The 72,089-nt window shown below is 40.0% G+C and overlaps 2 protein-coding genes across 3 annotated transcripts; one reads left to right on the top strand and one right to left on the bottom strand.

Moving 5' to 3' along the window:
• Window positions 1–21,303: 21,303 nt before the first annotated feature.
• Window positions 21,304–35,039, bottom strand: DNASE2B (deoxyribonuclease 2 beta). Of its 2 annotated transcripts, XM_032653360.1 has the most exons (6): window positions 34,927–35,039; window positions 31,785–31,962; window positions 27,867–27,948; window positions 25,382–25,477; window positions 23,823–24,020; window positions 21,444–21,784 (listed from the first exon to the last, which is right to left on the bottom strand). In XM_032653360.1, the coding sequence occupies exons 1-6, from the start codon at window positions 35,037–35,039 to the stop codon at window positions 21,444–21,446; spliced, it is 1,008 nt and encodes a 335-aa protein (XP_032509251.1). The 2 variants fall into 2 exon arrangements, with proteins under 2 accessions (XP_032509256.1, XP_032509251.1); XM_032653365.1 differs by lacking the exons at window positions 31,785–31,962; window positions 34,927–35,039 and having other exon boundaries at window positions 21,304–21,784; window positions 25,382–25,543; window positions 27,867–28,034.
• Window positions 35,040–35,835: 796 nt separating this feature from the next.
• On the top strand, window positions 35,836–71,466 carry LOC116759011 (uricase). Its single transcript, XM_032642219.1, has 8 exons — window positions 35,836–35,862; window positions 46,831–47,049; window positions 49,194–49,310; window positions 49,409–49,487; window positions 64,144–64,330; window positions 65,876–65,999; window positions 67,948–68,031; window positions 70,517–71,466. The coding sequence occupies exons 1-8, from the start codon at window positions 35,836–35,838 to the stop codon at window positions 70,589–70,591; spliced, it is 912 nt and encodes a 303-aa protein (XP_032498110.1). The 3' UTR covers window positions 70,592–71,466.
• Window positions 71,467–72,089: the final 623 nt, after the last annotated feature.

Here is a 72,089-nt window from a genome sequence, read left to right as displayed (position 1 = left end):
TTCCTTCAATTCTCTTTGAAATACCTCCCAACCATAGAATGATAATTAAACATAGCGGAAGCTTAACACACTCTAGGTGTGTCAAAAAGAGTATCTTCCATGGATAGCTCTACTGCAAAACCACTGGAAACATTCTGAGACTACAGGAAATGAAGAAACAGTGGTGAATGAAATAGACAGGATCTTGGGATTAGGTAAGGATGCTCCAGACCTAGGAAGCTGGTGGCTTCTCTACCTACAAAGGTTATGAAGAAGATCCAAGATTAGGTATCGGGTACACAGAGTACTTCCATTAAAACCAAAAAAAATGATCAAATATTTATTGACTACCTGCCTGCCTAGTATCCAGATACAAAATCCTCCTTTGTACCATGTATACTTCAAGTGATACAGCCTAGTAACCTTGATCAGAACAAACGGTTTTATTTAGCTAACATTGCCCTAAGCGGGTAGGGATGCAATAAACACTGATGCTTATCTTGTATAAGAACTTTTCATATATTATTTTTCTTAATTTTCTCCATTTCACAGATGAGGAAATCAAGGCTTTGAAGGCTTAAATGAATTGTTTGAGGCTGCATGGAAAGCAGCAGAACTGAAATTTAAACCTCCAAAGCCCTGCTCTCATGAAGGGACTCATGCCTGTTTGCTCTGCAAATAATGACAGCAGCGCCCTTTAGTCTACTTATTAATCTTGTATTGAAAGCATTTGCAAAGAATTCTCATGGATGTTTGTAAGGCTTATGCCTGCACCTTCCTCTTCTCTGAGAATATTTCTTATATTCATTTCATTGTGATTCCTCAAGTGTGAGATAAAGTAAAAACTGACTGGCTTTTATTTATTTGCCTATTTGTTATTGAGAAAACACTATCACCATGGAGAAAGGGAACAATTCAAATAAATGGCATTCTCAGTTCCTTTACTTTATTTACACCAATCTGTTAGACTGATTTCTTCACAGGATTGAGTAGTTATTAGAATGTGGTATAGACAGAACAATTGTTTTTCCTTCAACCTCTGAATTAATAAGATTAATTAATACAGTAAATCTTTATTTTTGTTCTGATAGTTTTAAATGGAAGGTGGGGACATTTTTTATGCGCTAAGCGTTTTACAGAGATTATCTTATTTCTATTATTAACATTCTTGTTTTTCAGTTTAGAAAGTGACTTAGAAAGGTTAAATAATTTGTTGAAGGTCATACAGCTGGTGATTGCTCAAGATCAACAGAGCCAGGTTTCAAATGCAGGCTGTGTGATTCCAGAGCTGTTACACTGTACTGTGCCTCTTCCCAAATTCCGCTGGGCTCTCATAGGACGGCATACTGAATTCATTCACGTAACACGAATACATTTGACATTTCCTTCAAAGAGCATCGCAAAAAAAATGTGGGGGGGAAGAAAACAACAAAAATTCAAGCAATATTAGAAATAAATGAGTCAAATGGAAACAGAAGAAAAGAGGGGCCTCTTAACAAGGGAGAGGGAGTAAAATGGGGTTAGGGACAACGGGGATCTTGATCTCTAACCAGCACTGACTAAGGCAAGGAGTTGTGTCGATGCTTTAAAGGATATTAGGCAGAAAGTTACATGGCATGAGCCGATGCCTATAGAGGAATGAGTTATTTTAATTGGCTGGTGTGTGGCTTCTTCTTTTGTAAAGAGAAGTGTCAGAAAGGGTGGGAAGAATGAGACTAAAGGGATGGTCTTTTAAAGTGATTAATTGGAAAGGACTATATTCATTTGAATGTGTAAGTACTGGCAAGATGGATGAGAAATCATTTTAATCCCTTTATGGTGCTGCCTCACAGAGGCCTGTTAACATAAAGTTATAACAACTGGTCTGAATAGAGCATGGTTCTAATAAGGTCACAGTCATATAATAATGTGTCATATAATAACAGTCATATAATAAGTCATAGAGACTGTCTACAGTAGAGGACATCTTTTTCACCTGATGATGCTCACCCAGCCACGTGCAGGATGCTGGTGACAACGGATTCTGAGCTAGAGAGTATGTGCAAATTCATTGCCATTGTTACACAAAGATTTCTAGATATCTTGCAAATGTTCAGTAATAGAATCATTTTATGGTACAAAAGCAAATATTTATTGAGCATCTACTATATTTTGTGTTCCCATTACGGAAATAACTATAGTTATTATTAATTTAGGCATGAAATCCTAATAGCTTTTTTAAAATTTAATTTTATTTATTTTTTTATACAGCAGGTTCTTATTAGTCATCCATTTTATTTTATACCCATCAGTGTATACATGTGAAGCCCAATCGCCCAATTCATCACACCCCCACCCCCACCCCCCACCGCTTTCCCCCCTTGATGTCAATATTTTTTCTTCTACTTCTGTGTCTCAATTTCTGCTCTGCAAACCAGTTCATCTGTACCATTTTCTAGGTTCCACATATGTGCGTTAATATATGATATTTGTTTTTCTCTTTCTGACTTACTTCACCTGTATGACAATCTCTAGATGCAACCACATCTCTACAAATGACCCAATTTCGTTTCTTTTTATGGCTGAGTAATATTCCATTGTATATATGTACTACATCTTCTTTATCCATTCATCTGTCGATGGGCATTTAGGTTGCTTCCATGACCTGGCTATTGTAAATACTGCTGCAATGAACATTAGGATGCATGTGTCTTTTTGAATTATGGTTTTCTATGGGTATATGCCCAGCAGTGGGATTGCTGGGTCATATGGTAATTCTATTTTTAGTTTTTTAAGGAACTTCCATACTGTTCTCCATAGTGGTTGTATCAATTTACATTCCCACCAACAGTGCAAGAGGGTTCCCTTTTCGCCACACCCTCTCCAGCATTTGTTGTTTGTAAATTTTCTGATGATACCCATTCCAACTGGTGTGAGGTGTTAACACATTGTCGTTTTGATTTCCATTTCTCTAATAATTAGTGATGTTGAACAGCTTTTCATGTGCCTCTTGGCCATCTGTATGTCTTCTTTGGAGAAATGTCTATTTAGGTCTTTGGCCCATTTTTGGATTGGGTTTTTTTTTTTTTTAATATTGAGCTGCATGAGCTGTTTATATATTTTGGAAATTAATCTTTTGTCTGTTGATTTGTTTGCAAATATTTTCTCCCATTCTAAGGGTTATCTTTTCATCTTGCTTATGGTTTGCTTTGCTGTGCAAAAGCTTTAAGTTTCATTAGGTTCCATTTGTTTATTTTTGTTTTTATTTCCATTACTCTAGGAGATGGATCAAAAAATATTTTGCTGTGATTTATGTCAAAGAGTGTTCTTCCTGTGTTTTCCTCTAAGAGTTTTATAGTGCCCAGTCTTACATTTAGGTCTCTAATCCATTTTGAGTTTATTTTTGTGGATGGTGTCAGGGAGTGTTCTAATTTCATTCTCTTACATGTAGCTGTCCAGTTTTCCCAGCACCACTTATTGAAGAGACTGTCTTTTCTCCATTATATATCCTTGCCTCCTTTGGCATAGATTAGTTGACCATAGGTGTGTGAGTTTTTCTCTGGGCTTTCTATCTCGATCCGTTGATCTATATTTCAGTTTTTATGCCAGTACCATATTGTCTTGATTACTGTAGCTTTGTAGTATAGTCTGAAGTCAGGGAGTCTGATGCCTGCAGCACCATTTTTTTCCCCTCAAGACTGCTTTGGCTATATGGGGTCTTTTGTGTTTCCATATAAATTTTAAGATTTTTTGTTCTAGTTCTGTAAAAAATGCCATTGGTAATTTGATAGGGGTTGCATTGACTCTGTAGATTGCTTTGGGTAGTATAGTCATTTTCACAATATTGATTCTTCCAATCCAAGAACATGGTATATCTCTCCATCAGTTGGTATAATCTTTAATTTCTTTCATCAGTGTCTTATAGTTTTCTGCATACAGGACTTTTGTCTCCTTAGGTACATTTATTACTAGGTATTTTATTCTTTTTTTGCAATGGTAAATGGGAGTGTTTCCTTAAGTTCACTTTCAGATTTTTCGTCATTAGTGTAGAGGAATGCAAGAGATTTCTGTGCATTAATTTTGTATCCTGCTACATTGCTAAATTCGTTGATTAGCTCTAGTAGTCTTCTGGTGGCATCTTTATGATTCTCTATGTATAGTATCATGTCATCTACAGTGACACTTTTACTTCTTCTCTTCCAATTTGTATTCCTTTTATTTCTTTTTCTTCTCTGATTGCCGTGGCTAGGACTTCCAAAGCTTTGTTGAATAATAGTGGTGAGAGTAGACATCCTTGTCTTGTTCCTGATCTTAGAGGAAGTGCTTTCAGTTTTTCACTATTGAGAATGATGTTTGCTGTGCGTTTCTCGTATATGGCCTTCATTATGTTGAGGGAGGTTCCCTCTATGGCCACTTTCTGGAGAGTTTTTATCATAAATGGGTGTTGAATTTTGTCAAAAGCTTTTTCTGCATCTATTGAGATGATCATATGGTTTTTCTTCTTCAATTTGTTAATATGGTGTATCACATTGATTGATTTTCATATATTGAAGAATCCTTGCATCCCTGGGGTAAATCCCACTTGATCGTGGGGTATGATCCTTTTAATGTGTTGTTGGATTCTGTTTGCTAGTATTTTGTTGAGGATTTTTGCTTCTATATTCATCAGTGATATTGGTCTGTAATTTTCTTTTCTTGTAGTATCTTTGTCTGGTTTTGGTATCAGGGTGATGGTGGCCTCATAGAATGAGTTCAGGAGTGTTCCTTCCTCTGCAGTGTTTTGGAAGAGTTTGGGGAGGATAGGTGTTAGCTCTTCTCTAAATGTTTGATAGAATTCACGTGTGAAGCCATCTGGTCCTGGACTTTTGTTTGTTGGAAGATTTTTAATTACAGTTTCAAGTTCATTACTTGTGATTGGTCTGTTAATATTTTCTATTTCTTCCTGGTTCAGTCTTGGAATGTTATACCTTTCTAAGAATTTGTCCATTTCTTCCAGGTTGTCCATTTTGTTGGCATAGAGTTGCTTGTAGTAGTCTCTTAGGATGCTTTGTATTTCTGCCACGTCTGTTGTAACTTCTCCTTTTTCATTTCTAATTTTATTGAATTGAGTCCTCTCCCTCTTTTCCTTGATGAGTCTGGCTAATGGTTTATCGATTTTGTTTGTCCTCTCAAACAACCAGTTTTTAGTTTTATTGGTCTTTGCCATTGTTTTCTTTGTTTCTATTTCATTTATTTCTGCTCTGATCTTTATGATTTCTTTCCTTCTGCTAACTTTGGGTTTTGTTTGTTCTTCTTTCTCTAGTTCCCTTAGGTGTAAGGTTAGATTGATTATTTGAGATTTTTCTTGTTTCCTGAGGTAGGCTTGAATAGCTATAAACTTCCCTCTTAGAACTGCTTTTGCTTCATCCCATAGGTTTTGGATCATCGTGTTTTCATTGTCATTTGTCTCTAGATATTTTTTGATTTCCTCTTTGTTTTCTTCAATGATGTCTTGGTTATTTAGTAATGTATTGTTTAGCCTCCATGTGTTTGTGTTTTTTACGATTTTTTTCCCTGTAATTGATTTCTAATCTCATAGCGTTGTGGTCAGAAAAAAATGCTTGATATCATTTCAATTTTCTCAAATTTACTGAGGCTTGTTTTGTGACCCAAGATATGATCTATCCTGGAGAATGTTCCGTGTGCACTTGAGAAGAAAATATAATCTGCTGTGTTTGGTTGGAATGTCCTATAAATATCAATTAAACCTATCTGATCTATTGTGTCATTTAAAGCTTGTGTTTCCTTATTAATTTTCTGTTTGGATGATCTCTCTGTTGGTGTAAGTCAGGTGTTAAAATTCCCCACTATTATTGTGTTACTGTCAATTTCCTCTTTTATAGGTGTTAGCAGTTGCCTTATGTATTGATGTGCTTCTATGTTGGGTGCATACATATTTATAATTGTTATATCTTCTTCTTGGATTGATCCTTTGATCATTATGTAGTGTCCTTCTTTGTCTCTTGTAATAGTCTTTATTTTGAAGTCTATTTTGTGTGATATGAGTATTGCTACTCCAGCTTTCTTCTGATTTCCATTTGCATGGAATATCTTTATCCATCCCCTCACTTTCAGTCTGTATGTGTCCCTAGGTCTGAAGTGGGTCTCTTGTAGACAGCATATATATGGGTCTTGTTTTTGTATCCATTCAGCAAGCCTGTGTCTTTTGGTTGGAGCATTTATTTCATTCATGTTTAAGGTATTTATTGATATGTATGCTCCTATTACTATTTTCTTAATTGTTTTGTGTTTGTTTTTGTAGGTCCTTTTCTTCTCTTGTGTTTCCCACTTAGAGAAGTTCCTTTAGCATTTGTTGTAGAGCTGATTTGGTGGTGCTGAATTCTTTTAGCTTTTGCTTGTCTGTAAAGCTTTTGATTTCTCCATTGAATCTGAATGAAATCCTTGCCGGGTAGAGTAATGTTGGTTGTAGGTTCTTCCCTTTCATCCCTTTAAATATGTCATACCAACTCCCTTCTGGCTTGTAGAGTTTCTGCTGAGAAGTCAACTTTTAACCTTATGGGAGTTTCCCTGTATGTTATCAGTCATTCTTCCCTTGCTGCTTTCAATAATTTTTCTTTGTCTTTAATTTTGACTAATTTCATTACAATGTGTCTTGGCGTGTTTCTCCTTGGGTTTTTCCTGTATGGGACTCTCTGCACTTCCTGTACTTGGGTGGCTATTTCCTTTCCCATGCTAGCGAAGTTTTTGACTATAATCTCTTCAAATATTTTCTTGGGTCCTTTCACTCTCTCTTCTCCTTCTGGGACCCCTACAATGCAAATGTTGTTGCATTTAATGTTGTCCCAGAGGTCTCTTAGGCTGTCTTCATTTCTTTTCATTCTTTTTTCTTTATTCTGTTTTATGACAGTGAATTCCACCATTGTATCTTCCAGGTCACTTATCCGTTCTTCTGCCTCAGTTATTCTGCTATTGATTCCTTCTAGTGTATTTTTCATATCAGTTATTGTATTGTTCATCTCTGTTTGTTTGTTCTTTAATTCTTCTAGGTCTTTGTTGAACATTTCTTGCATCTTCTCGATCTTTGCTTCCATTCTTTTTCTGAGGTCCTGGATCATCTTCACTCTCATTATTCTGAATTCTTTTTCTGGAAGGTTGCCTATCTCCACTTTATTTAGTTGTTTTTCTGGGGCTTTATCTTGTTCCTTCATTTGGTACATAGCCCTCTGCCTTTTCATTTTTCTATTTTTTTTTAAGTCTCTCATATTGATCTTTTCCTGTTTCACTTGTTACTATCTTAATTCAGAACTTCATATCTCACATCAGAATTATTGTCAGAGCCTCCTAAAATGGCATAGAATAGAAAAGAATAGGTTGTTTTATAGTTGAAGGGATATAATTTAGTTTAAATCAGTTACAAGGCTTAGATTCTACCAGAGATTGCCTTCTCTTAAATCATTGCCTTTATCATAGTGTTCATCTATCTTCTCAGGATGCTCAGGGATTTCCTATTGAGTTCAATTCATAGTTTGGCTTTAAAGTTCAACCATGCATTGTGGCCCTATTCTACCTGTTGTCTCATTTTTCTCAAGTTCCCAAAGCACATCCTCTCCTTTGGATGAGCCTAACTTCTTAACAGTTGTCTCCTCCTCATATGGTATTAGGTCTGCCTCTGAGACTTTGCTCATGCTATTTCTTTCTCCTCAAACATCTTTTCTCCCATTCCAACTGTCTAAATTCCACCTATCTCTACATCTTCAATTAAGTCTTCTTGGCTGTTCCAGTCTTCATTTGTCATCTCTCTCTGAACCAATAGTGAAATTATAATGCCTCCCATAAATTAGTGTTTAATTATAGAACTTCAGGATTGAAAATGACTTTAAGGTCATCCAGTTATACTTCTCAGTCTATGTGCGAATCTCCCCTACCACAGCTTTCCCAATGAGTTTTGCTCTTCACTCAAACACATATCTTGGCAGATCTTGCCAACTTTACATTCATTCATTCATACATTCAACTAATATTCACTGAGCATTCAATGTTCCAGGAATTGCACAGGGACTGGGGATTTGACAGTGAACAGGATGGAAAAATCCATGTACCATCATGAAGATAATATCATATAGTGATAAATGCTAAAATAAAATAGAGTGTTGCACTGGAAAGTGCTGGAGATGCTAACTTAGACTGCATGACCAGAAAAGGCCTCTCATAAGAAATTACCTTAATGCTGAGGCCCTTAATGGTAAGAGGCCAACCATGTACACATCTGGGAGAAAAATTTTTCAGTCAGCAGGACTAGCAGTTGCATGACTTTGAGGTGGGGTTGGTGAGTTTGAGGAGTAAGAAGAATAGCAGTAGGTGAAGTGTAATGAGTGGGTGGAAGAGCTGTGGGACAGTGGCCGGAAAGGAAGTCCATGGTAGATCCTGTAGAGCTCATTAGCCATGGCAAAATATTTAGACAACATGGTTTGTACTTAATTTGAGCTGAATGTGGTTCACTCTATTTTCTATTCCTTTATCCTACCTCAGCCTCTAGATGTCATATAGAGCAAGTGTAGAACTTCCTCCACAGAATAGTCTTTTATATATTTGAAGATATGTGTCCTGTCCCCAGTGAACCTTTCTGGGGATAGACATTTCCATTTCTTTCTACTGTTCCCTCTTCTATCACAGAAGCCATATTTATTCTGGCCAATTTCTTCTATACATCCTTCACTCTTTCTATATTCCTCATAAAAATGATACCTGGGCCACTAACATAGGATAGAGTATGCCTATTTCCTTACTCTTTATAATGTTCTATCCATACATCTCAATATTATAGTATCTTCTTTTTCTTTCTTTTTTTAGCCAATCACACTATTTAGTCATATTGAGTTTTCTGCCAAAACCTCTGAATCATTTTCTACATCATCTGCTGTTAAATTATATTTTTCTTCAACCTGTACCTCTGTCATGGTCATTGTGGGTTTGTTTTTTTGTTTTTTTTTTTTCGCATTGCACGGGCCTCTCACTGTTGTGGCCTCTCCCGTTGCGGAGCACAGGCTCCGGACGCGCAGGCTCAGCGGCCATGGCTCACGGGCCCAGCCGCTCCGCAGCATGTGGGATCTTCCCGGACCGGGGCACGAACCCGTATCCCCTGCATCGGCAGGTGGACTCCCAACCACTGTGCCACCAGGGAAGCCCTCATTATGAGTTTTTGTAGTCGATTTTGGATTCAAGGGAAGAGACTTACATTTATCTTTATCATATTTAGTATTATTTAATCTATCACACCAGCCTTTCAAGATTCCTTGTGAATAAATTTCATCATTTGCTGGATCTGCTATTTTTTTACCTGTTTGTCATATACAAATTTAATAAACATATTTTGTGGTTACTCATCAAAGTCATCTAAAAATGTTTATGGAATAGGGCTAAGGACAGAACTCAAGTATAAGATCTTTAAGGGCAGAGACTGTCTGTCTTGTTCATTGTTGTTCCTTTTGCTCATCACAGTGTCTAGTACAGACTGTGTTTGATGGATTAAATTGGAAAAAGTGTTCATGCTCTTTGGTATGAAATCAAGAACCTCCTTTCAAATTGACACAAATCCACCTTGACTACTCTTTGAATAAAGTATACATTCATTGGACTATATTCACATTCACCCAATGTTATCATCTTGACCACAGGATATCAAGAGAGACCTTTGTTTTGTTGCTGCTCAAGGATTCCCTACCTACTACAATTTCTTGATCCACCAGTCTTGTAACTCTTGTCTAAATGGAAATGAGGTAGTCAGAGATGCCTGTCTTGTAGACAGCCTGGTTCAGGCTGACACCTGCAGATTGTCTAGATGATCATTTTCTAAGTGCTTACAATATGGCCCTTTAAAGATCCACTACAGGATCATTCTGGGGATTACACTTCAGACCACACCTTCTGTTCAGTTTTGGAAAGTAAGATGATATTTGTCTGTCTTCCACGTTTCCTCAAAGATCTTTGATCTTTCAGTAGTTTTCGCTATCATTCTTTGGGCCTGGAAACATGAACTCATTGTAGGGAGCTGTGTGCGCTCTTAAAATTGCTTAGCAGAAGTCTTGATTTAGTTATCCCTGACCATTTTTTCCCTGCCTTCTCAGTTTGAATACCACTCATCTTTACTGAAAAGACAGAAATAAAAGAGACAAAGTTTTTTTGGCATTCACAAACTACTATTTTTTCCAATGTAATCCTGATCAAATATAACTATGAAACATTTTTTGTTAACCTTAACATTTTTTGAAACAAGTAGCCTTTGCTGTTTCATGTAATTCTGTATACAGATTGGTGCCATTCTTTTATTCTTCTTTGTTCATTGGCCTTTTTCTTTTCTTTTCTTTTATAAATTTATTTATTTATTTATTTTTGGCTGTGTTGGGTTTTTGTTGCTGCACGGGCCTTCTCTAGTTGTGGTGAGCGGGGGTTACTCTTCATTGCAGCGCGCGGGCTTCTCACTGCGGTGGCTTCTCTTGTTGTGGAGCACAGGCTCTAGGCACACGGGTTTCAGTAGTTGTGGCATGCGGGCTTCAGTAGTTGTGGCTTGTGAGCTCTAGAGCACAGGCTCAGTAGTTGTGGCGCACGGGCTTCGTTGCTCTGCGGCATGTGGGATCTTCCCGGTCCAGGGATTGAACTCATGTCCCCTGCATTGGCAGGCGGACTCTCAACCACTGCACCACCAGGGAAGTCCCTGGCCTTTTTCTTTTATGTTTTGTATGCAGCTGTTATATATAAGCTCATGAGAAAACTGACTGTGTAATTACATTGCTTTTTCCCTTTCTTCTTCATAGAGAAATCACATAGTCAGAATTTCACTTTTGATAACTTTTTAACCTCTTGAGCTATATTCCCTATAAGAATCTTCTGCCATGGAATCATATTTTCTTCTGTACCTCAATCTCAGACTTTCTAATCTTGGAGTATATTCAACCTTTCTTTCCCTGATGAAAAGAAAATGAAAACTTTCCCGGGGATATTTTTCTCCTGGGACACCATTACTTTCATTTCACCAGCAAACTCCTCCTTTCTGGCAAGTCTTAGGTTCAGAGTTGAAATTCCTCTAGACATTTCGTCTACTTTTTGGGAGATGTAATTGTCTGTGTATTAAGCCGAAAGTCAATCAAGAATTATTTTAGCTGGATGAGACCCTTAGTAAATGTCTGAATATTTGAAGCTACACCATAACTCTTTCTTATTCCATCCCATCAAGTGCTTTCTATTGCTTCCTGTGAAAGCCTATTTACCATACCATGCTACAATATCAAATTTCTCTCCTTTATACCCCATACTCTGTGTTAGTATATAAAAAACCTGAGATTATGAGACTGTGAGACTTGTTTAGGACACATTTCTCTATTATTTTTGTTGAAATGATTTGGCACCACACTCACACTGTCATGCTTTTTTCTACATAATTTAGATAAGAATTGTTTGCTTGCAAGAATTAGGTACCTATTCAAACTAACCTAAACTAATAATAGGGAAGTTAATAACAGAATGTAAGGGTATGTCATAGGTTATGTGACTATGGAGAATATCTGGCTCCACAAGGAACTCAGCTGACATCTGGACACTTAGGAATTGATACCGCTCTGTGCTTTGATTTTGAGGTCCATTTGCACCATTCTCCAGCTCCTGCAGCCCAGCATTCTCTGCTTCAGTGTGTACAAGGCAGAAAATGGTGAAGCTATATCCAGTGGACATGACCCTCCTGATCAAGTGTCCAACCCCCAAACTCTGTCTTGGTACCCCTACTGTAAACTCTCTATATCTAATTGCCTTGGAATGGCCTTTGACTTATGTTCTTTGGTATCACAAACTCACTCAGTCCTGCCATTTGAGCTAGAGAAGAAAGGGTCACTTGATACCACAAACTGGGGGAAAATAGGTTTTCTAGGAGGGAGTGTGAAGGCACAGCAGAAAAATGGCTTGGAGTTTCCATGTTAGAACTGCCATCCTCCACTCTAATTATTATTGCCATAGGTTTATTTCTGTTTCTAATTTCTTTTCTTCACAATTACATTAAGTAGTTTATAGACAAACACAGTCTTACACTTCTTTGAAAGATACATTCCCATCTTAGACATGGTTCTTTAATTTCAGTGTTTTAAATCATGGTTTAGGACTTAAATTTCATCTATTGATATCACCCATGTTTTCCTCTTTCTCCCAAAGAGAATCAATTAAAATGTCCCCTATATTCTCAAATATTTCAGTTTCCTTCCAATGATGTTAGTACCCTAAAGATATGTCCCCATTGTCTTTACGGGAGTCAGAATGACTGGGTAGCAATGCTGGGCATATGCTTGAGAAAGATAGCAATACTAGCTGTCCTTTGGTTTATTGTAGCTGCCTCTAAGCTCCACCACAGGGAACTACCAACACCAAGATACATTCCTTCATCCCAGGGTCAGTATTTGATATTCTTGAACTACCAGGACTGTTCAATTATGGCATTTTTTTCCATCCTCAAGGGAGGTCTAGCCACTTCCTCTCTCTCCTTCAATGGGAAACATATCTTTACATGCATTTCCAGCAGACCAGTATCTTCTTTTTCTTTCTCTGTCACATACCTATACTCTTTATTCTATGGATTCTGATTTTAATTCTCTTCTCCTTCAGATTGTTCTGTTGAGCTTCGGATGAAACAACTTTTCTAGAAGGTCTTGGTTTATCAATACTTTTGGGAGTAAGCTCATACCTATTGTGTATGTTTAGTTCAATAGAATTTCTTCATGTTGTCTTTCTCTTTTTCCTTCCCATTCATTCCTCGTTACACTATTGGATCAAGTTTTTTTTGCTGAGCCCAAGCTCACTCTTCTGGCTGCACAACAGGCCAATAAATCAGGAGACAAGTTGTTGGGGCAAGGAAGAACAACTTTAATCGGAAAGCTAGCAGACCGAGAAGATGGCAGACTAGCGTCTCAAAAAAAAACCCCCCATCTTGTCCCAGTCTAAATTCTGGCTCCTTTTATGCAGAGGAGGGGGAGGGGCCCACTGTGTTACCAATGGCTTAGCAGGACCACTAACAGTTACTCATTGACAGTTGCTCGCTTTGGGGAGGGGCCCACTTCGGCGCCGACCAATGGCTGAATGGGGCTGCTATAGCTCATGCCTGCCCCATCCCTATTATAATTCCCCACTGTCAATGTCCATTCCACAGTCTTGTGGGAAAAGGGATGATGATCTTTCTGGCTACTTCCCACTGAACAGGGGCAATGAGGGTGTGATTGTGAAATGGAATTGATCAGTTTTGAGTCGGGAATGTTGCTTAAAATTTTTAGTAAGCAATACAATTCTCTTTCTTTATCTACAACTATTTGAACCTAATGAAATTCCTTCTACAATGAAATATTAATTTCAATACTTATTATTTTTGAAGAGCAACCTTAACCCTTCTAAAGGTTCACAAACCCGTTGCTCTCTAGGACTCTCAGGCCTCTAGTCATTTCTTGATGACAGTGGGGCTACGTTAACCCAAGTGTGATGAATCCATGGCTTTACTCCAGCTAACTTGACAGGTGAATGCGTGGTGAGTAATACCACATGTGGTCCTGTCCACCTTGCACTCAACTGGTGCTCAGGCCCTTGTTCTCTTCAGATTTTAAGGAGGACTCAGTCTCCAGGCCAGAAAGGATGTAAGGCTACCTCAGTTGGATAGGCAGACCTGCTGGAAGCAAACTCATGAACAGAGGTTAGTATTGTGCCCAGAGTTTTAACATAATTGGCAACTGCTGGATCTTTCAGAGCATTTATAGATTCTCCCGCTGGGGCAGACACCTGGAGTGGCCTAGCATACAATATTTCAAAGGGGCTTAATTTAAGCCTGCTTCTGGGAGCCACTCTGATCCATAGCAGGGCAACTGGCAAGGCCTTATCCCAAGTAAAATTAGTCTCTTGACATATTTGAGCAATGCTCCTTTGAAATGTATAATTCATGCTCTCAGTTTCTCCTATTGATTGTGGTCTCCACGATGAATGTAGCTTCCAATTAATTTGCAGTGCTTTAGACACTTGTTGGGTTATGCTAGAGATAAAAGCAGGCCCATTATCACTTTGAAGGGAGTTAGGCATTACAAATTGGGGGATGATTTTCTTAAGGAGGACTTTTACCACTTTGGAGGCTTTTTCTGTTCTGGTAGGATATGCCTCCACCCATCCTGAAAAAGTGTCCACAAATACTAGCAGATATCTGAAATTTCCTGTGGCTCGAAGCATTTGAATAAAGTCTGTTTGCCAGTCCTCGGCGGGGCAGGTTCCTCTGTGTTGGGTCCCCGTCTGGGGAGCTCTGAGAGCAGTCTTTGGGTTATTTTCAGCACAAATCATACAATTTTGCGTGACTTGCTGGATGGTCCTTTGCAGGTTAGGCCCCATTATGTATTTCTGAATCCATTGTAGGGTGGCATCGCTCCCATAATGGGTACTATTATCAGTGTGCTCCAGCACAGTGTCCAAGAGGGCCTCAGGAATCAAAACAATTCTTTGTGCACTACATTTCCAGCCAGGTGAGGTGTGATCAAGAGTGAATCCCCACTCTTTGGCCCTCTCCTTGTCCTTCTCTGAATACACTATCTGGTATTTTGAGAAGCTGACCTGTGATAGAAGTGACCCTTTCATGGCTTGACAATCCCCTTCCTTTGCTGCTTTCTTTGCAGCTTGGTCAGCTAACTGGTTGCCTTTCATTACATGAGTTTCACCCTTTTGGTGGCCTGGGCGGTGCATTATGGCCACTTGTGAGGGCTTATGGACTGTTTCTAAGAGTGACAGGATTTCAGAAGCATGTTTTATGTCTTTATTGTTCAAAGTGAGGCACCCCCTTTCTTTCCAGATTGCCCTGTGAGCATGCCCCACGGAGAGTGCATAGCGAGAGCCTGTGAATATATTTACTTGCCTGCCTTCAGTGAGAAGTAGGGCTCTTGTCAGAGCAATGATTTCTGCCTTCTGAGCTGAGCTCCCTGGGGGCAGGGCTTTTGCTTCAGCAATCTTTTTAAGGGTTACCACCGCATACCCATCGTACCACTTACCTTGGTCCGTGAAGCTGCTTCCATCGGTGAACAGTTCCATGTTCTGGCTCGGCCAAGGTTGTTGAGTCTGGTCTGCTAGAGTACACGAGCTCGATGACCCATAGGCAGTCCTGCTCTGGGGATTGTGCAGCATCAGTCGGGAGCAGTGCCGCAGGATTTAGGGCTGAAGTGACCTGAGGTCCTACATTGAGATTGTCTAAGAGAATGGCTTGGTACTTTCTCATTCTCCCAGAAGTCAGCCAATTGCCCCCTTTTTGTTCCAGTAAAGAACATAGTGAGGGACACACACAGTGGTGGGTTGCCCCAGGGTAAACTGCTCAGCTTCCTGAAGTATGTCACAAGTAGCTGCTATAGCTCGAAGGCAAGGAGGCCATCCCTTAACAGTCTGTTCTAGTTGTTTTGAGAATTCCCCAGAGTTTGAATTAACACCCAGAGATTTATGCCTTGTCTCTCATGGACAGAAAATTTGAAAGGTTTCCTTAAGTCTGGTAGTCTCAAAGCCGGGGCTGGGACTAACTTTGTTTTTATTATTTCAAAGGCTGTTTGACACTTTGTAGTCCAAGTAAGGGCCTCAAAATCATGCCTCTTTTTTTTTTTAAATTAATTAATTAATTTTTATATTTATTTTTGTCTGTGTTGGGTCTTCGTTTCTGTGCGAGGGCTTTCTCTAGTTGCAGCAAGTGGGGGCCACTCTTCATTGTGGTGCACGGGCCTCTCACTGTCGCGGCCTCTCTTGTTGAGGAGCACAGGCTCCAGACGCGCAGGCTCAGTAGTTGTGGCTCACGGGCCTAGTTGCTCCGCGGCATGTGGGATCTTCCCAGACCAGGGCTCGAACCCGTGTCCCCTGCATTGGCAGGCGGACTCTCAACCACTGCGCCACCAGGGAAGCCCTCATGCCTCTTTAAAGCTTCATAAGGGGCCTTTACTATGAGCCCATAGTTCGGGATCCAAATCCGACAGAATCCTGCCATTCCCAGAAATCCCCTCAGTAGTCTGCGAGTCTTGGGTGTTCTCAAGCCTGCCATTGCCCGTTTTCTATCAGGCAAAAGACCCCGCTGTCCTTGGGAAAGGACAAAACCCAAATATGTGACTTGTTGCTTACATACTTGGGCCTTTTACTGGGAGAACTTATATCCACAAATGGGCAAATAATTCAGGGTTCTTATGGTATTTTGTAGACACTTATCATATGTAGGACTTGTTATGAGCAAATCGTCCACATATTGGAGTAAGAGTCCTTCATCCAATATTAAGTTTCTAAGGTCCCTAGCCAACATTTCCCCAGACAAAGTAGGGGAATTCTTAAATCCTTGAGGCAGGACTGTCCAACAATACTGTTGGACTTCCTGTGCTTCTGGGTCCTGCCATTCAGAAGCAAACAGCTGCTGTGATTCTTCTGCAGTAGGAATGCAGAAAAAAGCATCCTTCAAGTCCAAAACTGAGAATCAGCTGTATTCTCCCAGAACAGTTGTAAGCAGAGTGTATGGATTAGGTGCCACAGGGTACAAATCTTAGACTATTTCGTTAACAGCCCTCAAGTCTTGGACAAAGCAATACTCTGCTGAATTTGGCTTTTTGACCGGGAGGATAGGGGTGTTATATGGGAACGTGCAAGGTATAATCACTCCTGTTTTAAACAACTTTTCGAGAATTGGCTGTATTCCCTTTTGGGCCTCTTGCCTTAGAGGGTATTGTTTTAGATTAGGTGTCCCAACATCCCTTTTTAAAAAATTAATTAATTTGGCTGCATTGGGTCTTAGTTGCGTCATGCAGGATCTTCATTGCGGTACGTGGGCTCTCTAGTTGTGGCTTGTGGGCTCAGTAGCTGCGGCACGCGGGCTTAGTTGCCCCGCGGCATGTGGGATCTTAGTTCCCTGACCAGGAATTGAACCCGTGTCCCCTTCTTAACCACTGGACCACCAGGGAAGGCCCCCAACATACTTTTTTAATGAGATTTGTATTGGTCATGTGTTTTTGGCCTTCTCTGGGGTGCCATCAACCCACACTTCTGGCCTTACCTTTTCATAGACCTTGGAGGTTGGGGGAGAGCTCTGTCTCCTTTTCTGGGGCGTCCATGAGTGCCATATGTAGGCTTATAGCATGCTCTGGTGTCAAGCTGTCCTGGCAAAAAAGTTACTTGAACATTTAATTTACAAAGGAGGTCTCGGCCCAAAAGAGGGATTGGACACGCTGGCATAGATAAGAAACTGTGTTTCAGGGTGAGGTCCCCTAATTGGCATTCCAGAAGTAGTAAGAAATAACAGTTTTGTATTTCTCCAGAAACTCCCATGACCAGGATGGATTGAGATGTTTTCTGTGCCACCTTGGTGTTTACCATGGAGCATGTTATACCCATATCTATCAGAAAGTCAATCAACTTGTCCCCCACTATCAAAAGTTACCCAGGGCTCCTGTGGGGAAATTGGAATTGGACACCTCAAGTCCAAAGGAGCCCCCAGGCCTCTTCATTCATCATGAGAGTGTTCCTCTTTTTCTAACATATGAGAGGTTCCCATCTTTCTTTTATTGTTTTCTTTCTTATTCTTTAGGCTGGGTCAATCATTTTTTCCAATGCCTGTCCTCCTTAGAGGAAGCACATTGGTCCCTCCATGATGGTGGCTTACCTCTCTTTGGGTTACTTGCTTTCCCGGAATCCAGTGCTGATGCCAGAAAAGTGGTGTTCCATCTTGCATCCTCTTGCTTCTGTCGTTGTTCCCTGTTAAGGTTGCTCCAACTGTTGTTGATCACTGTAAAAGCAACATCTACCAATTGAGAAGGGTTCATTCAAAATGCACCATCTAACTTTTGCAATTTTCTTCTTATATCTGGGGTGCTTTGCCCAGTGAAGATCATATTTACCATTCTCATATTTTCTGGGGACTCAGAGTCTGTATCAATGTAGCACCTGTAAGCTTGATAAATTCTTTCTAGAGACTCTGATGGATCCTCATTGGGTTTTTGGTGTGTCTCCTGAATTTTGTTTAAGCTCTTTTGCCTAGGTACTCCTTTTCAAAGACCCGCTAAGATACACTTCCTATAATGTTTTAGGAGTGGCATATCTCCATTATTAGGATCCCAGTCAGGCTCAGCAATAAGAACTGCCAGATTTGCTTCTGGAGCTCCATCTGGATCTGCTAGATGAAGCTGGTATGCTTCCTTTCTAGCCTTGTCAATGACGATCCTTCTTTCATCCCCAGTAAGCGTCATATTCATAAGAGTGTGAATGTCTGCCTAAGAGGGATGGTGAGTGGCAAAGATAGAAGTGAAAAGTTCAGTCATATGGAGGGGGGCCTCTCAGTACGTAAGGTTATGGTTTTTCCAGTTAAAGAGATCTGAAGTTGACAATGGCTTGTGCATCCGTAGAAACCCAGCTGGTTGGCCATCTGCATTAAGGCCTCCCACAGGATATCAGCACAAGGGAAATTGCCCTGCTCCAGAAGTGACTCCCAGTCCAAATTGGATGCCCTGTTGGGTCTTATATGGTAAAGCCAAACCAGGCCCCTGTGCCCCTGGGGTTAACATAGAAACTTCTAATTGATGCCCATAAGTAGGGGAAACAGGAGGCAGTGAATATGTTGGTGGCATGGGGGTGGTCGGAACAACTGCTGGTACAGCCTACTTGGCCAGTGGGGGAGTCTGGTTGGCTGGAGGGGGCATTTTAAGTTTTGGAATAACATGTCCTCACTCTCACTTTCACCTTCTCCCTCTTGAAGAGCAGGTTTTCCCTTGGTTTTCCTTTTAGACTGCTGTACCATAAGGTGGGAGCCTTCTGACTTCTTTTCCTCCTGATGCAATAGCATAAATGCTTCTATGTAAGGAATCCCATCATTTTTACCTGCTCTTTCACAAAACAATTTTAATTGCAAGATTGTATAATAATTAAGTGAGCCATTCAAGGGCCTTCACTCTCCTCATCCTAACATATATTGGGCCCACACACAATTACAATAGAATATCCTCTCTTCCTTAGTCATAGGCCCACAGCTATATTTTGCCCATTTATTTAAGATACACCCCAAAGGGCTTTCCCTAGGGACAGATGGAATATTTCCCATATTTATAAGTTCAAGAACAACAAAACACAAAAAGCACAAGCAAATTCCAATACCAAAAACACAAACAGATTCCATCATGAATGAACGTAAAACAAAAGCCAACAAACCGGTTTACAAATCAGGTAGAGTCCAACAATAATTCCCCCCTCCAACAGGGTACCCCAATCGAATGAACAAATTGGCTTTTCCCTTAAAGGAAAAGCCCTAACTGAGAGGAGAAAATGTTCCCAGTTGGCAGTTCCCAGTACATACCGGAGTGACTTACCCTACTATATGGGGCCCATTGGCTCCCAAATGTTGATTTCCTTGCTCCAACTGCCAAGCGCTGGGGAAGCTGGTGCCACTTCAGGGAATTTCAAAGGGAAAACCCTCAGGACAAGTGGTCCTGGCAGCTGCTAGGGCCTTACATGAAAATTCCCCAACCAGTGCTGGCAGGCCACAAGCAGCAGCGCTCCTGGCTGGCTTCGCCAAAATTTGTTACCAAGCTTGGGCTCAGTAACATTTTTATCCTCTTCATTTTTAAAGTCAGGATTTTGTATTCTTCTAATCTGATTTTATCGGAATTATTTATGCTCAGATGCTCTCTGCAAAGCTAAAACATATTTTTCAAACCTCCTTATGTTTTCAAGCATGTAAGTTAGTTAGCTAGTATTCAACATTCCCATCACTTATGCTTGCTACTGACAGGAAGACAAACTTTGTTTTTTTTCTCTGCTTTCCATTGAACCAGTGCCATTATGTCCTATGAATTTTGGTTGATTAAGACCTCAAGATATGTATTATCCTATATCACATCACTTTTTAAAACTTGTCTCTTGAAATAGCAGTTAAGAGCATAGCCTTAGAGGTCAGATAGACCCCTGTGATAGTGGACAAGTTACTGAAACTCTGTAGGCCTCAGTTACCTTGTCAGTAAAATAAGGATTATAACAGTTCCTACTGCATAGCACTGTTATGAAGATCAAATAAGAAAATGTGGGTTGACTGTTTACTAGATAGTAAACACTCAATAAGCGCTAGCTTTAGTTATTCTTATGATTACTTTTGTTAGATTGTAAGCTTCTTGGAATTAGGAATCATGTTTCAAATTTTAGTAAACAATGAGTGCTTAATACAAATTTATTATTGTTTGCTTATATAATAGTTATATTTAGTGATAAGAATTCCAGAAAATGAAACACACTGGAATTAAGATTACTAGATTTGATTCTGATTTCCTTATGTTACACTTCTTTATTTCTCCCCAAGTTGGTGGGTTGTTTTATTTCTTTCTTCTAATCTGACTTCTTTTTTTTGGCTGTCACTTATTTTATTTTTTTATAAAGTATTTTATTTATTTTAAAAATTTTGTTTATTTGGTTGCCTTAACTGCAGCAAGCGAGCTCCTTAGTTGTCACATGCGAACTCTTAGTTGCAGCACGCATGTGGGATCTACTTCCCTGACCAGGGATCGAACCCGGACCCCCTGCATTGAGAGGATGGAGTCTTAGCTACTGCACCACCAGAGAAGTCCCTGACTTATTTTTTCCTTTTGGAAAAATATTACTCATTTCTAAATTTTCTTTGGTCTTTTCTCACTGCAGGGGGATTCACATTTAAATTCCATAAGTCTTTTAAGTGTCAACTGGGCCAGGCTCTGTGCTATTTGCTTGAAGATACCTAGATATTATCTCCATTTCATAGAGAAGAAAACCAAGGCTCAGAGAGTTCAGGTGAATGGTCCAAGATCGTACAGTTAGTAAGTAGTAGCTCAAGAATGACCAATTAGACTTGACCATAAACCATTGAAAAGAACTCTAGGAGGAATATGACTAAGTAGTTTGATGTATAGAGAGATAGAAATGTTTTTTTCTTCAAAAGGGGGTGAGGAGGAGAGTCAGGGAATTCTTTGTGAAGATGAAATTACTCTAAGAGATGGCCAGTCAATCCATGGACAATTGAGAGCTGACTAATCTGGAACAACATTTTTTCTTTCACTCCTTCTATTCTCACTTTAGATATACATAACAGAGTGTGTTTATGGCATATAAATGCTAAGTAGAGGGGTGGGATAGGGAGGGTGAGAGGGAGACGCAAGAGGAAGGAGATATGGGGATAAAGGTATATGTATAGCTGATTCACTTTGTTATAAAGCAGAAACTAACACACCATTGTAAGGCAATTATACTCCAATAAGGCTGTAAAATAAATAAATAAATACATGCTAAGTAGATAAATTGCCACTATTTGGAAGATAAAATGGTAAGCATGGGAGAAAAACATTTTATTTGATGGTATGTGGACCATAAGTAAATTCACAGGCTTTTAATATATAAAGAATAGATCTAGTAGAAGAAGATACCATATCAGTGTTGAAAATGATAGCACATATGTCCTTTCACCAAGTTTAGTTACAGTTCTCATAATATAAAACTAATCCTTGGAATGCTTGGTAAATATGCTGATTCTGGGTACAAATGAATCCTCCACTTCTGAAGGCTTGGTGTGGGCTCCGATTTAGGTCTCCAATACATGTCCAGCGATTTTTGGTGCCCTTTTGGGAAATACACCATTTGGCATGATCCTGATAAGAGCTGAAATAAGATTGTCTAGATAACTTAATTGCTTTGACATTGTAGACATGGTAAGGAAGGGAGCAGTTTGAAGGAAGCTCTTGTCTCTTTCGCTGCCAGGTTTCTGTTAGCAAGTGAGTCTTCAACCGTTGAGCCATCCAGGCTGCAAAGATGTCTAGAGTTTATAAAGAGAAAAATAGTGAGGTTAGTATTTAAACTTAGATAAATCCCTGAAAATATCTCAGGAGTAGAACCATCACGCACCCCTGATATGTGGATGTCACAAGCACAATAGTAACAACATGACTGAGAGAGTGGATAGGAGAACATTTTATAAACGCTAAAGTGATATGCAAATAAAAGTTACTAGCATTATTACTAGGATGATATTGGTCTCTGAAAACGTTTTCTATTCCACACATACAAGAGAGCAATATAGGCTTTTGTCCTGAAAAGACCTTTGGAAAGAATAAGGATAGAGCAGTAACCAGAGTCCAGCATCTAGAGATCTTTATAAACCATGCCAAAGTGTTTGAATTTTCCTGAAATCAATGGGAAATTTTTTAAGGAGTGTTATTGGGGGATTAATAGAAACTGCTTTATGACCATAAATATCAATTGAGAAACAATGTGCAGGATGAATTGGGAAGACTACGTTAGATTGGAGAGAGGAAAACCACCAGCTTGTCACAATAAGTGTGGTAACAAACACAGGTGTGAACCATGGCCATGGCAGAAAGTTTAGAGGGGGTAAGATAAATGTGAGTTATTAAGGACTGGGAACTGATTTAACTTGATGATTTGATAAGGGGGAAGAGAAAAAAACAGGGATCAAGAGTTCTAGGGGACCATGCAGAATATGAGAAAAAGAGTGAGATATGTTAGGAATAATGATGAGATGAGTTTGGCGTGTTGAATTTTGTGTGGCTGTGCCACCCTGCGAGCAGAAATGTCCCACTCACTGATGAATACTTCTGTCAGAACAGAGGTCTAGGGTGGAGATCTAGACTTGGGAATCACCTAGAGGAATATGTATATGCGATAAGGGTAAGTAGAGGACCACAGGGCAACCTAGTCACATAAGGAGTATGCAGAGGAGGAGGACCTGGCAGAAGAGACTTATAAGAAGTGGGAGGAAGACCAAAAGACTGCGTACTTCCAAAACTCAGGGAGGAGAACGTTTCAAAAAAGAAAGGGTTCCAACTGTGCCAAATTCTGTGGAAGCTATTTCTGTCCTGTTAATTTTGGGATCTCTAATGCCTAACACAGGCAAGTAGTAGGCATTCAGTAAATTCTATTCAATATTAAAGGAAGGAAGGAAGTTAGGAAGGAAGAAAAGAAGGAAGTTAGGAAGGAAGGAACGAATGAAGGAACGAATGAAGTAAGTTAGGAAGGAAGGAAGGAAGGACGGAAGGAAGTTGGAAGGAAGGAAGGAAGGAAGACAGTGAAGTCAATTAAGATGGCCATTGGTGACTGGAGAGAGACTGTAAGGTCTATAGACAGAGAAGCAAGACTGTAGTCAAGGAGCAGTGAGCAAGTAAAGACCCTGAAGAGTTTTCTAAAAGTAAATTTAGAAGAAAAAAAACAGAGATATAGGGAATCTAGAATTGAGGGAGGGTTTTTAGGAATGTTTATATTCTAAGGGGCTTGTAGAGCAGGAGAGCTGAAGTAGAAGAGGGAGAACAGGTTGAGTTTATGAAAGTATTCTGAGGCTGGGATAGGTTCCAGGGCACGGAGTGCACTGCTTCTGTTTGGATGAGAGAAAACTGGTAAAAAAAAGAATGAAAATAGCTTAGATTGTGGAGGGTGGGGTGTGCTCTTGAAGTGGTTTCTTTCTGGTGATTTCTATTCTCTCTATGAAGGAAAAGGTGAAGAGGCAGGACTTGAGGGTAAGGAAGTCTTAAAATAACTACTTAGGGAGTGAAAGAAAAAGGAGACATCTTGGTTCTGTGCCCAGCTGAGGCTGGAGACTGAGTTTTTACTGGCCTCTGGCTAGATGGTTGTGAGATACTTTTGTGGTTGGATCAGCAACCCTTCTATTCAAGTGGCTAATATTTTAATTGACCCTTGGTGTCCCTTCTCCCTTTCCTTTCTTTGTCCTTCCTCCTTTTCTACTTCTACTCCCCTGAATAATCAGAATATTTCCTCTTTGCAATCCAAAGTGAGTCCAGCAGCAGTGTAATAGCATATTGTTTGATGATGGGATTTCATACCGTCAAGAAAATAATCAGACTTTGCAAAATGGAGGAATTTTTGTCCCTGGGCTGACTGAAGTGTGGTGAGATGCCGGCCAGGGATCTCTGATGAGCTGGATCTGGCACACAGCTGGGGCATGTGAACGAGCTCCTGGTGAAAGGTTACTGGGATGGAACAGCTATAAACGTTTGGGTTGCAGACCAAGAGCTGAGAATCTGAATCAAGAAACAATAAAGAAAAGTTGAGAATTAAGACACAAATGGAAATGCTTGTTGGTATTTTAGGTCTTGTTGTGAATTAAAAAACTAAATAGAATGAAAAACAAAAGCAAAAGTATTCCCTTCTTTAAGCGAATAGCCTTCAAACTTTTGGTTAAAATAGTTGACACTCCCTACTTTCCAGGCATTATTATGTGGGTTTACTAATTTAATCAGAACAACCTTATTATTAGGTAAGTTCTTTTATTATTATCCTCATTTTATAGATAAATTAATGGAGAATTTATGTCACGTGCCCAAGGTTATAAGCTTGTAACTGAAGGAGTTGGTATTAAAGCCCAGGCAGTCTGGTCTTGGAGGCCATGTGTTTTTTCCCCCATGTGTACACATACAAAAGTAGAGAACACCCATGTACTGATCATCCAGCTCCAAGAATGACCAACTCATCAGCATGCACACCTAATCTCTATGCTATTAAGCTCTCTAATCATTATAGGAACTCAGCTAGTTAGACTAGGGCTTAATTTGGGTGAGAGGCTCAATAATCCTTTCCATAAGATGGAAATATGTTAAAAAACAAAAATATTCTAAACCTCCTATATCCAGAGGCAAATAATCACTCTTTACTATTTAGCAGCTTCCTCAGTAAAAAGTGATTGGTAAAATACCATTCCTACTTCTCTTCCCTATTCCTACTTCTCTTCCCTATTCCTACTTTGGATTTTCCAAATCCAAGTATTTTTGGCCCTTTGAACTTGAGATCTTAAGGGAAGATCATCTGGTTTATGCTCTGAAATGTCATGTTGGTGGCCTATAGGTAACATGAGTTCTACACAATTTAAAAAATAAATAAGATTGAGACCATATTTGAAAATCAGAGGATCTATCTCCCTCTTTCCTTCTCTCTCTTGTATTCTTACATCCTCCCCTAGGTTTCTGCTTCCTCTAAAAAATATGGAGATGTAGGTCTGTATTCCCACAGAACCACAGTATAATGGAGCTGAAGCTTTTGAGGGAAGCTAGGGGAGAGTCAACAACCCAGTTTGTCACTGTCCCCACTGCCCACGCAATGTCCACCTGTGTCACCCATTTTTGTTACCTGCCTGGCCCCTGTAGACATTTGAAACTACTGCCTCTGATCAAGTTCAAAGACTTCATTGGTGGACCAGGAAAGCAAGGTCCAGTAAGTGAGCCTGCCCGAGACCTCACCAAAGCCAATATTAGAATCTAGGTATCAGAGGGTTTATGAATAGAGAAGCAAATGAAGTGATAAATTTATTAATATATTTCCAAATCCCTTCTTCAATATTGTTACCTCTCTCTCTCTCTCTCTCTCTTTTTACACACTCTAGTGTTACCTATTGCTTCATACTGGTTGTACTTGAAAGTTATGCAGATGCCAGTTTGTCCATTTCGTCTCCCTGTGGGTGGATACTCATAGCCTTCTTCAGGAATTGGAGGAAAATGGGGAATGGAATGAATCAACCAGAACCCCTGGATTCTGTTCCACAGAAGTAAACCTACCACAGATACAGTAAATACAGATAAATTAGAAAAACAAAACTCCTTTAAAGAAAACAGAGTTCAAAGCTACAACATTTAAGCCCTTTATACTTCAGGCTAATTTTTTATTAGGCTAATAATTACAAGGATCACGCTCTTTTTCAATAATTTCAAAACCAATTCAGGTACACATCATATTGCCCCATTACTGTTAATAACCCACCACAAAAGGGAGCTAGGGCAGCCACCCTGTGAAGAGTTGAGAGGCATTTCATGTTGAAACTACAAGGAAAATTTGTTTTGGCAGAATGCAAATTTGCTAAATTGGTATTTGACCTTGTTAGACTATGTAGTCACCTGGCAAGCTTCAGATAATGTCTTTACTGCTAAGCAGCTAAGCTATTTTCAAAAGCCAGCTAAAAAGCAGAGTTGAAAGAGAAAATATCAAATGAAAACATGTACTTGCAGTAATTTATTGTGAGAAACTGATGCTCATTTATGTGCAGAATTCACCCAGTTCCACAAGATTGAAAAAAGAGGCAGAGAGAAAAAAAACAGGGAAGCCATATTCTAAAACACCCCAGTTAATTGTATTTAGTAAAAATCTCTGGAGCAGACTAACATGAAAGCCAGAAAAGAAGAAAACAGAAAGATTTTCATCATCTTGTGACATGGCACAAAGAACCCTGTCCAACAGGCATCTATGACTATTTCTGTGTTTATAAATATATCAAGACAGTTTTGGTATGCTAACTAGACTTTCCAGTTTGCATATGACCATGGAGACATAAAAGTCATGTTTGCCTTAGTGTTAGAACAGAAACCAAATGCCTGCCAGTTATTTCTTTTTCAAAGAACACACTTTAAGGAAGCAGAGTATTTGTCAGTGACTTTGTCAGTGGCTATGGAATCAATACCTGTGTTGAGATGGAAAATGTTCAAAGTTCAGTTGCCTCACAGAGCTGGATGATCTTCAGGGACTCTCTTCGGCCCAGATGAGTATTGCTGTTTGTCTGAAATCCTAACTTCCTGGTACAAATGCCACAGGATGTCGGGACACCTGTTGGCAGGGAACTCCCCAATGTGACATCAGGTCCCACTCCTTTTCCAGCCTTTTTTCTAAACCCTTGTATCAACTAACAGGGTGGAGCGAAAATGGTGGTGGGAGGTTGGTAAAGGAGAGGTTGCAGAATGCGGCATGTTATAAGAATTGTTGGGTTCCATGCAGATAGGACCATCAGGAAGGCAACTTAGCTAAATCAAAGGCTTTCAATGCTCATGACATTTGACAGCCATTACAAATGATATTCTGAATCAGAGGTTGCAAACAGGCAGCCCACAGGCCAAATCTAGCCTGCAGATACATATTATTATGCTTGCAGAGTATTTTTTAAAACTTTGAATTTATTACCAACCTTTAAAAACTGGGGAGATTTCCCACAAACTCTAATTTTCTCTGGAAAAATTGCATTCCCATAAGGCAAGCTGAGTAGTAACTGCTTCCTTAGAGCAAGTATATACTCTCCAGTTCTCTAGTTACCTGCCAGTTCAGCCCCCTTAGCTTGCTGACATCACTTGCCTGCCTCTGAAGACATTTGAGTTTGAACCTTCTGAAGAATACTTGTTGCCACGGAAAGTTATTCATGGTATATTAAGTTGAAAAAAGTTTGAAGTAGTCATTACAATAGTTTTATAAAAATGTTTCAAAATATGTGTCATAGAAAAAGTAGAAAGTATTAAGTGTAATTATCTAATGAGTATTAGGATTACAGATTTTTTGTTTACTATCATTTTGAATTTTTCAATAACATATATATACATAGTTTATAAATTGAAAAACACCAAAAATCACTATAATAAAAATTATTATAATTATAGAACAAAATATATAACAACAAAAATTACTATAAAAGAAAAAATATTTTAAAATACTTTTTCAAAAGTGTTTACTGTATTTCAAATGGAACTTGACATTAAGAAGTGTGAATTTTACTCTATGCAAATTATACCTCTATAAACCTGACTAAAATGTGTGTACAGTATACACACACACACACATATATAGTCTGGCTGGTATTCCCAGTAGTCAATATTGGATTTCTTCTTTAAAGTATATATTAAAAGATACATTAAGAAATAAAATGGGATTTGTGAGAAGGATATTGCAAAGTCAAAGTATATCATTATAACCTGTGATACAGAAATCACTCATTTTGATAACTCAGACCATTAAAAAGAAAAGCTATCTTTTTAGTATGGAGTATAAGACTACTGAAGATGGAATGTTTACAAAAATACTGATTTCCAGTAGGAAAGAGAAAATAAGAGCCTTTATCATACCTTTGGTGTGTCCATACTTTCTGCTGTAATTCATGGATTTAGGGACTCCATCATTGTATATTAGATAGGCTGTGTTGTTATCCTGCAGGGACATTTTAGGGTTATAATGGCATAAATCTTTCACTCATAAATGCTCACAACATTTCTACCAGCTACCCGGCCTGCAATACAGAACTTTCATTAATACACATGAGAAGTCATCCGTTCTAATAGGCAGCTTTCCCATCGATATGAATTCTGTGACGTGCAAGACAAGGGACAAGAAGTCCATTCTCAACCACACATGGTTTTGTCTTGTGTGACAGGAGCCCTGTGCATTGTGATGTGTGTGTGAGGGCAATATTCCTATTTCAGTTATTTTGGACCCATGTTTCTGATCTGGCAACTAGTGTATGATAAAGGGGTACTTAAATATTCATTCAGGAAATGCAGTAGGAGCAACCAGCCAAGGATTACAGCTAAGTTTTCTCCATTGATATTATAGGCACAATGCAGAATTGGCTGTCAGGGTCTGATTTCCTCTGCTTACTTTGTGCTTCACTGCTTGGTCATAGCTTCCTGTTTAATCAGGATTCCTCATTCTCTGCTTCTCCTAGCTCCGTGATAGGGGAGGATTTTTCTTCAATCCATTTCTCCTGTCACTTCACCTTTTCAACTTGACATTTTCCTGCTTAAAAAAAGTGGTATGATTGAATGTGATAATGGATTTCCTCTGGTAAGGCAACATGCGAGTACATTCCCCAAACAGTTGGTCAAATCTCTGAGTCAAAGTGAAGCTATTATTTTGATAGTATCTCTTTGTCATGTTTTGGAAACTTGCTTATATTTTTTCTGTGTCGTTCCATTTCAGTTGTGTCATGATGCAGTGACTTTTAATGAAGCCAATGATGTCAATATTAAAAAGTCTCAGTGACATAATTAAAAGCAGGAAAGGACAACCCATCCCCTTAAAAAAAGACCCTTGCTTGTCTCTCAGAAAAAAAATCAATAACTGAGTTTCTTACAGGTGCTTCATTATTTGATATAATCTAAAACCATTTTTTTAAAAAAGGCACAACATAGTCTCTACAGCATTCTTGGCTACTATGTTTAGGAATATTTAGGAAAGTAAGCTGTTTTCTTACCTGCATTTTCTGTAATTGACCATCGTTACCGTTGGCGTTCAGATTCTCCACTGGAGAACTCTGACAGTTAGTTATCCTGTGAGCCTGTATGGAATGCGGTGACAAGGCCATTGTGTGCCTTTGGGGTACAATGTGGAAGGCCTCTGGGAAAATTCAGTAAGGAACTTAATTCTTCTAATAGATGAAGTTTAACATTCTAACCAGAGGTATAACAGCCAGCTAAGGTAAATGGGATGTAGCTCTAGTGAAAAGAGGCTCTCTCATAAAGCGAAAAAATCATGACCTAAGAATAGGACCTGAAGATTATCATACTAAGTGAAGTAAGTCAGACAGAGAAAGACAATATCATACGATATCGCTTATATGCAGAATCTAAAAAAATTGATGCTAATGAACTTATTTACAAAACAGAAACAGACTCACAGACTTAGAGAACAAACTTATGGTTACCAGTGGGGGAAGGATAGCGGGGAGGGATAGATTGGGAGTTTGGGATTGACATGTACACACTGCTATATTTAAGATAGATAACCAACAAGGACCTACTGTGTAGCACAGAGAACTCTGCTCAATATTCTGTAATAACCTAAATGGGAAAAGAATTTGAAAAAGGATGCATGTATATGTATAACTGAATCACTTTGTGGTACACCTGAAACTAACACAATATTGTTAATCAACTATGGTCCAATATAAAATAAAAATTAAAAAAAAAGAATAGGCAGACCTAGGCTTGTGCCTCTAGACCTTTTTTTTTTTTTTTGGCCTCGTGGCTTGCAGGATCTTAGTTCCCCACCAGGGTTTGGGGTCCAACCCAGGCCCCCGGCAGTGGAAGCATGGAGTCCTAACCACTGGACCACCAGCGAATTCCCAGGACATCTTTATTCCTTTAACACTTATGTTAGGTATTATTTTGACTACTGGATGTTGAATAAGAAGGCTACGGTCTCTGACCCCAGTCTAGCAGGGAATAGTCAGGTAAATATAGGCAACTGTGATATAGTTTGATAAGTGTTATTATCAAGGTATATGAAAGGTTCTCATTTACAAAGGCAAAAGAAGGGATATTTTCCAACATAACCCCGATATTGGCATAACTTGACATTTGAGGTTTAAAACCAGTTGGTCTGATCTTGCATTCTACTCTCTGTCAGAAGTTCAATTCCAGATCAGAAGGTGGGGAAGTTGTGTTCTCATGGTCACTTCTGGCACATAGTTCCAACTTCCAGAGAACACTCAGTCTTTTTGGTTGTTCTTCTTTGGGCTCCATGCCAATCAGACATGGAAATCAGCCCCTTTACTGTCATTTTCTTCCCAGAATCCACCACTCAAGACATTGCTTGTGAGCAGGTTTTACTGAAGGTATGAAACATTGGATGGTTTTACATAACCAAGCTGACCTGCCTCCAATCTCCCTCCATGTTCTGTATACTTTTTAATTCCTAGCTCCCATCTACCCCTTATTTATTTTGCAGAGCAGTTTAGCTCTCACTCCCTCCTAGGCTCTGGGGCTACTTTTGCACTTCCAAAGATCATTATTATAGTTTGCCAAACGAAGACCCATCTTCCCCAAATAAGATAAATGACAGAGGCTGCAATGTTGCTCTTGCTTTTCTCTTCTTGGACAGTCTGCAATTGGGAGGGGAAGAATGTGTTTATTTTCTCACTGATGGGTTATACTCCAGGTTTTCCATCCCCAACCTTGGAAAGCAGAAGCAGCTACAGGTAGTTTTGCTTTTACACAATAATTGACTAATTCAAAACAGGGATGTTGCTGAGAATGAACAATTTCTAAAAGCCTCTAGGACAGTGTTTGGAACATCACATGTGCTGAGACAGCTTACAAATAAGTTTTGACTTTGTAACTTGGCTCCGATGGCTGGTCTTAATGACAGGTGAATAAAGTGGATACCTGTGCACAAGGTGACAGCTCTCTGCATATTTTCAGTAAATGTTCAAATAGTGGTGCTAGAGTCTAACTCAGTATTGTTGTGGGGATTAAATTAGTTGACATATGTAAAGACCCAGCACGTTGTAAGTGCTGAGTTATTTTACATATTTACTTCTCTATAAATTATTGTTAGGAAATGCATAGACGAGTATAATTGGATGTTAATTATTGTTCGATTTTACTTGTCACCCCTGGTTGAAAAGCAGTATCTTGTCACTGAACAGCAGATGGTGCCTGGAATGTTGGGAGACTGCCCATATTGAGGTAGTTAACTCATTGCCTGATGGAGTCCAGATAGCAGGTTTAAGCTCCATATTCAGGCAAGTTAGTTCCAGGGCCTTGAACTAGAGCCCTAGCTCTCAACCTACTATTTTGAAAATGATTAATTAAAAGGAAGACCAAGCGGAACCCTTTACTTTTCCCACCAAACTCATCCCACCATGGCTTAAACAACCCATAACTCATGGCGTATTGATCACAGATCTATATTGCATTGTAATAGGAGAGGGCACTTCTCTCTATTTCCATTAAAGGAGTAAGATAGCAAGTACTGAGCACATTGGCAGAGTTTGGCAGCCAAAAGATTTCAATATGTAATTAGTTCACACTTTGCCCAGTGATGCCACTGGACATAGTGCCGAACATATCAACAATCTGGCATTGCTATGGAGTATGTTGATGTATTCCCTAAGGTCTTAGTTAGATTGATTCAGATTCTGAGCTAGCTTACTTCTAGTTGCTAGGATTGCGCACTGGGTAGACAAGGAGTTAAAATCTTTTGGAAGCCTTGGAGTCTGTATTATGCATTTTATATGATTCAAATAAATGATAACTATAACATACCTCGGAAGCATATGCTTCATATAGCTGCTGTAATGTCCTTCCCAAAACACTCTTGGTGGTATTCATTAGTTGCTTACTCCTTCTCCAGCTTCTGGTTGCAGAGTCTAGGTATAGGTACTCTACCCCAGTCTCTCGACTTTCCTTGTCTTGCCTTTTAGGCAACTTATAAAATGTAAACCTAACAAAAGAAATAATTATGAATCACTAACATTTCCTAACTCTTTCCCTGATGGCAGCCACTGTGTCAAGCACTTAAATGTATCATTTCACTTATGTTTCACAGAAGGCCTCTAAGTCTAAGGAAGGGGATTTGCACGAGCTCTCTGCCTCTTTTTCCACCCTTACTGTTGCTCCCTCCCAATGAAGGAAATGCAAATCTGACTGTACGTGTTCTAAAAACATTTACTGGCCTGGGGGGTGGGATCCCCGTGGTAGAAGTTCGCATACTTTGAGAATGACTTCTCTGTTCTTTCCTTTCCTTTCTCTTCTCTGTTTTTCTCTGCTGCCTTAGGTGCTTGGCATGCTCATCTCTTTGTAGTGGGCTGGCTGCGTCTGAGATTTGGGTTTAGTCATCAGAGTCAGTGGAGGCTTTCTTGAGCCTCTGGCCTAAGCCACATTCTTCAGCTCAGTTTATCAGAATGCTCTGCATTGAGGATTCAGGTCCAAGACCAGCCAATTAAGTAAATGCCTTGCTTTCTTTACTATTGTCACCTATCTGTATATCTCCTTTGGTTATCTCACAGGGAGGAGAGGTTGTTAGACCCCCATGGCATTCAGCCATTCTTGGATCATCTAACCCAGGGTTTCTCAGTGTGCTGTATTCACATTTTGGACCCCATTATTCTCTGGGAGCCTGTTCTGTGCATTGCAGTATCCCTGGCCTCTTCCTATTAGATGTCGACAATACTCCCCAAGTCGTGCCAATCAAAAATGTCTCCAGACATTGTCAAAAGTACCTGGAAGGCAAAATCGACCAGTTCTAGCCAAACACTCTTTAATAGCACAAACCCCACGATTAACCCTCAAATACTCACACTGGACCAAACATTGGAATGCATTCACTATTACCCCACAACAGTGTCTCACACTGCTGAGAAAAGCTTCAACGTTCACTTGGTTCTCATCAGTCTTATGCTTCCACTTATGCTCTTTCCTGCTCTGTCCAGGCTTTCTTACTCTCAGGGCCAGGTCCTCACACATGGGAGGAAACATGCAATTATTCTTTGATGCTGACCTCAAGTTCCTCTGCCCTTTAACTCCCGCAGGTAGTTGTAGCAGCTCGAGACTGTGCCTCCCTGTCTGCTTAGCACAGCATTCTCTCTGACAGATATTGCTAAGTAATATGTCCATTCGGTTGTGGCAAAAATAAATTTTATATATTGATCACAATTTGGTGGCCCACCATTGAAATGTTTGTCAACTATCATGGCACACCAATTAAGGACTAGTGCTTTTAAACATTTTCCTTGGGTGACCATCTCCAATTATAAGCTGAAGATTTCTGAATCTATTTCTAGCCCAGATCTCTATGCTGAGGTCTAGATAAACCCAAATACAAAGATGTCTCAGAGACCTCCAACTCCATATCTTCGAAACCAAGTTCACAATATTTTGCGACAACTCTACTCATCCCCTGCTCTTAGGGAACACATCCACACAGTCACAGAAGCCAGCAACCTGCAAGTCTTTCTTAACTTCTTCCTCTCTCCTACTCCCCTGCGCCTATCCATTACCAAGTCCTCTCAGCGTGTTCCTCCTCTCTATTTCCTCTTCTTTAACTTGGGTCCATACTTCTTCTCACCTGTAACACTGCCGAAGTCCTATTGGTTTCCATGACTGTAGACTAGTCCCCAGCCAGCTGGCCTTCAGAGTACTGCCAGTGGGCTTTCTAAAATGCAAATCTGACTTTATCAAGTCCCCACTTGAAGTCTGTCAGTAGCTCCCTTTCATGGTCAAGTTCAGACTCAGCAGTTCAGCACATGAAACCCCTCATGACCTGGCTCTCACCTATCTCTCTAAGCTCCCCTCTCCCTTCCTGCCATTTCCCCACGTTCTCCCGAAGCGCCAACTTTACTTAACTGCTTCCAAACTCTCCCCATTGCTTATTGCCTCTGGACCTCCTCATTGCTTCTTCATTGACCTGAGATGCCCTTGCATCTCCCTTGTTTTTATAACTAACTCATAATTGTGCTCAAAACTTAGCTCAAAACTATTGGGTTGGCCAAAAAATTTGTTCGGGTTTTCCGTGCGATGGTATGGAAAAACCCGAACAAACTTTTTGGCCAGCCCAATACTTCCCCAGAGAAGTCTTCTGGGCTCTATCCTCCCCAGTGCCCCATCTAATGCCCCATATATGCCTTTACCACATAACGATGAGCTCCTCGAGGGTAAGAACTATGTTTTGTTCATATTTGTATTTTCAAAACTCAGCACAGGGCTGGTGTGAGCTCAGTAACTGTTTGGTGAGAGACTGATTGAATGGATCTATGTTCTCTAGCCTGAAGTTTACACAAAGCTTGATGCCAACCATAAAGGCTAACCTAAACACCCTAATTAAAGAGTGAAAAAGTGATCAAAGCTTTCGGAGAATCCATGACTGTAACACAAAGCTGTGTTTCGTCTCTTTGACACTGCAGGAGACTGGTGACCTACCACCCACTCCAACAGCTGTCTGTGCTGTCCAATAAATAAGGTTAACCAAACAGTGCTCTGTACCATCAAGCCCTCTTTCTCCTTCACATAAGGAGACGCTCCAGTGTCAGGGAAAAATTAACCTCTCTCCTTCATCAACTCTAAAAGGATGTTGGAAGGGTTCTGTTAGGAAAGCCACAATGCAATTAAAGGAAATTGCCAACTGAGAGAAGCTGTCAGCTCTAACACACCTCTGTGGCCACCAGCCTTGCCCTGCTGAGAGCATGAATCAGGCCCACGAGGGGCTGCTAAGCTCTTTCTCAAAGGGAAGCTCTCTCATTCAGAAGCCTACCCCTATCTGGATACGTGGCTCATTTACACACTTCAACTTGCTTTCTTTTTAAGGGGAGAGGTGGAGTGGAAGTCTCCTGAACTTCACAGTGCACCAGTTAGCCACCAGTACTCTGGCTTTCTATCTGCACGCACCAAGCCTTACATTTCATTTACCTACCAATCCACAGCTTCACCTTCCTCGTTTCTGCACGATATTGTTGTCGCCTTCAGGATCCCAAAGAGGCCAAGGAAGAGCAAAGCCAGGGGTGTTCTTAGAAGTCTTGCTGTCATTTTCTATCTGGCACCTTTATTCCATGGCGCAGCAGGAAACTTTCCCCATGGATCGTGGAGTCTGAGTTTCAAGTCTCTCAGACTGTGCTGGCTCTGACATTTGATTCCATTTGCTTCTGCCATTTGCTGTTTAGGCATTTTCAGAATGGGACGAATCCCATGTAATTGTGTGATTCTGTCACAACATGCCGGCGTGACTCTGAATGCCTTTGTGCTGAATTGTTGACTGCTGAATAGTTTGCAACGTCATCAAAAAGTCCTGGCAAGAAAAAAAAGGATGTATCGTTAACTCTTGGGAGTAAACATCATGCAGTATGAAATTCAGTGGACAGGAGAACTCTGTATTGATAAGTAGATGTTGAATAAAAACTATTTCATGTTTTTTCCTTTATGATTGTCTCTCTATGAGTGAGAGCAAATGTTTGTGGTTCAGACATTACACAGAAGTGACAAAACTTTATATCTTAGTAATAATTAGGATCTATCACTTGTAATATTCTCTATCTTAAGGAAACATTTCCTAAAGGGTACTTCAAAGGCTTGCTTCAAAGAAAGAGCAAATTCAGTTGTATTTTACTGAAGATGTTTACATAGCCTCTCCACCTCCTGGTTTTAGCCACTCAGCGTGGTGCTTTACTCCAAAGAGGCCTTGGTGTCCAATTGGTTGCAATGCAATCAGGTAAACATATTGACCGCTCACGCTTCAGATCAAATAAAAATGTTACAAGCATCTGTTTTGCCCAAATTATTCTTTCCCATTCTTGAAACTGAATCTGAAGTTGAAGGCAAAGGGAAAATGGCTCATTTCCATGACTATACAAAGGTGAGACCATTCTCTTTTTGGAGGAGGGAAGAAGTAGATAGGCATATGAAAACATTTCTTTAAGTGCATGATGCCTTTGAATCAATTATTAAAGATGCTATAATAATAAATAGCAGTTTACTTTATGCCTGAAAGTCATTATGGCTCTGATCTGTCCCTTTGCTTATGGATCCAGATCAGAGTCACTGAGGGATTCAGACTAAATTGGACCCTTGCAAACTGGATCACTTCTATGGTTGAGCTGGTGTTGTTCAGGATCCTTGGGGTTCATAAAAAACGAAGGGCTTAGAGCTCTTTCTCCTAAAACAGAATTTTGTGAGGAATGTTATGGGCCACCTGCCCACATCTTCCTGTGGTGCTGGCAAAAAGGGACCTCAACCCAAACCTGCTAAATAAGAATTCTTCCAGTTGGGCTCAAGAATCTACATTATTTACAAGTCTTTTGGTGATGCTGCGGCACCCTAAACTTTGAGACTTAATGCCCTGAGGCCAACGTTGTGCTGTATCTGGTGTCACAACCTACCCAACTGGTAAACCGAGAAGCATTTTTCTGACCATTCCTCCATGGGTATCATCTTATTTAATGTATGTGTTTACTGCACTCAGAAAAAAAAGGATTTCAGCAACCCCAAAATTTCATCAGTTTTTAAAAAAAGTTCATAGCATGAAGTTTACTTTTCTAAGTTAAAGTGAAATAAATTCAATTTTATCTTGTGATAACTTTTGGTATTATAATGATAACAGGTGAGTACACGAGGCTTAGGATTCATTAATTCATATACAGAATGCAAGCAACTTGTTTTCATTTATGTAGGCTAAAGAACGTTTTTTGAATAGGATATAAAATAATTCTCATTTTCTCCTCATTACACGCTTAGCACAGTGCCTGGCAAATAGTAAATGATCCATAAGTGTTAGCTAAGATTATTTTTACTACAACCTGAGCCCTTCCTGTGATTGAGCTGCAGGATATGTGTATTAGGATGGTTTTGCTAAAGCCAATTTTATTTCAAGATCTGGAAAAATGCAATTAGGTTCTTTCCTTTCAGGTGTCGCTTTCAATAAGCTTTCTTATCTCTCGTTGTTGCTGAACTGGTCATGCTGATGGTCAGTCAACAACCTTCCTTATGCAATCACTAGGTGTCAAACACTGTACCCGTGGTTGAGGGGTTCCAGAGATTTCAACATTACCCTAAAGCCTGGATTCCAGTCCTGGGTTTTTACTAAAATCAGCAAAGCAGTGTCGTGGAAGGAAGCACAGTGAATTCGGTGGATGGAGAAAACACAAACTGAGCAGAATGGTTTTCACATTACCCGCTTCTGAAGCCCAGTTAGTACAATATTATGAAAATATCACGTCTCCTTCACAATATGGTTACCTCTATATAGTAGAACTAGTAGTAAATCCCTTCATTGTAATTTGGCCAAGTATAGTGAACAAAGACGAGTACTTTACTTGGTAATGGGCTTCTTTTTTAATGGTTGAAAGTTTGCATTCATTCATCCAATAATCCTAGAAAATCTCAGTCTTTTTTTTAAAATTTAATTAGAGTTTACAATGTTGTGTTAATTACTGCTATACAGCAAAGTAATTCAGTTATACATACATATTCTTTTCTTTTATAGGCTTTTCCATTATGGTTTATCATAGGATAGTGAATATAGTTCTCTGTGCTATACAGTGGGACCTTGTTGTTTATCCATTCTCTATATAAAAGCTTACATATGCTAACCCAAACCTCCCACTCTATCCCTCCCTCAACCCTCTCCCCCTTGGCAACCACCAGTCTGTTCTCTATGTCCATGCTTCTGTTTCCATTTCATAGATAGGTTCATTTGTATCATATTTTAGATTCCACACATATAAGTGATATCATATGGCATTTGCCTTTCTCTTTCTGACTTACTTCGCTTAGCATGATAATCTCTAGTTGTGAAAATCTCAGTCCTGGTCTCTTCAAATTTTGCCTCTTCCACATTCTCTCTATCATATGTTTCTAGTACATTTTTAATACTATTCTTTAAAATTTTTTTTTAATTGTAGTTGATTTACAATGTTGTGTTAGTTTCAGGTGCACAGTAAAGAATATATATATATCCTTTTTTTAACATCTTTATTGGAGTGTAATTGCTTTACAATGTTGTGTTAGTTTCAGCTCTATGTATACATATAACCCCATATTCCCTCCCTCTTGCGTTTCCCTCCCACCCTCCCTATCCCACCCCTCTATGTGACCACAAAGCACCAAGCTGAACTCCCTGTGCTATGCGGCTGCTTCCCACTAGCTATCTATTTTACAACTGGTAGTGTATATATGTCCATGCCACTCTCTCACTTCGTCCCAGCTTACCCTTCCCCCTCCCCGTGTCTTCAAGTCCATTCTCTATGTCTGCATCTTTATACCTGTCCTGCCCCTAGGTTCTTCAGAACCGTTTTTTATTATTTTTTTTTAGATTCCATATATATATGTTAGCATACAGTGTTTGTTTTTCTCTTTCTGACTTACTTCATTCTGTATGACAGACTCTAGATCCGTCCACCTCACTACAAATAACTCAATTTTGTTTCGTTTTATGGCTGAGTAATATGCCATTGTATATATGTGCCACATCTTCTTTATCCATTCATCTGTCGATGGACACTTAGGTTGCTTCCATGTCCTGGCTACTCTAAGTAGTGCTGCAGTGGACATTGTGGTACATGTCTCTTTTTGAATTATGGTTTTCTCAGCATATAACATGGACCTACTGTATAGCACAGGGAACTCTACTCAATATTTTGTACTAACCTACATCGGAAAAGAATCTGAAAAAGAATATATATATTCTGATCCAGATAAAAGTCAATGTTCAACTCAAAAGTAGCTGAATACATATATTCTTTTTCAGATTATTTTCCCATGTAGGTTATATTACAAAATATTGAGTAGAGTTCCTGTGCTATACAACAGGTCCTTGTTGTTTATCTATTTTATATACAGTAGTGTATATATGTTACTCCCAAATTCCTAATTTATCCCTCTCCCCAACCTTTCTGCTTTGGTTACCATAAGTTTGTTTTCTATGTCTTTGAGTCTGTTTCTGTTTTGTAAATAAGTTCATTTCTAGTACATTTTATGTCTCTTTCATATATTCTGTCTCATGTGTGTCTGCATTAATCCCTGATTCTTTATTTGGATCAATCTCCCAGTTCTCTAATTCTCTCTTTGGCAAGATTAATTTGTTACTTTACCTCTTACAAATAACTAGTTCTTTCTTCAGTTGTGTTCAATCTGTTTCTTAATCCACTTATTAGTGCATTTCTATAAGTTCTGTTGGGTTATTTTTCAAATTTTCTTTGTCTTTTTTATAGTGCCTTATTTCTTGCTCCAGAGAAGCTATTCAACCTTCTCTTTCATTTCTGCAAAAATATTAAATATATGACTTTTATTTTGTCTGATAATTCCAATCTTTGCTGGTCACACTTTGCTACCTGTTATTTCTATGACTCTCTCTCATGATACTTTGCTACCATGTGTACCTTTGATTTTTGATTATGAGTTCATGTTCCTTAAAGCTTTATGTGTGAGGATTTGAGGTTGAGATAAAGTTGGGTTTCTCCAGACCCTGGTCTGTGCTGGTTTCATCAAAGTGCAGTCATCCTATGAGGACTCCTGGGAGTTAGACTGTTGGTTTTATTTATTTATCCTCAATAACTTTTTGAGGTATGGTGTACATACCATAAAATTTTCATATTTAAGTTCAACTTTATTTTTGTTCAAACTGTTAAAAGACTGTTAATATACAGAGTAAAATCTAGAATGTGACAGAAAGTTGAATGCTTGTTGCATCATTATTTTGATGAAATGGGATGAGACAAACAAAATGACTCAGGCATTTGTAAAATAAAGAATTGTTCATGAAAAATGTGGTTAAAGGGAAATATAAGTAGAATAAGTGGAAGAGGACCAGACAGTTTTATTTGGTTAATTCCTACTCATCACTTAGGGGGCTTTGTGGATACCAGTTCCTCCTAGAAGCCATCCCCCATCTCTCTCAATCCAGCTTAGGTGTCCCTTACAATATAGTCCCAAAACCCACTGTATTTTTTCAATTAGAGTAGTTATCACAATGTGTTCTAAATACTTGGTTTCTTTTCTGAAGTTCCTCTAGAAAGCAGAGGTCAGCAAACTCCTGTGGGTCAAATCTGGCCCACTGTCTGTTCCTGTAAATAAAGTTTTATTGGAATACAGTCACACTCATTCATTTATGTACTATGTATAGCTGCTTTATGCCATAATGGCAGAGCTAAGTAGTTGCAACATAGATCATACAGCCTGTAAAACCTAAAATACTCTGATTCTTTACCAGAAAAGTTTATTCTACTCTAAAGTTTGTTCTAATCTCTATCAGGGCAGAATAGTGACTGCCTTGTTTGCTATTTATCTCCAGCACTTACCAGGGTGCTTGTCACTAGAAGGAATTAAATAAATAGAGATGAATGTATGGATTGAATGAAAAAGGTTTCAGAGACTTCAGTTTTGGGGTTATGCAGATTTTAGAATGAAGTAAACCTAATCAGAGAAACAAATAAATGTGGGTATGTAGGTAAAATCCCATTATAAAGAACTTCACTATAATGTTATATCAGGGAGATAGCTGAGTATCATAAAAATAATCAGGCAAACCTGGGTTCCATGCCTGGTCCTACGTCTCATTAGCCATGCAGTTTTGACCAAACTGTTTAACCTCATGAGTGTCAGCTTCCTTTTCTAAAGGTGGGACTCATGAGCTGCACCTTTACAAAATGCTATCAGGATTCGGTGAGATGCTGTGTACATAGCCTCCAGCACGTAACTGGTGCTCATTAAATGTTGGTTCCTTCTTACCTTGTTTCTTTTCTATCATGATGCAGTTACTTCTTTGTCTTGCAGATGGACTGAAAACAGTCCTTTAGTGATACGGTTCTACTGACTACAAAGAAACCTCCATTACTCGTGTTTTCAATGGTCCTGATCCAGAAAAAAGTCAATGTTCAACTCAAAAGTGGTGCCACGTTGTTGAAGGCACGAAGCTGAATTTTAATCCTGCCCCAGAGGGGAAGCACCCTTCTTTCCTTCCCCTATTTCACAGTTTAAACAAACCTGCAATAAACACAGAATTCATCTGAACTTAGAATTTATCCGTAATTTAGAAAAATGACTGAAGTGCTAGAAAAACCAATGGTTTGAGCAGGGGGCATCTCCCAGTTTTGGGTAAGTTCTGCCTAGTATAGTGTAGGTAGAATAACACTGTTCGGTCTCAGTAGGGCCCTTTACACTATACCAGTCTGCCTGTCAGCTGTGTGACTTTGGGAAGCTCACTTAACATCACTGATCTAGTTTATATTAAAATAAGCGTCCTTCCCACCATATCACAGGGTTTTGTGAGGAATAGATAAGATAATATAGGTCTTTACTGGATAGAAAATTTTTAAATGGTATAGAAATGCAAGTTTCTGCAATAGCCTGCCCACTTCCCTCCTTCTGGGAGGGATCAGAATGCTTCCTTTCTCTCCCTAATGAGTGTAGGGACTCTGACGTAGTGAGAAAGAGCGTCACTTTGGGGCAAATGGTCAAGGTACTCCTCCTCCCTCTGTCACCCAGGAACTGTGTGACCTTGTCAAGTCACCTAACCCTAGTGTCTCCCTTTGTAAAACTTGGTTAAGGATATCTGCTTCACAGGGTTCTTGTAAAGGGTTAGAGGAACTCATATATAGAAATTTCCCATCAAACCGTCACTAAATTGTTGCTACTATTATTTTTATTTTCAAGTCTTATACATTAGGAAAGAGAAATCTTTCAATGTATGCATTTCAGTAGAATTTCCTTCCAACTGCATGTTTGGAGGTCTCCATCAATTCTTCGTTGTGAGGTTTTCTGCTCCTACTCCTAGAGGCTCCTGAGGCCTTGTTCCAGTTCCCTGCCCTAAGGCTCTTCGTACTGTGGAGAGGCTGGCAAGAAGAAAATTAGCACTTCCCTTGACATTTAGTGATGAGTCTCTCATCCTTTGTAATAGGCAGAAGTATGAAAATAACGGAGCACCTGTAGATGGAGTCTTCATTAGGTGACAGATCGCCCTTTCTGCAATAATTATGCATATGAGTTGTTATATTGTGCTTGAAACATCTGCTTGACAAATCCCTTTGGAGCCACACTTTGAACAAGACTCAAGGCATATCCCCCCTTGATAGTAAAAATAAGCCACTCTACAGCCTAAAGCAACATGACATTTGCTAGCAGATATCAATATTTTTCCATCTGAGATTTAGTTGATCCCAAGCAGCCAAAAAATACCAGATGCCTCTAAGATTATTATTCATCATTATTGTTCTTCTCTTTATGTATTATTAAGATCCAACAAAGTGATATTAAGATGGTTCATATGAGTGCCCCCTTTTCTCATATTAGTTCAGCGTTTTTCTCAGAAGTCTTCTTGTTCACAAATGTCCAAGAAAATAGCCGGGCAAAGGAAAAATCTAGGTGGAAAATTGAAAGGACTTCTCTAGCACATTCCAAAGATAGAGAGGGAGGCATGTCTCCATGCATAGTTCTTCCATCTATCACTGCACACTGCAACTGAATTGATGTTTAAATATGTGTGATGGGTCCAAAATAGCTAGCACTTCTGTATTTCCCTCTGTTATGGAGGGTAGAGATATGCTTACAAAAGCTCTTCTAATACTTGAGATAAAATGCTAGTCATTTTAAAATTAAAATTTATAAAAGTTTTCCCTTATCTTTCCTAATATTTTTTCCACCTCAAATCCATCCACTGGGCCTTATAGAGCTTAACAGACTCCAGGCTAAGAACTCCTAGACCTGTAGTGACAACCTACATCACTTTCAATATGATGTGGAAATAAGAGAACACTCAGTATCTAAGCGAAAATGCGTAAGATTCATTTAAAATCTCTGAGAGTTCTCTCCTACATTACTTGCAGGCAATCGATGATTCTCTATCCCTTTATATTTCAAGACATGTCTAAGAAAAGGGAATTTTTCTTGTGTAGAGCCAAGTATAGATTTACTCCTACTGACATTTACAAGTCCAGAGTATTACTCTAGGAAATTGTTTCCTTTTATGACTTTGTTCCCTCAAGCCACACAAGCCTGAGGAAAGACAACCAAAGTATGAAGGCAGAAGTAGGCCATATCATAGCAGCAGTCTTTGATTTTAGCCACCCTAGCTCTGGATTGGTGTACAGTCTGACTATTGCTCTCTAACAGTAACTGGAAGGACCCTTTGATGGAAAATATGACATATAATTATTATTTATCAATGATAATCATAGCTACATTTATTGAACATTTCTTATTTGCCAGGCACTTTTCTAAGTGCTTTATGTTTTTATGTCCTGTAATCCTCACAGCAATCCTGCTAGATGGGCACTACTATTATTAATTTTATAAATGAAGAAATTTGCCGCCATTCACAGAGCTAATAGGTGGTGGAACAGAGACTCACACTTGGCTTGTCTGACTCCATCCTCTCAGCTACCCGCCCACCCTCCAGATGAGAGCAACCTTGGGATTTTACTGTACGGTCATCTTGGACATGGATCCCTGCCCTACACTGTGTGTTATACACAATAGGATTCTGGCACCTACTTCCGGTTTCTTAGACTGCAGAACTGGGGAGGTCTTATTGATGAGAACAGCCTCAGTCTGGCCTGGGCCATTATCTGTTCTGTCAGGTCCTGCTGAGGGACTCTTGGGTGTCCCACACCGTTCTTGTTCCATCCTGCTCCAGTCTCAGATGGTCATGTCCTCTTTATTCTTTTTTTTTTTTTTTTTTTTTGCTGTACGCAGGCCTCTCACTGCTGTGGCCTCTCCCATTGCATAGCACAGGCTCCGGACGCACAGGCTCAGCGGCCATGGCTCACGGGCCCAGCCGCTCTGCGGCATGTGGGATCTTCCCGGACCGGGGCACGAACCCGTGTCCCCTGCATCGGCAGGCGGACTCTCAACCACTGCGCCACCAGGGAAGCCCTGTCCTCTTTATTCTGACTCTTTTCTCAGTACACATGATTACTCAGCCTTTGCCAGAGCGTCACAGTCCAGGCGGGAGCTTGCTAAAGAGTGCTGACCTCTCCCACGTGTGTCATGCATGAACCCCAGGATAGCTGCACGGTGCTAGAATGCTCTGTCTTATTAGCAATGTGAACACTTTGTGCTGTGTCACTAACTTTGTCTACTTGCAATTCTGCCCTTCCTGGCCCTTTATTCTCCAGCCAGCTGTGCCTGTGATCTCCAGGCTGTGGTGACCAGAGGGCAGAAGTTGCTTTCCTCACTTTCCCAAGAAGAGGAACTTCCTGATTGGGGTCTGAGCCGAAGCAGCTTTTCCTGTATTGCAATCTTTGGGGGATTTTCATGAACTATTCCATGTCACTACACAAGAGGTGCAGGTGTTGGGGCAGCATTCGGTCATCCATGATACATTTATTAAGCACCAATTGTGTTCCAAGCATTCTGCTGAGCACTGGGGTTGCCATGGCGACCAAGATAGAAATTGTTTCTGCTTTCATAGTTTACTATTTTTGAACAAATCAGACCCATGAAGAGGCTATTGTAATGTGATTTCATAAAGACTCTGATAAGGCAATAACAGAACATTCTGAGAGCACATAGAAGGGCCACCTACTCCAGACTTGAAGGGCTGGGGCAAATTACCTAGTGGAAGTGACATCCGAGACTTAAAAAAGTTGAGTCAGAAGAAGTTAGGCAGGTAAAGAGATTGGTATAGTTGGGTAGCAAGGAGGAGAAAGAATGTTCAAGAAAGAGGTAATAGCAAATTCAAAGGCCTATAGGCAAAGAACACATGCAGGGCCTGGGTGACAACAATTAGCTCAGGATAGCTGAAGTGGAGTTTGAAATAGGGTGTGGCAAGATATGAAGCTGAACTGATGAGCAGGGGTTGGGAAATGAAGGGTAGCTATCATTTAATCTTACTCTGTATCTCATGGGTACCACTTGCTTTCAACAGACTAAATACTTGGGTATTTAGTAGCAGGGGATGGGACTGAGGACTAACATTTGTTAAGTCCTGCTGTGTGCCGAGGATGATGGAAGGTCTCAGAGACCTTTGGTCTGGAACCTCAGCCCATACCATCCAGGGACCCCAAGCCAGCCAAGTGCCTACCTGGCCCGGGTAGAATCCCTTGCGGTTCGAGACATGTCAGAGTCTTCCTTCTGCTGTTTCCAACAGTGCTCCCCACTCTAAAAACTAGTGCCCTTAATCAAGTTCCCCTCTGTTATCTCTTCTGCTGCTACATCCACAGCCAGGCCTGACATGGCCACTCTTACTGGGGTTGACCTCACTGTACCACCAGGTACCAGGGACTGAGCCAGCCCTTTCACATTCACCAGCAACTCTAACTTGTAGGGGCAGTTATCTCCATTTGTACAAAGCGGGAAACTGAGGCTCAGGGACATCAAATTATTTGTCACAAGCCACAAAGCTGTAAGTGGTAAGGCAGAATTTGAAGCTGGTCTGATTTCAAAGCCACTACAATCACACAGCCGTGCCTCTTTCCCTGTCAGCATTGTAGTTCTTATTAGGATCCTTTAAGTCTGCTCTTTAGGTTTTCTTATTGATACTTTTCTGGAAGATGAGTCCCCCAAAAATTGGGTCAGATGCATCCAAGGGGCCTCTCCAAGAGTTGTCCCTTACATGTGTCCCTCGTACAGAGGAAGCACTGAATTCAGACACCACAGACCTTCAGGGTATGTTCAATAACGAACAGCAGCATGCCCTACCAGGCTCTATCCCCAAGATTTAAGACAACCTTCACTACCCCACTTTGATTAAGAATACAACAATAATTTCTGATGTTGGCTAGCATTTTTAAATTCCTCCCAAGGGATTTGGTGATTTTTTTTTTATGCGGGTAGATATTTAGGCAGCCCTTGGCCTATCTGAGCATATCGCCTACGTGGGATTCGCAGACGAGGTTTCTTCTTTGTGACCCTCCCCAGATTCTCACTGCATGTTGTTTTTGGTTTACTTTTATTTTGGTCACCTTTTCTCATTACCATTTTAATGTTAATTTTCATGCTAAATAAAATAGGTTTTCCTGTCCCTCGGCTTCCTCCTGCCTCTTCTCTCAAACACCAATAAAGCCCAGGGACAAGTCTTAATAGAGTCTAACAGTGGAGATGGACGTATTCACTAGGGAGGGCTCCAGCTTCAGACAGGGATACTAATGAATCAGTCACAGGCTTTTATTAAGTGTTTCTTCGCTAAAAGCGTAGCTTTCCTTGCAGCCATTTGGCTCTGGCTCTGTACTGCTGAAGGTAGTCTAGACCCTGTCACTAATTACTCTTCTTCCTGGCAGCAAGTAGAAGAAGCAATTTTCAAATTGTTTTTATTGCTCACAGGGCAGTTTCTCCAGAATACTACTCTCTATAAAAAAGGGGATATAATTATTTCCAGTTAACATAGTCAAAAGATTTTATAGAGGAAGGCAGTTTATGTAGTAGTTAGAAGTACACAATTTGAAGTCAACAGACCTGAGGGTGAATTCTTGGCTCTCTCCTTTACTAACTGGTGTAAGTCACTTAAATTCTTTGAACCTCAGTTTCTCCCTCTGCAAAATGTGAATAATATTAGTTCATAGGGCTGATATAAGGATTAAGTTAGTAGAGATTAAATAAGAGTAAATAGTTTGGCTCAGGAGGTATGGTTATTATTGTTGTAACTTATTATTAAGAAAGCCATCTACCTGTCCCTCTTCAGGCCAATCTGATATATTTTCATCTTTTCCTTGTGATTCTCTTTTCTCCATACAAATTCTCATTCTCCTTCAAAGGTAGGGCATGATCTTTCTTTCAGGAATACTCTGACTCTTACCTTTCATGATTACATGATATAATTAGGGTTCAAAGAAATTGCAGTTGACTTCTTGTTTTCATTTAGCCTTCTTCATTAAGATGACTGTTTTCATTGCAGAATGATGAGATGGAGCTTGTCCGAACTGGCTATGGGAAGGATATGGTAAAAGTTCTCCATATTCAGCGAGATGGAAAATATCACAGCATTAAAGAAGTGTCAGCTTCAGTGCAACTTACTCTGATCTCCAAAAAAGATTACCTGCATGGAGACAATTCAGACCTCATCCCTACAGACACCATCAAGAACACAGTTCACGTCCTCGCAAAGTTCAAAGGTGTATGTGTCATTCTACTTCTTAGCTACTGCCCATCTGGATGCAGAAATCACTGTACTATGTTATGAGGATACTACTTGCTTATTTCAAGTTCCCTGTACTTTTTAACCCTATTTTTTACATTTAAACCATTGAAAAAAATTCCTTTTCTAATTCTAAAAGTCTCAGCTTTACAGAAAATCTTGCTTTTTTTTTTTAAACTCACCTCTTTATTCTCTTTTCTTTTCTTCTTTTTTCCCCATTTGTTCTCTTTTCTTGTTTCTCAACTCACTACAACATCTTTTTGGCAGAGAATCCTACTTGACAAATTTACATGTTATCTCTTAATTAGGATCATTGGCAAATCAAGGCCCTGAGAAAATTTCCTAATAGAATTTTACACGTTTTTGTTATGCAATTATTTGAGTCCTATTATTTTTTTCTTTTAGAATGGTTTGCATTTATAGAAGAAAGTACCATTTCTCTTCTTGGTATTACTCTAGAAGAAAATCAAGTATAAGATACATTTCGAGATCTGTCCAACTTTTAATACCTTCCTGATTTTCCCAACTCCGTGACCACTTAGCATCCACATTTGATGGTAGTTGTACTTTTCAGAAGGGTCTTGGAACGGATAGACTCTAATCTCTTAGCACTTTTACCTCAGGTTTCTCTAAGTGTGAGTGAAACTGTGCTGGACGACCAGCAGATTTCTGGGCAATTCAAGATCATTTTTTTATTTGCTAAGAAGTCTAGAAAGGCAAGAAATGTAGACTGGAAAGCTTCTTTCTCATGCTTTTGCATGAAATTCACACCCATAATACACAAAATGAGCAAACTAATTTTTTTTTTTAGAAATTTATTTATTTATGGCTGCATTGCGTCTTCGTTGCTGCATGCAGCTTTCTCTAGTTGCGGCGAGTGGGGTCTACTCTTCGTTGCGGTGCACAGGCTTCTCATTGTGGTGGCTTCTCTTGTTGCGGAGCATGAGCTCTAGGTGCGCGGGCTTCAGTAGTTGTGGCTCACGGGCTCTAGAGCTCAGGCTCAGTAGTTGTGGCACACAGGCTTAGTTGCTCTGCAGCATGTGGGATCTTCCCAGGCCAGGGCTTGAACCCGTTTCCCCTAAATTGGCAGGCGGATTCTTAACAACTGTGCCACCAGGGAAGCCCGAACAAACTAATTGAAATATTATTTCTGCAAGGTCTGTCTACACCCTGAACCTTTCTCTTGCTAATCAGAATGGCCCAGCAAGTATGGGCAAGGCTATGGAAAAAGGCATTGCTTTCTTTAAAAATGAATTGAAAATAAGCTCTGTACTGTGCTAGAGAAGAGGGTCTCTATATAACACAAATTCTTATATTTCCTGTACTATGTGAGAAGTTCAGAAAACTGAAAGAATGGACCTGGATGTTAAAAACAATTTAAATGTATTCATTGTAGATAGAGTGACTGCATAATTTCTCATCCAAACCAGGATACTTTTCAGAGTGAAATAGGATGCTAATAATAATTATTCTGAGACAACAGGTATAAAACAAAACTATCCTTGGGAAACCTATACAGTCTACCTTAATTATAGGCAAAGCCATAAATAATCTGTAGACTGTACTAGGACCATAAAACATTGCCTAGAGATTAACCTGAAGAATTTGGATGGAAGTAGGGAGCTGCTTTATGGGGGTGGAGAGCTGGGGATGGTCAATAGAAGGCCTGTTTGCAAGGCAAGGAAGTTGAAGTGACCCTTCATTAACATTTTTCTTTGGGAAACTGGGAGGTCTGTTTCCCAGCCTCATGAAGAGAGCAGAGTGTTTTGAAGTATCCTGCAGTACTTTAGCTGGCATGGGTGATGATTGAGCTCACCGTGAGGAGAATCTGGACGTTAAGTTCCTTTCTGCTCGTCCACTGATGGATAGACACATCCTCTCCTGCACGCAGTTTTCTTTTAAAAACAGGATAGTCTCACCTGGTGATGGTGATCCATTAACTACACTTAGGAGCCCTTGTGAAAAATTGGGATTAGGACCAATTCATCTCTAATTCTTTCTAATTCTTTGTTTCTCTGATTCTAAAAAACACTTTATCAGGAAAAAGAGTCCCATGGATATTTAAAAATGATTTTTAAGTAGGACAAGTATTTCTGATCATTCACATTTATTTCTTTTTGCAGATCAAAAGCATAGAAACTTTTGCTGTGAATATCTGTGAGCATTTCCTTTCTTCTTTTAACCATGTTATTCGAGTTCAAGTCTATGTGGAAGAAGTCCCTTGGAAGCGTTTTGAAAAGGTTACCTCACTTATTCGTGCTCTCAGTTTAATTAAAGAAATTGGCTTTATGACATATGTTGAAATTTTACTGGAAATATTGTTTTTTCTAATTTTCAGAATGGAGTTAAGCATGTCCATGCATTTATTCATACTCCCACTGGAACGCACTTCTGTGAGGTTGAACAGTTGAGGAGTGGTGAGAAAATGTTTTTCATGTTTTGATTCTGCAATAGCAATTTCAGGGTTTTTTTTTTCTTTTCTTCTAAACAACTCTGTTTATTAACACCCAGGAAAACTGTAGAGAATTTTGAAGTCTTTTAAATCTGAGATGGGAATGAACAGTGTGACCTTGGATTACATTAAAGAACTATCTGCTTTTTATCTTAAAAATATAAAAATGAAATAATACCCTTTGCAACAAATCTGTGGGTTGAGTGGGGTAGATCATTTTTATTGCATGATTTTGAAGTGAGGGAAAAAAGGGCACAGGCTGACAAAAGCTCAAATCTCTGAATTTTCTGACCAGTAATTTTTGTACCATACCATGCTTTGATTATAATAACCTTTATAGGAAATACCTAGAAAATAACAATCACATTTCCTTGAAATTTTGTCATAATAATAAAACCACTGATATTATTATAGTTACCATAAAATAAACCTCATTTAAAAATAGCAGTGACAATTATATAATTCTTTCTATTTACCAAGAAATCTAAAAATTAACTGTGGAACATAATTACAATATAGACCTTATTAGTACTGATTATTGAACTTAGCAAGTGTGTCTTCCACTGACTCGTTGAGGTTGTCAGAGCAGAGTTCAATAATTGACTAAGACTTAGACTAGAAGACCTCTAAGAACCATAGAACCACCATAGTAGAAGTGTCTCTATCCTAATAAAAAATAAACTTTAATGATCATTATAACTTGAGAGTGTGGACTCTGAAATTTTTTCTTTTCTATTTTCCTTTTCTCTTTTTTCTTCTCCTTTCCTTCCCTTTCCTGCTTGTTTCTTTCATTTTATTTCTTTTCCTTTCTGTATCTCTCTTTCTTTCTTCTCTAGCTCTTTTAGTAAGAATTTGAGGTGACATCTCATAAATGTCAGAAATTTTAAAAGGTTAATAAAATATAAGTTCTTCTCATTCTAAGTTCTATTGGATAATGCCTTCCCTTAGGAAGTCCTAGTGTTTTAGCTATCATTTAATATTTGTCCCTATCTGTATTAAATTCTAGACACAGCCAGGGCCTTTTCAGTGTTTGATTAACAGTTATGAAATTATTATTATATAAAGAAGACTGAATAACTAGTTGTTAAGTTGAAAAGATAATGATTTTTTTAATCCTCCAAATATGTAGTCATGTGATATATTAACTTGTTTACTGAGCTGTTTGTTAGTTAAAATGTAACTTCCTTTCTTTCCTTCCTTCTTTCTTGCTTTATGTATGTGACTTTGGAGGAGAGAGTTTCCTGATTCCCCAGGCCAGTGTTTTCCTACCCAAATCACAGTGAATACCCCTGTAAAATTATAAACTTTAAACTGGCACTTCCCAGCAGAAATATAATGCAAGCCACATATCTAATTTTAAAATTTCCTAGTAGTCACATTAGAAAAGTAGAAACAAATTAATGTTAACAATACTTTTTATTTAACCTAATATATCCCAAATGCCACCTACATATGTAATAAATATAAAAAGTATTAATGAAATATTTAATATTTGAATTTCTGTGTTTATTTTATATTTACAGGACGTCTCATTTCCCATTTACCATATTCCAAGGGTTTCATAGCCACATGTGGCTAGTGGCTGCCATATTGGTTAGCTTTAAACCATTTTGAGTGATTTTTGCAATACTTAACATGTTTCTCATTCCACTTTTAATTATGTAAAACAATAGCAGGGGCTAGAATTAGATTTCAGGAGAACTAACTAAAAAGATAAGAGCCTGTATAAAATGTATTTATGTCATTGATTGAAATACTATTCATTCAATAATGATTTTGAGGACTTGTTAGGTATACTAGTGGTGGTAGATTAAGACGTGAATAAGACATTCTCTGACCCTCATGAGTTCACAGTAGATGAATAGTAGGAGATAGACTTGTAAATAGATTTATTGCAATATGAGAGGCTAAAGACCACTATGAAGGAATTAAAGGTATGCTATGGGAGTAAAGAGGTGCAGAAAACTAACTCTTCCTAGGGCAGTCTGGAAGGCTTGATGGGGGAGGAGGAAATATTCCAACTGACTTTTGAAAAATGATTCAGAATGTGCTGGACATAGAAAGGGGAAAGGAAATTACAGGCAGAAGAAACAGAATGTACATGGGTAGGAGTCATAAAGAGTGGAAGAGGGAAACAAATATTTTGAGCATCTGCCTTATGTAGATCACCATACTAGGCAAATGATTTTAGTGTTGAGAGGGCAAAGAATTTGAGCAACGGTTGAAGGGTTCAATTTTTAGAATGTAAGGAGCAGAGATGAGGATGAAGAGCTTGGTTTGGGCCTAATGTGCCATACTAGCAAGATTGGCCTAACTAGGGAATTCCTGGCGGTCCAGTGGTTAGGACTCTGCACTTCCACTGTTGAGGGCCCGGGTTTGATCTCTGGTCAGGGGACTAAGATCTTGCAAGCCGTGCAGCATGGCCCAAAAAAAAAAAAAAAAAATTGGTGTAACTAGGAGGCAGTTTTTGCATGGTAGTTAAGTCCATACGTCTTGTCAGACTAGACTTTTCATTTTGTTTTTTTTTTCCTGCTTTGCTATTTTTATTAACAGATTTTTTAAACCTTTTTTAAAATTGAAATATAGTTAATTTACAATGTTGTATTAGTTTCAGGTGTACAGTAAAGTGATTCAGTTATACACACACACACACATACATACTTGTATATGTATATATATATATTCTTTTTCAGATTCTTTTCCACTAGAGATTATTACAAGATACTGAATATAGTTCCATGTACTACACAGTAGGTCCTTGTTGTTTATTTATTTTATATATAGTGGTGTGTATATGTTAATCCCAAATTCCCAATTTATCTCCCCCGCAACTCCTTCTATCCCCTTTGGTAACCATAAGTTTGTTTTCTATTTCTGTGGGTCTATTTCTATTTTGTAAATAAGTCCATTTGTATCATTTTTTTTTAGATTCCACATGTAAGTGATATCATATGATATTTGTCTTTATCTGATTTACTTCACTTAATATGATAATCTCTAGGTCCATCCATATTGCTGCAGATGTCATTATTTCACACTTTTTTATGGCTGAGTAATATTCTTTATACATTCATCTGTTGATGGACATTTAAGTTGCTTCCATGTCTTGGCTACTGTAAACAGTGTGGCTGTGAACATTGGGATGCATGTATCTTTTCAAATCAGAATTTTCTCTGGATACATGCCCGGGAGTGGGATTGCAGGATCATATGATTAACTCTATTTTTAGTGTTTTTAGTTTTTTAAGGAACCTCCATACTGTTCTCCATAGTGGCTGCACTAAATTACATTCCCACCAACAGTGCAGGAAGGTTCCTTTTTCTCCACACCCTCTCCAGCTTTTAGTATTAATAGACATCTTAATAATGGCCATTCTGACCTGTGAGAGTGCTACCTCATTGTAGTTTTGATTTGCATTTCTCTAATAATTAGCAATATTGAGCATCTGTTCAAGTGCCTGTTGGCCATTTGTATGTCTTCTCTGGAGAAATGTCTATTTAGGTCTTCTGCCCATTTTTTTCATTGGGTTCTTTGTTTTTTTGATATTAAGCTGTATGAGCTGTTTGTACATTTTGGAAATTAATCCCTCGTCAGTAGCATTGTTTGCAAATATTTTCTCCCAGTCCATAGGTTGTCTATTCATTTTGTTTATGGTTTCTTTTGCTATGCAAAACTTTTAAGTTTAGTTAGGTCCCATTTGTTTATTTCTGGTTTTATTTCTATTACTCTAGGAGATGAATCCATAAAAGTATTTCTGCGATTTATGTCAAACAGTGTTCTGCCAATGTTTTCCTCTAGGAGTTTTATACTATCCAGTCTTACATTTATGTCTTTAATCCATTTTGAGTTTATTTTTGTATATGGTATTAGAGAATGTTCTATGTTCATTCTTTTACATGTAGCTGTCCTCTTTTCCCAGCACCACTTATTGAAGAGACTGTCTTTTCTCCATTGTAAATTCTTGCCTCTTTGTCATAGATTAATTGACCATAAGTGCCTGGGTTTATTTCTGGGCTTTCTATCCTGTAACATTGATCTATATGTCTGTTCTTGTGCTAGTACCATACTGTTTTGATTACTGTAGCTTTGTAGTATAGTCTGAAGTCAGGGAGCATGATGTCTCCAGCTCTGTTCTTCTTTCTCAAGATTGCTTTTGCTATTCAGGGTCTTTTGTGTTTCCATACGAATTAAAATTTTTTTTGCTCTATTTCTGTGAAAAATGCCATTGGTAATTTGATAGGGATTGTATTGAATCTGTAGATTGCCTTGGGTAGTATGGTCATCTTAACAATATTGATTCTTCCAATCCAAGAACATGGTATATGTTTCCATCTGTTTGTGTCATCTTGAAGTTCTTTCATCAGTGTCTTACAGTTTTTGGAGTACAGGTCTTCTGCCTCCTTAGGTAGGTTTATTTCTAGGTATTTTATTCCTTTTGATGCGATGGTAAATGGGATTGTTCCTTAATTTCTCTTTCCGATCTTTCATTGTTAGTGTATAGAAATGCAACAGATTTCTGTGTATTAATTTTGTATCCAGCAACTTTACCAAACTCATTGATGAGCTTAGTAGTTTTCTGGCAGCATCTTTAGGATGTTCTATGTATAGCATCATGTCATCAGCAAACAGTGACAGTTTTACTTCTTTTCCAATTTGGATTCCTTTCATTTATTTTGCTTCTCTGATTTCTGTGGCTAGGACTTCCAGAACTATGTTGAATAAAAGTGGCTAGAGTGAGCATCCTTGTCTTGTTCCTGATCTTAGAGGAAATGCTTTCAGCTTCTCACCATTGAGTATGATGTTAGCTGTGGGTTTGTCATATATGGCCTTTATTATGTTGAGGTATGTTCTCTCTATGCTCACTTTCTGGAGATTTTTTATCATAAATGGATGTTGAATTTTATCAAAAGCTTTTTCTGCATCAATTGAGATGACCATATGGTTTTTATTCTTCAATTTGTTAATGTGGTGTATCACACTGATGGATTTGTGGATTTTGAAAAGTCCTTGCATCCCTGGGGTAAATCCCACTTGATGTTGTATGAGCCTTTTAATGTACTGTTGGATTCAGTTTGCTAGTATTTTGTTGAAGATTTTGGCATTTATGTTCATCAGTGTTATTGACCTACAATTTTCTTTTTTTGTGGTATCTTTGTCTGGTTTTGGTATCAGTGTGATGGTGGCCTTATGGAACGAATTTGGAAGTGTTCCTTCCTCTGCAATTTTTTGGAATAGTTTCAGAAGGGTAGGTGTTAACTCTTCTCTAAATGTTTCATAGAATTCACCTGTGATGCCATCTGGTCCAGCAATTTTATTCATTGAGAGTTTTTAAATTACTGATTCCATTTCACTACTATTAATTGTCCTGTGCATATTTTCTATTTCTCCCTGGTTCGGTCTTGGGAGATTGTACCTTTCTAAGAATTCGTCCATTTCTTCTAGGTTGTCCAATTTATTGACATATTGTATTTCTGTGGTGTCAGTTGTAACTTCTCCTTCTTCATTTCTGATTTTGATTTGGGCCCTCTATCTTTTTTTCTTCATGAGTCTGGGTAAAGGTTTATCAATTTTGTTTATCTTTTCAAGGAACCAGTTTTAGTTTCATTGATCTTTTCTATTTTTTCTTTTGTCTCTATTTCATTTATTTCTGCTCTGATCTTTATGATTTCTTTCCTTACACTAACTTTGGGTTTTGTTTATTCTTCTTTCTCTAGTTGCTTTATGCATAGGATTAGGTTGTTTATTTGAGATTTTTCTTGTTTCCTGAGGTAAGCTTGTATTGCTATAAACGTCCCTCTTAGAACTGCTTTTTCTGTGTCCCATAGGTTTTGGATCATTGTGTTTTCATTTTCACTTGTCTCTAGGTATTTTTTGATTTCCTCTTTGACTTCTTCAGTGATCCATTGGCTGTTTAGCAACATATTGTTTAGCCTCCACGTGTTTGTGTTTTTTTGCAATTTTTTTCTTGTAGTTGATTTCTAGCCTCATAGTGCTGCGGTTGGAAAAGATCTTGATATGGTTTCAATTTTCTTAAATTTACCAAGGCTTGCTTTGTTGCTCAGTGTGTGATCTATCCTGGAGAATGTTCCATGTGCACTTGAAAAGAATGTGTATTCTGCTGCTTTCAGATGGAATGTTCTATAAATATCAAGTAAGGGCAGCTGATCTAATGTATCATTTAAGATCTGTGTTTCCTTATTGATTTTCTATCTGGATGATCTGTCCATTGATGTAATGGAGAGCTAATGTCCCCCACTATTATTATGTTACTGTCAATTTCTCCTTTTATGTCTGTTAACATTTGCCATATATATTAAGGTGCTCCCATGTTGGGTGCATATATATTTACAATTGTTATATCTTCTTTTCGGATTGATCCTTTGATTATTATGGAGTGTCCTTTGTCTCTTGTGACAGTCTTTATTTTAAAGTCTATTTTGTCTGATATAAGTATTGTTACTTCAGCTTTCTTTTGATTTCCATTTGCATGGAATACCTTTTTCTATCCCCTCACTTTCAGTCTGGTGTGTCTCTAGGTCTGAAGTGAGTCTCTTGTAGGCAGCACATATATGGATGCTGCTTTTTTATCCATTAACCAGTCTATGTCTTTTGGTTGACCCATTTAGTCCATTTATGTTTAGGATAATTATCAATATGTATGTTCCTATTGTCATTTTGTTAATGTTTTGGATTTGTTTTGGTAGTTCTTCTTTTTTCCCCTTTCTTCTTTTGTTCCCTTCTCTTGTGATTTGATGACTATCTTTAGTATTATGTTTGGATTTCTTTTTCTTTTTTGTGGGTATTTTTGTTTTGTGTTTACCATGAGGTTTTTGTATAGCAATCTCTCTATATATAGATACCTTGCATTTGTACTCTGCTCCCTTCATGATTACTATTTTTGATATTATATTTTACATCTAATTGTTCTGTGTATCCCTTAACTGCTTATCATGGATACAAATGAATTGACTACTTTTGTCTTTTAACCTCCCTACTAGCATTGCATGTGGATGATTTCCTAACTTTATTCCATGAATACTGAACTGTTTTTGAATTTGAGCTTCTCTACTTAATAACTTTGTGACTGTGAGCACATTAAATATACTACTTCAGTGTTTTTTTTTTTTATTTCTAACATGAGAATAACAGTGCCTACCTCAGCAATTACCCAGAGAATGAAAGGAGATAAATGTTAATTTAACATTTAGCACAGTACCTGGCACATAAGAAGCACTCCTTGAAAGAAAGCTGTTATTATTATTATTTTGAATGATAATAGAGATCCAGGAAAGGTCTTTATGTGTATGTGTGTACTGTTTAGTAATTCTGACCAAGGTTATGGTAAACTGGCTGGAGAAGCAGGCAGTAGTGAGACATTTGGAGACTTGTTGCAGAGATGAAGAAATGATGGAGTCTGAACTAAGGCAGAAGAGGTAGAGATGAAAAGACTATACAGAGGTTGGGGAGAGACATTATGTGAGGCATTTCTGAAGTATGCTTATAAGTCTGAGTATTTGCGTAAGGATGGAAGGTTAGCGAGAAGGAGGGGTTAAAGTTATCCTAAAGTCAGGGGCTTGTGGGTGTTGACTAAGAATAATACATATAATGAGGAAGTTTCCAGAGGAAGCTGGTAAGTTTGGGAATAAGGGATGGATTTGGAGACCAATCTATTTCCAAATTGGTTGGTGAAGCCATGGGGAAGAAGGAACAATCCAGAAAAACATATAAAGTGAGAAGAGGAAAGATGAGAGGGCCTGGGGAAAAATTCCGCAGTTCAAGTGTTGGACAGTTTAAAGAGTGAGAGAGAAGAATGGTCAGAGGGACAGGCGGAGGCTTGGAGACAGTGGTGCCATGGAAGCAAAGGGAAAATACATTTCAAGAAATGAGGGATAGTTATTGAGATAATAGAATGCATAATAAGTAGGCTTATATGTAGTGGCTTCACACATGAAGTTTACAGCTTTTTGTAAAAGTCAAGTTCAGTGTGTGTGTGTGTGTGTGTGTGTGTGTGTGTGTGTGCGTGCGTGCGTGTGTGTGCGTGTGTGTGTGTTGGAGGATGCTCCTCTCCAGGAAGTTATTCAGGAATCCAGGTTGATGCAACCAGACAGTTTTGATCCTCACTTTCTGGGATCACCTTCAGAGTAGATTCCGCATACCAGACAACGAGGAGAAGAAAAGACCTTCAAGATAAAAAGGAGGAGGCGAAACTGCTCAAGGCCTGAAGTAGCACAGAGCACATCAAATGAAGAGGACCCAACCACACAGCCACACCTAACTGCAAGGAAGGCCAGGAAATGTAGTCTAGCCGGGGACCCAGGAGGAAGAGGACCTGCTAGTGGTCTCTGCCACAGGAAGGTTAAGAAGTTTGGTTTAAAAGAAGACTGAAGAGAGTGTGCAGTTTGGCAAGTAGGCATCGTTGGTGACCTCCCTCTGCAAGAATATTTAGCAGACCCCTGGAGGTGGAAGTGCAGTGGCCAAATATAGGGCTCAGCTGATCATAGGAAGAAAACAGGCTGCTCTTCACACCCTTGTTCTTTCCAGGAATTACCAGGAGCTATCATCAGCCTGAATTCTAGTCACCTGGCTGCTACGGGGAGGAAACTAATCAACAGAATCAGGCCAAAGCTTTTTCTTTCTGCAGAAAACTTCAGGGTGTTGTGATCACTGTGGCAGTGTTCCCAGAGCTCCAGCTTGACTTGTCTGGAGTCCAGCACCTCCCCCCTTCCATAGCATGTGGGGGCTGGCAGGGGTCAGCAGGGAAAGAGGCATCTGCTGCCTTGGGTGTGTGCGGTATGTGTGCACACGTTCCTGAGTGTGTGTATCTTCCTGTGTTGTCTATTTGAAGATGACATTTGTACTCTGTCCCTCTTTGGAGAGTAGGGGTCTATGCTGTCTTTTTTTTGGTAACAAAGTTTAATTCTTAATTTGCTTATTTTCCAGGAGCTAAAACTGCAGATATCATGAGGTGATTCAGTGTACAATCACTGTCATAAGAAATGCCCTTGCATAGGCTTAACGAAAGAAAATAATCATCTTACACAAACACACACCCCCCAATTCACATGCTGAAGGCTGTTGTTACAAACCTCTAAGTAGGGCTTTTTGTGGGGGGCTGGCTAGGATAGTGAGAATTCTGCCCCCTCAAACACATGTACTTAATCACCCATTCAGCCTGCAAATTTTCCCAGCAGGATATGTAACTGGGTTTCTCCTGGTGGACTGGATTCATTCTTATTAATTGAACAAACATTTATAGAAAGCCTACTGAATCTGAAGCACCCACTTTAAGCCCTGAGAATTGCCATAAAACTCCCATTACACTATTTTTTCCTAGGGTATCTTTTTAAGCTACATCATTAAGTGTTCTTTTAGCTGTTTCAAAGTCTGCTAGTTCCATGGGAGAATCTGGAAGAGAGAGAGAAATTTTTTCACCAAAGGGATGAGGGCTGGTGTTATTTTTGTGACTTCCCCAGCTCCGAGAGGAGAGCTAGGCTCTGCATGTGCGGTACAGGCTGTTGATGTAGGTGTTATATGGAACCTCGATCTTCCAAACTGTTTCTCTGTGAGTCTCTGTGAACTACAAGCTTAGCCAAGCCTTGAAGTCGCTGGGATGGTTGAGTCACTAATTTAAACTAGTTGAACTAAGCAGAGAATCTCCCCAACACCCGCCCCCCCAACACACACACAATTAGAATTATAATTCATAATTCTTTAAGCATCAAATTTCTCCCAATCTGACACTAATTATAAAAATCCAACTCAAGCATAACCAAATAGAGGAACGGAAAATAGAGAAGAGGTTTCAAATAAGAGATACAGTCCTGTAGTGGTGAAAAAAGAAATCTATTGACATGGAGACTAGTAGGGGTAGGAGGAAGATTTTAGGAAGGGGATTGATAAAACTAAAGTCCTGGAGGAGAAGAGATTTAAGAGGTGTCAAGCAGGGCAGATGGAAGAAGTGAGATGGGGAAAGTGGGAGACTCAGGACAGAGATGGCCACTGACAAGAAGGCTGCTTGTGTCATTTTGATATCAAGACTAAGACACTCTTCAGTTATTCCAAAATAAAAGTTCTTGGCAAGCACAAGATTTTTAAAAATCATCTTGATCATCACCTCATTGTACAAAAACCCAGTTAACTTCCTTCCATCTGGGTGACATCATCTCTCCCCATCCAGAATTGCATACAGGGAGCTTTCAACCTGCCTCCATGAGCTAAATGGACTCTCAAAGGCAAATGATATTTAATTGATCTTCACTTTTTCTAGCACTTTACACATTTGAGGTTTTCTACTAGAATGATTTAATATAGTTTTAAAATATCCTCCTTTTAGCTATTTGTGTCCTTTTTGGAGGTGTTAAGTGTGGAAGCAATTACCCCCTTCATGACAGGATTTTTTTTTCTTGGCTCGGTAAAGCTTTGTGCTTTGTGACACCTGATGCGTAGGTAAGGAATCAGGCTTAGTTTCTATTAATTTGCAGTTTCTTAGAGACCTGAAGGGGTAGGATGTATGCTTCTCTGAGAGATAAACCACAATCTGTTAAGTGTGTAGGAGGACACTGAAAGTTAGAAAAGATTATGTTCTAGCAAAGTAAAATGTGAAAATCTTCCTTTTGCGTTACTCCATAACCATGGCAGAAAGGCAAAAAAGAGCTGATTAAGTGGTTTCATAGGAAGTAACCTAGAAAAGGACAGTCTTTTGGGTTGAATTACTTCTTGTTAGTCTAAACTGGAATCTTTTTAAGAGTGTGTGAAGCATCGTATTTTTAGTTGATGGGCCCATGAATTTGAAAGGCTCAGGTTCCTACCAGTGTTCAGAAAGCTGGGGCACCGCCAACAGAGAAGATAAAATAAGCTCCCAGATTTCATCCAGGGTGTCTGATGCGTGCCAAGAAAATGTATTTTTCAAATTCAAAGAGAATAGGTTTTTGTCATTGTTCATAGAATGATGAGCACACCAGAGTAGATGTTTTGCGTTCTGCCTAAACTGTGGCAGTAGTGAACTGTCTTTGAGAACGTGAGATGTTTTATTCCACGTGAAACTGAGGTCACAACACATTAGAAAATGCAACTGCTTTCTCCATTTTCAGATTCTAGCAAGAAAGTAGATCATTTCAAAGTTGCCTAGCAGACTGGCACTCCCCAAAGATCAATAAATCTCAGCACAGGGCTGGAGGTGGATAGGGATGGCATGTCAGAAGGAGTTTTCAGAACCCAATGAACCTTTGTGAAACATGGGAAGTATTTACAGGGAGTTGATGTCAATAAGAAAAGGTCAATTAGGGCAAAATCATAATAATAATTTTATAGAGCATTTCCTCCTGGACAGCCATTTTACTAAGTTACTAAGTCCTTTATGTGTATCATCTTAGACATCTATCATCTCTAGGAAATAGTTATGATTGTCATCTCCTGCAGATGAGAAAATTAAGGTAGAGAGAGGTTAAGTCATTCTATCAAGGAAATACTGCCCATAAATAGGGGAGGAGAGGCATGGAGAGTACTGAGGCTGAATTCAAGGAACCTGAGTCCCAAGACTGTGGACTCAAACATATGTAACCCTGCATCTGGAAATCCTTTTATGATTGAGACAACTGAGGATTCAAAGTCTGGTTGGCTCACATAGATGCTGGTGATGAAGGCCAGCTGTATAGGAAAAGCAGAAATAGATAAAGTTTGCCTTTGGTTTCCCTTGACTTCTCTTTATCCCCCTTCGAGGATTCCCACTACTTGTTCTAACCCCACTTCTGATTACAAATTCAAGTTTCATTTCTATAGGATTTTTTTTTTCTAGAAGGGATTACTGTTGGAAGTAAATTATGATATTAGTTTATAAAGGCTTAAGGAGTCACTCCTCTAAGGGGTCTTGGTATTTCAATTAAATTTTAAAATGATAAAATTTTTCAAGACACATGGGGTCATTTCTAAAAGTGATGCTTCAATCTTCATTTCAAACCAACGGGGATGATATTTTTCAACTGGGGGCTCTGTCTGAGCCCTGAATGCACATTGCGGAATGGCGGTGGCAACTTTCTTGTCTCTTGGAAAGTCCTCTTTTATTACAGAAATGGGAAGAGAGAGTTAAAGGAAGGAGGAAACATTTTGAGGATGGGGAGTGATCCAAAAAGGGGGAAGAAAAGCATGAAATCTCGTAATGGGGTGCTGAGTTCAAACTCCACCTCTGCCAGTGTCTAGCCATATGACTAGAACGCATGCTGGCGGTCAGGACCTTCTCATTCAGTGTTGATGCCCTCCCCTTCTCCCCCTGTCACACTGTCTGTGTGTGAGGGTTGAGGGGAGGGGGCAGATCAGGAAGGGAAATGGTAAAGATTGATGGAGGAGAACTGTCTAGAAGAAAAAGACACTAAGTTGTAAGGCTAAGTTGTTAAGGTGAGTCAATTTTACTGCACTCATTCATTCATTTAACGGATACTTATTGATCGCTTCTGCAATTCTCTTGGGTCTGAGACTTAAGCCTCACTTGGGTCAGCTGTACACTGTTAGAAATGCTGATTTTGCAGAATCGTGTCTTTTTTTTTTTTTTTTTTTGCGGTACGCGGGCCTCTCACTGTTGTGGCCTCTCCCGTTGCGGAGCACAGGCTCCGGACGCGCAGGCTCAGCGGCCATAGCTCACGGTCCCAGCCGCTCCGCGGCATGTGGGATCCTCCCGGACCGGGGCACGAACCCGTGTTCCCTGCATCGGCAGGCGGACTCTCAACCATTGCGCCACCAGGGAAGCCCCCAGAATCGTGTCTTGATAACACTTAGAATCTGATAAACCCAGCCAACCTAAGGCATGAAATCATTGCTGGTATCTTTCTCTTGATCCTGATTCAGATATAGCTTCCAATGAGAACTTCAGTATTTTCCAATCGAGAAAATACCATTTTCTCTCTTACCACATTATCCTAGAACACTGTGACCAGAACACCTTATTTTATCAGCACATATTTAATCAGCAAATCTACCACTAACTATGGCCACTGCTCTCTCTGGCAGGTACACACATGTGGTTGGGAAAATATCAAAATATAGTCATTATTTACCTACTTCTGAAAGTCCACAACTCCTGAGTTAACCACAGCAATAGAAATCACACAGGATGATGTAAACCATTGGATTATTAAGAGCTGCCCTGGATTTTAATTGAGGATTGTGGGTTACATTCTTATTCTTCAACTAAGACCATGTATAACATAGTGATGCCTGATACCTCCAGCTCTTGGCTTAAGATTCAACAGGTCAAAAAGCATAGATACTAGTCTGGACTAATTTCAAGACTGAAAAGAGGTGATCTAAGTCATTCTGCCTTGACTATGCTTTTGGGAGTTTGTACCCAAGTGCCCCCTGAGTGTCCTGGCCTCACCAGCCTGCACATACAAATAAGGCCATGGTGAAGTTAATTCCCGAATTTCCCTGACCTTGTTGCTCTCTCATTACAAAACTGTTGTACCTCTCCAGCCAAACTTTCCTACCTTCTCCCAGCCTGGAGGGCTGTCTCACACGTGCTCAGGGAGAAGTTTGCATCCACTGAGTACAACAGCTGCCTCACTGGCTCTGCCTAGCATTTGCTGTGCCAGTTGCCACTCCTCCTTGGGAAGAAGGCTGCTTTCCACAGACATTGTACCCTGGGCTTCCCAGCGTGTCACCTGGTGCCATGTGTTCTTCAGGCTTCACCAAACTGCTGGAACTACAGTGTGTTCCACATAGAAAAAGAAAGAGAGAATCTTCCCCTCACTAACTCGGTACCCTACCTGTCATCTGGGCCCTGACCTAGAACTGCCAGGCATAAGTAAACAGCTTTTTCAGATTGATTATGCCTCTCTCCCCTCCACCTCCCTGACGCACCTCATGAGGTAATATAGGGACGGCCGGAGAGCCATGTCATCTCCTCCATTGTTTTCAACTCTGCCCACCCCGCCCAGGTCCCCACAAGGCAACTTTGTGCCTTCTCAGTTCAGCCAAAAAACAAAGGCCTTTATGAGTATCCACATAGGCAATCTATACCTCATGGGTCACTGACCTCATCTTCCCAGTCTCTATTTAGGCTCATCCAGGCCCACGATGCTACCTATTCATGAAAATTTCTGGTGTTGCTGAGTTCATAAACACAAGGGAACTGAGGGGTCTGGTGGTGATTGGAGCCATCAGCAGTGTAGACAATCCACATGAGGACCACCCCCAGTAAAGGGTGTCACAAGAGCAGACAGAGGAGCTGCTTTTGAGTTTATTAACTCATTCCAGCATGACTGCCTGCTGCATGAGATGGAGCTCAAAATGTGGAAGGTAATTGGCCTAGAAGATACCTCTGCACATAGCTGAGAAAAAGATATTTGTTCCTGTGGGCTTCAACACAGCATGGACGTTTAGTCTCTGACCATAAGTTCTCCTAGGGCATGAGAAGGCAGGGAGTTGTGGAATTCAGAGAGAGGGAAAGGCACACCGTCTTCATCATGTGGACTTCAGAGGAGACAGGGAGAGAGAAAACACAGGCAGTGATGTAGCTCTTTGTACAAATGTAGTGTGCCACGTTTTAATGACCAGGATCCTCAGGGCTAGGCAGTAAGAAGGCACTGTTTTCTTTATGACCTCATCCCCTCTTACCTTTTGACGTAAAACAGGACCTCCAGTCATTAATTCTGGAATCAAAGACCTCAAAGTCTTGAAAACAACCCAGTCCGGATTTGAAGGATTCATCAGGGACCAGTTCACCACCCTCCCTGAGGTGAAGGACCGGTGCTTTGCCACCCAAGTGTACTGCAAGTGGCGCTACCACCAGGGCAGAGACGTGGACTTTGAGGCCACCTGGTATGAACGAGTGCTAGGGCCTGGCGCTGGTGGAGGTAGTGTCCGCCCTCTTTTCCAGGGGCCCAGAGTTCATGGAGTCTTCCATCTGAAAGGGAAACTCGGAAGCCATTCAATTCCGCCTCCCCATTGTAAGACATCCCTTCTGATGGATAACAGGAAGAATACTGGTCTTACTTTGAGTTAGTAAATCTGCACTATTAGCTAAGATGCTATTAGCTATGATGACCTTGAGCAGACCACCTGATTTCCCTGATCCTCTGTTTTTTAATTGACTAAATCAGTAGTACTCAAACATGATTGTGTACCAGAATCACCTGGAGGGCTTATTAAACTGCAGATCACTGAGCCCAACCCCAAAGGTTCTAATTCTATGGCCCGGAATGGGCCTGAGAACGTGCATTTCTAACAAACTCCCAGGTGATGCTCATGTTGCTGGACCAAAGGCCACACTTTAAGAAACACGGGATCAAATGAGGATAATGGCCTTGTTACTTCATGGCAGATGCAGAGAGGGCTAAACCAGGCTGACCGACTTGTCCCAGTTTGTCAAGGACTTTCCTGATTTTAACACTGAAGGTCCTATGTCCTAGGAAACCCCTTGAAGCGGCCACCCTAGGCTAAACTCAAAATGAGATGAAGTTACAGAAGCATTTTATAAATGATAAATGCTTTAGCATTGTAAGGTATGACTCTTATTTTAACATCCTCAACAAGCAGTGATTAGGCCTCTGAATCCCAGTTTGCTTTTTGAGCAGGTATCTCATTCCTTTGCTGAAGCTCTAATTGTTAGAAACTTCTACCCTGTGATAAGCTGGAATCTGCCCCCTGGTAGCTTCCTCCCACGGGCAGAGTGTTACTCTGCTCCTTTTATTATGTGATAGGTTGGAAATGCTTGAAGAGAACCTCACCTCAATCTTTTTTTCTCCTTTTTTCAAGTGTTCCCCATGGGCAGCAGTCTGATGTATTTATGTTGAAAAGAGCACGAAATTGAGCCAGTCGGGGTACAAGCTGGGCCTCCCACTAAGGAGGGGGACTGAGTAGATCATTTACCTTTTAGCTCAGATTCCTCATCTCTAAACTGGAGATAATAATAGTACCTGCCTCAGGTATATTGAGAGAATTTAATGAAGTAATTACATAAAATACTTAGCACACAGCCTGACACGGCAACACCCCTGAAAATGCAGCAATTCAAGCAACGGGCCAAGCCAAGCAGATTAGAATACTAGGAAGTCCTCTTCAAAAATTCTTCCAGCATGGAGGGAAACTTACCCTGGAAGGCCCACTGGGCCCTGGTGCCAGATTATGAAGATAACCTAGTTAGGCTCAATAGATTTATTGACTTGTGTGTGTGTGCGTAGGGAAATGGGAAGTTAGGGTGTTTTTTTTTTTTTTTCTTTTTGGCATTATAGGATATTAATCCTCTCTAAAACCAGCAATAAAATTGTTTTCGGGGAGACAGAGAGGGTACCGCTTCTTAGCTTCATAATACATTCCCCAAAGACCACCCTGTGAGGGCCCTCAGTTCTCTTTTCTGTGTTTTAGGGACACTGTTAGGGACGTTGTCCTGAAGAAATTTGCTGGACCCTATGACAAAGGCGAGTACTCGCCCTCTATCCAGAAGACCCTCTATGACATCCAGGTGCTCTCCCTGAACCAGGTTCCTGAGGTAGGTTTTGTCACTTGCCATTCCGAGGACTGAGAGAACTTGTGTCTCCTGTCAGCTCTGAGAAAGAGAGTTAAAATAAGAAAGTGGAAGACACATGAAAAATGACATCTGTTGTTGCTCAAAAGCTTGTTATAGAAAGTGAGAAGAGAATAAAAAAATGTAAAAATCTGTCTGACCTGAAAACACAGGCCACTGCTGTAGTTTTTTAGTTTTGTTGAAAATTCTGAGTCTCTTCAACCTGCTACAATTTAGGACACTCAAATGCCCTGAAGGAGGGGTAATTATCCCAAGGGTCTATGTTTCAGGAGAGCCAGAGAATGAAGGATAAATGCAGAGAGATTTCATCCATCCATCCATTCGATATTATTGAATGGTTATTATGTCTCTGTCAGCACTTGAGGAAATCAGAGATAAATTAAACATCCTCCCTACCCTCAAAGAGTTCATCATTAAGTGAAAGAAGAAAATAATTAAACTTACAGTTCAATAGAGAATAGAATATTATGGAAATTCAGAGGAAGTCACCTAACTCCAGTGTAGGGGATAGTGCAAGCCAGGCTTTCTGGAGGAAGAGGTATTTGAGCTGAGTCTTAAGGGACAGGTAGGGGTTATCTGAGTTCATACTCAAGGGTGAGGGAGCAGGTAGGGATGGAGACAGGAGTCAGCATGGAACAGTCATTTACTGCTGAGGCTGTGCCACAAGTGAAGCTCCAGGAGCGAAAGTCTTTCCACGTGCCTAGAGATGAGTTGGGAAGCAGACTGGGAAGCCCTTTGTGGGCTTCTCTGTAGAGTCTGTATTTTACCCTGAAAACTCTTGGGAGCCACTGAGGGATCTAAGCAAGGTGTGGCGCTACCAGATTTGCACTCTAGAAAGACCACTCTGAAAGACATGTGATAGATTAAAGGGATGGTGGGCCATAGACAAGGAGACCTGTTGGGAGGCTGTTGCAGAAAACTGGCAATGAGGATGTGAACTAAGGCCATGATGGGATGGAGAGGAACAGTGCCATCCTTAGACCTGGGCACAAGGGACTCCTGCCACGGCCCACACTCCCCCTCCAAGCCCTCCTCTAGCTATGCCTCTCTCCGCTGGATGAGGAGTTGGTGGGACCAAGGCAACAAACACTTCAGGAGCCCGTGCTTCCCCTTCTAGACCATTCTCTGGATGTTTACATCCCAGAATGTCCTGCCCAAATAACCCTGAGACTACTCCCAGAACCTGTGCAAGCCTGTTCCCCAGATCTATCCCCTAGAGTGCAGGTCATGCCATCAGTGTACCCTTAAGCCCGAGAGTGAGAAAAGGGGCAGATGTTTGCTAGAGGTATGAATGGGCCTTGACATGCAAGCTGGGGTAACCACCCACATGAGTCCAAGAGAGAAGATGGGACGGCCAGGGCTGAGGGCTGGCTCTTCCCATGATGCCAGGTCCTGGCATGATGCTGCAAGGAATCAGAGAATTTTAAATTCGATACTGACCTTGCAGATTGCGATGAAGGAATATTTGTCAAGTTAGAGGGACAGAATATATTTCACTTGAAAGTATTTTAGCTTGATTCATAACATTTAAATCTTTAAACATTTGGTATGGGGATGTCCAATTATACTCTTACTCCAGGGCCTGCAAATGTTAGGGACAAGCCTGGAGAGGAGGGAATGGATGGAGAGGGAATTTAAGAGGTTGACGAGCCAGCACCAGGAGGCCAGTTGGATGCTGCACATGTCCCGGGTTTCTGACCCAAACGGATTTCATACATAGAGAGAAGAGTGGGTCCATCATTTAATAATAGTACTAGCAGGAGAGAACTGTGTCAAGCAGTAGGGGAACATCAGAGGAACATCTCAGAGACAGGTAGAATCTGAGTAATGAGCTAGTGGGTAGTTGTGGGGAAGGAGTAACAGAGACAGATTCACAGTTTCCCCATGTAATGCATATTGTTGTGGATTTCAGATAGAAGCTATGGAAATCAGCCTGCCAAATATTCACTACTTTACTATAGACATGTCCCAAATGGGACTGATCAACAGGGAAGAGGTAAGAGAACTTCAAACATATTTAAAGCACGTTTCCCCCCACCCAGTCTTTACCCCTCTTTACCCCTCTTTATAAACTTGGGATGATACTATCCCCTGTCACAACTCCTAACAGCTCTTGCTTTTGGAATATTTATAGTTGCCACTGTTTAGAGCCCTCTTAGACTCTGGCCTTTCACTATCTGAGGCTGGAGCATGCTAGAAGTGGATGAATACTTATAAAGGAAGGTTGGAAGTTGCAGAGAGCAAAAGACAAAGAAAGAACGGTGTGCCCAAGGAAATAGCTTTGAGATCTACTTCTCTGAAAATTGCCACAGAAGGTCACAGCTCCATTATTCTTCTATCATGAAGCAATGAGGAGGAAAAAAAGATTCTATTTTCATTTTCTTCTATCATCTTTAACTTTTAAGTATTCAATTTAAGTGGAATACAATATGCACACAAAAAAATGAAGATATTTGTGTTCGTAGTTGCAATTACAGCAGGCAAGATGAGGAAGTTCATTTTTTGAAAGGAAACCTTGCCTTGAAAAAAGCACTTACCCTGACTTGTTTTCAGCCATGCAAAAACAAGTCAGTGTGTCTGACTAGCCAGCCTGAAGTCCCAACAGGTAGCCTGCTGTGGTCAGTCCTGGGAGATCAGAACTGTCCCTTCCCCAGCTGGACCACTCTCAGAATGGCAGGTTTTCTCTATTTGATCCATCTTCCCATGGGCTTCTAGAATGCTAAAAAAACACCATTCTATTGGCTGCTTTTAGTGTGTAGGGGGAGTGAGATAGGAAGGGACTGTCTATTACCATGGCCCTGCTGCTCATATCCTTTGGTGGATAAAGGCCAATGAAGGGAGTCCAAAAGGTCCTACATTCTGGGCCTGCTGATCCAGGGGCCTTATTAGTCACAGCCCCCCTGGCCAGGTACCTTGTTTCTGTTCTGCAAATTATGTTGATGGCTCCATCGGGCTCTGTACCATTACAGCTGGAGCTGGAGGCTGGGGAGCAGTGCTGGGTACCTAAGGTCATGCTCGGGTGCCAGGTGTAGCTGGTATAGGGCCCTGAGTTAAAGAGGAGTGCAATCTTGATCCCACTTGCTGTCCACTCAGCTGAAGGAGAGGCAGCACTATTTACTTCAGAGGAAGGAGAGGATGTAGATTCCCAGAATGCTGTTAATTAGAATGTAAAGACTTTTTTGACTGATTACTTTTTTTTTTTTTACCACTATACATTTCCAGAACTTTTTTTTTTTCTTGTGTTGGGTCTTCATTGCTGCACATGGGCTTTCTCTAGTTGCGGTGAGCGGGCTTCTCATTGCAGTGGCTTCTCTTGTTGCTGAGCACGGGCTCTAGGCACGCCGGCTTCAGTAGTTGCAGCACGGGACCCCAGAGCACGTGGGCTTCAGTAGTTGTGGTGCGCGGGCCCAGTAGTTGTGACTCGCGGGCTCTAGAGAGCAGGCTCAGTAGTTGTGGCGCACGGGTTTTGTCGCTCCGTAGCATGTGGGATCTTCCCAGACCAGGGCTCGAACCCGTGTCCCCTGCTTTGGCAGGTGGATTCCCAGGGAAGTCCCGACTGATTACTTTCTAAAGGGCAGGAAAGGGACCTGGCCATGTTCAACAAAGGTGAAACCAATGGGCCCCAAACAGAGAAAGGGTCAGGCATCATGACTAGAGCAGTGCTTAGCTCAGGAGCCCCGATGGAGAGAGGAGGGTCTCCCAGAGCCCCCTGATGCCTCGGGCCTGCAGTGATCCTAGCTCGAAGGTGTGCCAGCAGACTGAGGCCACAGTGTCTTTTGCTCAAGAAGTAAGACACGAAGCTTCCTCTGGAGACCTGGAGGCAGGAAGGCCCGAGTCCCTTTGGGCCAGGGCTCCGCATAAAGGCACCTGAGTGGCTGAACAAGCTGTCCCCACGTCTGTGTCTACTCTCTGGGGATGGCCGGAGCCACTCTCGGGCCCTCACTCGGCAGGTGTGTACATAGTGAGGGCAACATATGAGAAGCCCTCAGTGAGTTAGGACACACTGAGAACAGCAGAGAAGTGACAAATGACAGGGTGAGAAGACAGAAGACCTGTAAATGCACAGCTGTCTGGAGCCATTTAGCATTGCGCTAAGAGCCCTGAGGACTTCAAATGTTCCTGAGGGCACGGCAGTATTTAGCATTGACAATGATTGGCGTTCAGAGCGAGTCATCAAGCAAAGGCCATATTATGTTCACCACACTCTGTTTAAAAAGCAGGGAAATGTAATGAATTTGAGAAACATTTATATCCTGATGATTAAAATTTTTCAAACAACTCTTTAATTTTCTGGAAAATCGCCTCATGTCTCAACTATTGCCAGAAAAGTAAGGTATTACCTTGCTTGAAGTAACTACTGTAGGGCCTATACAGTTTCCTGCTTAGCAAGTTGTTTTTTGTTGTTGATTTCATATTGATTTGTAGAAAAAAGGGTAGGTCTGTTTTAATGCCTCTGAATTTACCATGTGGTTTTTCTACAGGTCTTGCTACCATTAGACAATCCATATGGCAGAATTACTGGTACAGTCAAGAGGAAGCTGACTTCAAAGCTGTAACATTGTGGCCACCAGTGGGAGTCCATTCTCAGTTGAGGCATTCCTTAAGCCACTTGTGATGCTGGAAATCATAGCGTGTAGCCCTGCAAAATTTCAACCTAGTATGTTGATTTATAGCGTTCATTTCGTGCCTACATGAAAGAATTCTTCTATACCTAGCTCAGCAAGGTGTTTCAGAATTAGTAATTATAACATGCTTTGTGGACACGGTTTACTTCACAAATGCTGAGCAGTATTAGAATAATCATAAATCAGTATTTCAGTGGTCTTGTTCCTTCCTGTCTTAGAGAAGCTTTAAAATCCATTCATTAAGAAGACAATCATGGATCAATGGAGGTGTGACACCAGTTAATTCTGTGCACAAATTTAAGAAGTCGGCATTGTTTTCATCCTACTGATGCTAAAACTTGCTCCTTGGTAATGCCGAAAATGTAATGATAATGTCATATTTTGAAAAATATCACCATTGTGACTTCAATTAGACTAAATACTTAAGTTCTTAAGAATGCTCTAGCATATGTATCACTGGGACTATATTTCCACTCTAAAAGTACTTTTGTAATCTTAATGTATTGCTTTTATGACTTTTACAACCCTTAAAGAATATTTAGTATACACTGAGGCACTGAAAAAAGTGTAAATGGTTTGTCTTTGAATAATGCATCACTTTGGCACAAAGAGCCACATTTAATAAGTGGTAAGTCAATACCCAGGTGGTTGAATATACATATAGAAAGACTAGAGACTATATTTATGAAAACATCAGCAATCATGATTTCTGGATGGTGGGATTATGAGTGATTTTTATTTTTTTTGTCATGTGATTTTCTGAATCTTCCAGATATGAACAATTTATTAATTTTATAATCAGGGAAATAAATTTAACTGATGATTTAAAGATGTATGCAGATCTGAGTGGTGGTTATCTTTGTATCAGTTATCGAACACTACTGTTGTATATATACCATAAAGCTTCATAAACTATAATTTTAGCAATCATGACAAAACCTTGTGCACATGAACATTCTAGATAAACTACCTCCATTTAAAAATCTCTATTTATTTAAACTTTTTGTCTCCATTTTTTTTTTTTTTTTTTTGCGGTACGCGGACCTCTCACTGTTGTGGCCTCTCCCGTTGCGGAGCACAGGCTCCGGATGCGCAGGCTCAGCGGCCATGGCTCATGGGTCCAGCCGCTCCACAGCACATGAGATCCTCCCTGACCGGGGCACGAACCCGTGTCCCCTGCATCGGCAGGCGGACTCTCAACCACTGCACCACCAGGGAAGCCCTTTGTCTTCATTTTTAATAAATATTTACCTAAGAGTATTTAGTATTATTTGATAATTCTGCATTCACATTTATGATACTGCTACTTAAGGCGGTATGGTGCCGTGTTTGATTGCACAAACTCATTTAAATCCTGGCTCCATCTCTTACTAGTTCTGTGACAAGATTCCTCATCTGTAAAATGGATATGAAAATAGAACCTACCTCA

The sequence above is a fragment of the Phocoena sinus genome, chromosome 1 (assembly GCF_008692025.1).
Source record: "Phocoena sinus isolate mPhoSin1 chromosome 1, mPhoSin1.pri, whole genome shotgun sequence".
NCBI classification, from domain to species: Eukaryota; Metazoa; Chordata; class Mammalia; order Artiodactyla; family Phocoenidae; genus Phocoena; species Phocoena sinus.
This window is presented reverse-complemented; position numbering and strand designations above follow the sequence as displayed.

What these genes read in the sequence shown, in the direction of transcription:
- DNASE2B (XM_032653360.1), bottom strand. Translation starts at nt 35,039, where the DNA reads ATGACAGCAAGACTTCTAAGAACACCCCTGGCTTTGCTCTTCCTTGGC. An exon ending in AAAGTATGGACACACCAAAG is followed by an intron (nt 25,478 to 27,866) that starts GTATGATAAAGG and finishes ATTTTCCTCCAA; the next exon opens with TTCCTGAAGAAGGCTATGAG. An exon ending in GTCTGATTATTTTCTTGACG is followed by an intron (nt 21,785 to 23,822) that starts GTATGAAATCCC and finishes TATAAACTCTAG; the next exon opens with ACATCTTTGCAGCCTGGATG.
- LOC116759011 (XM_032642219.1), top strand. Translation starts at nt 35,836, where the DNA reads ATGGCTCATTTCCATGACTATACAAAG. An exon ending in ATTTCCATGACTATACAAAG is followed by an intron (nt 35,863 to 46,830) that starts GTGAGACCATTC and finishes TTTTCATTGCAG; the next exon opens with AATGATGAGATGGAGCTTGT. An exon ending in CTTGGAAGCGTTTTGAAAAG is followed by an intron (nt 49,311 to 49,408) that starts GTTACCTCACTT and finishes TCTAATTTTCAG; the next exon opens with AATGGAGTTAAGCATGTCCA.